The following is a 70,546-nucleotide window of genomic DNA, read 5'->3' as shown; positions in this document are numbered from 1 at the left end:
TGAAGTTGAGTAAGACTCAAAGCCCGACCACGGCAGAAGATAGAAAGAGAATGAAAGTCATTCCCTATGCCTTGGCCATAGGTTCTATAAAGTATGTCATGCTGTGTACCAGATCTATTGTATACCCTGCATTGATTTGGCAAGGGAGTACAATCATGATCTAGGAGTAGATCACTGGACAGCGGTCAGAATTGTCCTTAGTAAAATAAGGATATGTTTCTCGATTATGGACGTGACAAAAAGGTTCGTCGTAAAGGGTTACGTTGATGCAAGTTTTTGACACTGATCCAGATGATTCTAAGTCTCAATCTGGATACATATTGAAAGTGGGAGCAATTAGCTAGAGTAGCTCCATGTAGAGCATTGTAGACATAAAACTTGCAAAATACTTACGGATCTGAACGTAATAGACCCGTTGACTAAAATTATCTCACAAGCAAAATATGATCACACCTTAGTACTCTTTGGGTGTTAATCACATAGATATGTGAACTAGATTACTGACTCTAGTAAACCCTTTGAGTGTTGGTCACATGACGATGTGAACTATGGGTGTTAATCACATGGTGATGTGAACTATTGATGTTAAATCACATGGCGATGTGAACTACATTGTTGACTCTAGTGCAAGTGGGAGACTGGAGGAAATATGCCCTAGAGGCAATAATAAAGTTATTATTTATTTCCTTGTATGATGATAAATGTTTATCATTCATGCTAGAATTGTATTAACCAGAAACATAATACGTGTGTGAATACATAGACAAACAGATTGTCACTAGTATTCCTCTACTTGACTAGCTCGTTAATCAAAGATGGTTATGTTTCCTAACCATGGACAAAGAATTGTTATTTGATTAACGGGATCACATCATTAGTTGAATGATCTGATTGACATGACCCATTCCATTAGCTTAGCACCCGATCGTTTAGTATGTTGCTATTGCTTTTTTCATGACTTATACATGTTCCTATGAGTATGAGATTATGCAACTCCCGTTTGCCGGAGGAACACTTTGTGTGCTACCAAACGTCACAACGTAACTGGGTGATTATAAATGAGCTCTACAGGTGTCTCCAAAGGTACATGTTGGGCTGGCGTATTTCGAGATTAGGATTTGTCACTCTGATTGTTGGAGAGGTATCTCTGGGCCCTCTCGGTAATGCACATCACATAAGCATTGCAACTAATGAGTTAGTTGCGGGATGATGTATTATGGAACGAGTAAAGAGACTTGCCGGTAACGAGATTGAACTAGGTATTGGATACCGACGATCGAATCTCGGGCAAGTAACGTACCGATGACAAAGGGAACAACGTATGTTGTTATGCGGTCTGACCGATAAAGATCTTCGTAGAATATGTAGGAGCCAATATGGGCATCCAGGTCCTGCTATTGGTTATTGACCGGAGACGTGTCTCGGTCATGTCTACATTGTTCTCGAACCGTAGGGTCCGCACGCTTAAGGTTTCGATGACAGTTATATTATGAGTTTATGATTTTTGATGTACCGAAGGAGTTCGGAGTCCCGGATGAGATCGGGGACATGACGAGGAGTCTCGAAATGGTCGAGGCATAAAGATCGATATATTGGACGACTATATTCAAACATCGGAAAGGTTCCGAGTGGTTCGGGTATTTTTCGGAGTACCGGGGAGTTACGGGAATACGGGAGAAGAAGTATATGGGCCTTATTGGGCTTTGGGGGAGAGGGAGAGGCAGGCCCCCCCCCCCCAGGCCTAGTCCGAATTGGACTAGGGGGAGGGGCTGCGCCCCCTCCTTCCTTCTCTTCCCTCTTCCCCTTCCTTGTCTCCTACTCCTACTACATGGAAGGACGCCTAGTTGGACTAGGAAAGGGGGAATCCTACTCCCGGTGGGAGTAGGACTCCCCTAGGGCGCGCCATAGAGAGGGCCGGCCCTCCCCTCCTCCACTCCTTTATATACGGGGGCAGGGGGCACCCCATAGACACATAAGTTGATCTTCGTGATCGTTCCTTAGCCATGTGCGGTGCCCCCCTCCACGATATTACACCTCGATCATATTGTAGCGGTGCTTAGGCGAAGCCCTGCGACGGTTAAACATCAAGATCGTCACCACGCCGTCATGCTGACGAAACTCCTCCCCGAAGCATTGCTGGATCGGAGCCCGGGGTGCGTCATCGAGCTGTACGTGTGTCAAGAACTCGGAGGTGCCAGAGTAACGGTGCTTGGATCGGTTGGACCGGGAAGACGTACGACTGCTTCCTCTATGTTGTGTCAACGCTTCCGCTTCGGTCTACGAGGGTACGTAGACAACACTCTCCCCTCTCGTTGCTATGCATCACCATGATCTTGCGTGTGCGTAGGAAAATTTTTGAAATTACTACGTTCCCCAACATCTTCTAAAATATATTCTTGTGGTTCTTGTTTTCTTTGGTCTTGCTTTACTAGTCAAAATGTGATGATGTATTTTTCATGTACCAAAAATGAATGATGAAATAAAGTTAAGGACTTGCAAAGAAATAATACGCGGACAGGATGCGGCCGGGATGCATCCGCGCGCTGGGCGCACGGCCACCGCATCCCAGGACAGGGCCGGACACGACCTCAAATCCCTACCCAAAAGGACAAAAACCGGACAAAACGGACGTCCGTTTGGGGTCGCGCGGTGAAGTTGGCCTTATATTCTCTCTACGGTTGTGTGTGGTGTGTGTTACAGGTCCGGACACGTCGATACGTCCGAAGACTATCTTGGAGTTCGGAGGAAGGAACCCGCCTTGCAATGCTGAAGACAGATCTACGCGTCGGATACGTTATCATTGAAGCCAGGTTCAGGGGCTACTGAGGGAGTCCTGGACTAAGGGGTCCTCGGGCGTCCGGCCTGTTAGCCATGGGCCGGACTGATGGGCTGTGGAGATACAAAGACCGAAGACTGCAACCGTGTTCGGATGGGACTCTCCTTGGCGTGGAAGGCAAGCTTGGCGACCAAATATGTAGATTCCTTTCTTTGTAACCGACCTTGTGTAACCCTAGATCCTCCTGGTGTCTATATAAACCAGAGGACTTAGTCCGGAGGATAGATACATTACCATAGCCATACAAGCTAGACCTCTAGGGTTTAGCCATTACGATCTCGTGGTAGATCAACTCTTGTAATACTCATATTCATCAAGATCAATCAAGCGGGACGTAGGGTATTACCTCCATAGAGAGGGCCCGAACCTGGGTAAAACATTGTGTCCCTTGTCTCCTGTTACCATTGACCTTAGACGCACAGTTCGGGACCCCCTACCCGAGATTCGCCGGTTTTGACACCGACACCCCCTCCTTGGCCCCTAGCGCGCAATTCCTTCTTCCTTGTTTTGCCCTTCCTTCTGGCAGTACATTCTTCCTCCTCCACCCCCGGGTAGACAGCAAGCACCAAATGCTTTGTTTTGTCGTTCCCTTGGTTGGGCAATCCCCATTTATCTATCTGTGTGTGTGTGTTCCATGTTCTACACCTTGGTATTGATCTATTGACATCACATTTCAAATATGTGAATCTTTTTCAATATTTTCAATATCTTGGCTAACTATTCCATGATTTTGTGCCACTAACCCTCACCGAGCTAGTCTATAAGCTTTACTGTGTAGGTCTGAGTGAAAAGATCAACTATCTTTGCATACATCATTGAGTGATACAAGATACATTGTCAACTTTGGGGAGAGTTTAGTTTGGTATTATCTTCTCATTTACAACTTACACGTGTTCAAGTCTAGTGATGGACATGCAATCCCCGGTCTTTGATGACCAATAAGACGCGAGCGGCTACATCACCGAACTACACCACTCCGGCCTTCAATGCACAATGAATGATGCAAATGATGCTTTGAGTGAGCGCATCGATTGCCTCGCCCCCGACATCCGACGATCTAAAGCTCAAAATCAGGATTACCTCGACGATTCCTAAAATCCCTGGCTAGATATAACAATGGATTTCATAGAAGGACTGCCTAGGCCTGCTGGTTACAACGCCATTCTAATGGTGGTGCACAGATTTACAAAGTATCATATTTTTATACCCCTGAAACACCCTTTCTCTGCACTAGTAGTTGCCCATGCATTTTTCAACAATGTGGCACCGAGGAGGGAAGGCTGGCGTCGTCAAGGGCTTTAGTGGTGTGGTAGCCCGACTATAGCGAAGGGAATCGTGGCACGCACACTGGGACGAGGGCACCGACTCGGCATTGGTGCAGGGTGGATGCGACGCGTGGCCATTGGCAGCACGTGTGCGGCGGGTAGGCAAGGAGGCCATCGTTCAAGCGGGAAGCCGTGGCGGTGCGCGGGAGAAGACAATGCGGCGACGTGTACACACATTATGCTATCCACCATTGTGCGATATTTTTTGGCGAAACTGTGCGCCACTTCACACATGATACACTCAAAATAAATGTGTGTGATGTTTCCCTTCAGCGCATACAATTCATTTATTTAAACCGTGTGCCCTACATTCGAAGAAACGTGTGCGCTGTCACGAGTTATCGCACACAATTTGTCCAATCAAACTATGCGTGCAGTATTGCACACGGGACTCTTCTCTCAATTATGCGTGATGGATCAGTGATCGCACAGGTGTCACTTTTGGACACATGATTCAACTCGACCAAAGATAAGGCTTTAAAAAGAGCGTCAGATTGGATTGAAAAGTATGCTTCTACTGGTATTAAGGAATCTCAAATCAAGGCTGTTTTGCAAGCGCTGCCAGTTTATGCCATGGGACTTTTTAAATTTCCAGTCTCGTTATGTGAGGAGTTAGCTCAGATTATAAGAAATTTCTGGTGGGGAGATGAAGAGGATAGAAGGAAAACTCACTGGTTAGCTTGGGACAAACTTACAAAACCAAAAGGACAGGGAGGCATGGGGTTCCGTGACCTAAGGTTATTTAACCAAGCGTTGTTAGCTAAACAGGCCTGGCGTTTATTGGTGTACCCAGAGTCGTTGTGTGCTAAGATTTTGAAGGCAAAGTATTATCCCAATGGTCACATCTTGGATACAGTTTTCCCGCAAGCCACGTCCGTGAATTGGCAAGGTATCATGCATGGTCTGGAACTGTTAAAACAAGGGGTCATATGGAGAGTGGTTGATGATAAAAATGTTAACATTTGGAGAGATAACTGACTTCCAAGAATTTCGGGACTAAAAATTACAGCTAAAAAGCATCGAACTAGACTGAAGTGGGTGTCAGAATTATTCATGAGCGGGACGAGAAGATGGGATGAAAATTTGATTAGGCATTTATTCTCTCATCATGATGCCGAAGAAATCCTAAACTTACGCATTCAGTCTGTGGGAGAAGGTGATCTAGTTGCTTGGCACTATGAGAAAAGTGGTATGTTCTCTGTGAAAAGTGCGCACAGACTGGCTTTAAACCTCAAGAACAACAGGGGTGAGACAGGAATATCCAGTGCTACTGTTAATGAGGAAAGAAGACTGTGGGACGTTATTTGGAAGGCTAAGGTTCCGCAAAAAATTAGAATTTTTGCTTGGAGAGCTGCGACCAACAGTTTAGCGGTTCAGGTGAATAGAGTGACTCACCATCAAACGGTCTCCAGTATGTGTACTATATGTGGAGTTCAGGATGAAAATATATTCCATGCTCTGGTGACCTGCCCTAAGGCGCGTGCTTTGCGTATCGCCGTGGGGGATGTGTGGAATATTCCGAGGGAGGAGTTGTTCAGATTTATGGGGCCAGACTGGCTTCTCATCCTGCTCGGCCAATTGGGGTCTCCGGTACGCGAGCAAGTGTTATTTATGTTCTGGAGAGCTTGGCATCTGAGGAACGATTTGATTTTTGGAAGAGGGAAAGAATCGGTGAATGCGTCTGTTATCTTCATGGATAATTATTGGAAGACCTTCTCTACTTCCAACGCTCGTGTGCAAGTGGACCAAAGCACCAAAGGGAAGGGGGTGATGGGGAATGGGGAGATTCTTAATCCGCAAAAAGAAAATGATCGTGTTGTTTGGAAGCCTCCAGAGCGGGAGTATATTAAGATAAATGTTGATGCTAGTTTTGCGGAGAGCTTGAGATCTGCTAGCGTTGGGGTTGTCGCTAGGAATCATCTGGGAGAAGTCCTGGTGTCTTCTTGGGATTTTATTCGAAGGTGTTCTGGAGCGAAGGAGGCGGAACTTCGTGCGTGCCTTGCCGGGCTGTACATTGGTATTTCTCTTCACAAACCAATTATCTTGGAAACTGACTGCTCCTTTGCTGCATCTTTCCTAGCGAAAGAAACTGTTGACAGATCTCCTTATGTGGATTTAAAAATGGAAGCGTTCAGCGCCTCTAAGTTTATTGTTGATCTTAAGATTGTTAAGATTGATAGGCAGGCTAATAAGGCGGCGCATGAGATAGCAAAATTTAGTTTTGATACCATGTCTAATGGTATTCTGTGTAATTCTGTTCCGCACTGCGTGGCTAATTATGTAATGAACGATTGTAAGACTATTGTTATTTGATCAATATATGGGTGGAGTTTTTTCAAAAAAAACTATAGGGTATGCGACATGAGGCTTAATAGCATTGCAGGAGTGAGTGATTCCTAATTAGCTCATGCCACATCAGCATGTAGGCAATCCATAAGATTTCTTTATCAGTTTGTCTAATTCATATCTAGATGTTTTTTAAGATTGTCACATTTAAGTTCCTACAAATATATAATGCAGCAATAGGAAATAAAAAAAACAAAAAAATCACAAACAAAATGGACATCAGCTTAGATGTGACATAACTAACTATGTCATACCTAGATTTGTCCTAGACAGACTCTTTCTCCACAGGTGGTGTACAACACGAGTAATGCTCCATCTACAAAAATGTAGCATTACTCTTATATTGTGTACAGGATCATCCGGGTAATGCAAAATTCAGAGGTTTATCACCAACAAGTTCAGCAGAAGAAACATTGATCTATATCTCATATCTCATAAGTGATCCCGACCTTGAGCAGCTGATCCTTGGGAATGGCGAGCGCTTTGTGGCTCTCGCTGAGGTTCCTCCTCAGGAAGGCGTACACGTAGTTCACCACGATCCTCTTCATCACCGACGACCCCGGCGCAGCCATCACGTCCGCCTCGCCCGTCAGGTACACCACGCCGCGTTCCAACTCTGCGTCGATGAACCGCTTCTCCTCCTCTGCGGCTGCCTTCGCCGCCCGCAGAGCGCTGCCGTCATCGTCATCGGTGTGCTGGCTGCAGGAGAAGGCGGCCTCCTCATAGATGAACAGCTTGAGGCCGTCGAGGAGAGAAGCGGAGAAGTCCTTGGCGGCCTCGATCTGGTCGGTGTAGCCGTAGCGCGCCACGCAGCGGAACATGCTGTCCTCGGCGGGGCCAACCCTCCGGAAGATGAAGCGCTCGGGGGCCGGCACCCGCGGGATGGGCAGGTTCTTGATGGACATGAAGACGAAGACGGCGTGCACCGACGGCATCTTGTCGACGAGGCGAGGGAACACCGGAGGGATGCCCTGGACAAGCTCCGAGTAGAGCAGGCCCACGCCGGGCACCCGGCGCACGTCGGGCCGGCCAAGGAGCGCCGTGAGGTCAGCCGCCGGCACGACATTGTCGAGCTCGTACCAGTAGCGGCAGACGTGGACGTAGTGCCAGGTGGCCATGAGCGCCATGAGCACCAGCGAGAAGCAGAAGGGCAGGTACCCTCCCTCGGCGAACTTGGAGAGGATGGAGGACAGGTAGAGGAGCTCGGTGGCCCCGAAGATGACGTAGAAGGCGGCGATGAAGGCGATGTTCTTCTTCCACACGAGCAGCATCACCACCGTCATGAGGTGGGTCGTGATGGAGAAGACCATGACGACGCATATCCCGTAGGCGTTGCCGATGTTGGTGGTGGTCTGGAAGGCGAGGGTGACGATGATGCTGGCGGCGCCGATGAGGAAGTTCACCTCCGGGATGTACACCTGCCCGGCGTACTTCTTGGAGGTGTGCACCACCTCCACCCTCGGGAAGCAACCGAGGGAGAGGGCTTTGGACAGGATGGCGAACGCGCCCGACAGCATGGCCTGGCTGGCGATGATGGCCGCCAAGATGGCCACGATGAACGTCGGCCAGAACATCGCCGCTGGGATAGATTTGTAGAAGGTGTCGGCGACGTCTTGCGGGAATTTGTGCAGGTAGGATGCCTGGCCCATGTAGCATAGCGCCACGGAGGGGAAGATGATGAAGCTGAAGCTCAGCTGAAAACAGCCCGGAAAATGAAGTTCAGTCCCTGCTCTGAAGTCTGAACTAATGTACTTACTAGAGATGAATACAAATGGAGTCAAAAACTGATAGTGGCGAACCTGAATGGCCCTGATGTTGAAATGGCCAAGGTCAGCAAACATGGCCTCCGTGCCTGTGGTGCAGAGGACGACGCCGCCGAGAGAGAGCCACGCCTCCTTGCCGTTCCTTCGGAAGTAGTCCACAATGTACATGGGGTTGAGGGCCCTGAGCACGGTGGCGTCGTGGGCGGCGAGGTTGTACACTCCGATGCTGGCAATGAGAACGAACCACACCGAGATGATGGGCGCGAAGGAGTAGCCAACCTTGTCCGTGCCGAAGCGCTGCACCGAGAAGAGCAGGAACAAGATGGCAACAGAGATCCACACCACTTGCGCTGTTTTCACAACAAACCACATCAATTCCCTGGCTGTAGAACAAGCTAGTGAACAAATTAGAAAGCATTCATACGTACATTGCGTCAAGTCTGGCGCCTTCTCCCGGATCCCGCTCACCGCAGAGAGCACTGCAACAACACAGCCATCAAGCATCAGATTATTAATCTATAAACTTAGTATGTATGTGAAGTTGCTCAATGTAATGTACAGTACCAGAGATTGCGGGTGTGAGGGTGCCATCACCCATGACCATGGAGGTGCCGAGGATGGTAATGGTGAAGAGCGCGATCTTGGCAGCCTTGCTGGACTCGAGCCTCCGCTTCACCCACTGCGCCCTTCTGGTCTGCGAGCTGGACTCCTGGAGGCTGTAGTTGGACACGGACGCGTCCTCGTCCTGCTGGTTAGGGATCATCCTGGTCTGGGCGTACCGCGAGATGAGCGAGTAGAGCGCGAACGTGCCCCCTACATGCCAGCCAACATGAGTTAATGTCCATGAACAAACACAAGAGAGCTCAAAAAAAGAAAGAAAGAAGGGAAAACACAATAAGGTAGGTACTGACCGTCGCCGTTGTCGTTGGCGTAGAGGACGATGAAGACGTACTTGAGCAGGGGCAGGAGGATGAGAGTGTAGAGGATGAGGGAGAGGACGCCGAGTAGGTCGTCCGGGTGCCTGATGCCGTTCGGGAAGGTGCCCGAGTAGGTGTAGAGCGGCGACGTGCCGAGGTCGCCGTACACCACGCCGATGCTCTGGAACGCCAGCAGCACCGTCTGCCTCCAGCTTGCCTGCATGCATGCATCCATGCGCCCACCATGCTCGAGAATTAACATCGGCCGTGGCACAGCTGGTTAAGTCAAGTAGTCAACAAGGTGATGGACGAGTTTTGGTTGCTGACCCCAGAGCCGTGGCGCCTGTCGCCGGAGACCTTCTCCGCGTTCCTGTAGAGCGAGTCACGGCGCGCCATCGTCTCCGCGCCCTCGGCGGCTTCGACCGACATGATCTTGATCTTGATCTCGTCTCGTCTTCAAGCAGCACAACCTGCCAGTCAAGCTCGATGCTGAAACAAGGAAGGGTTTAGTGTGCTGGATCTGTTAGTTCGTCTGCACCACGAGTAGGACACGAACACAAGGGCTTACTTAGTGTGGTGGACGATGGAGATGCCTAATTAAAGGTTGAAGGACTGAATCTTCAAGATTTTACGAGAGCATGAGCGAACTTTAATTAGACTGATCTTGCATGATATGTACATTAGAGATTAGACTGATCTTGTACGAATCCAGGAGACCTTACGAGAGTATGAACGAATCCTCATGGATTCCTTGGGTCGACGTCAAAAGTCAAAGCACTACAATTCCCAAGGGTGATTCTCTACGAACCACCGTATGGAAGAGGCGAAGAGGGATAGAGAGATCGATAGTCCGTCCGGAGGAGATGTCATACCGGCGGCAGCAGACGCGACGACGACGACCAGATCGATCTTCCTTGCGCCCTGCGGCCGGCGGCGCGCGAGAGCGGTAGACGAATCCTTTGCCCTGCCGCGCTTCTGCCGGCTCATTATATACTACACGCAGCCACCGTATTTTTAGGATTTTTGTTAGGATTTGGACACGTTGGTTGCCAGAGAGGAGGAGAAACAGAAGCAGGCTAGCCTCAGCTGCCTGCCTCTCTACGGCTCCGGCGCATTTGCTCCGCGTCAATGCAAAAAGATTTCTCGAGCCGTTTGGCGCACCGGACTTGCTGTACGTGTTTGGCCGTGTGGCGTTCGTTTCTTTGTGTTTTCTCCGGCCAGGAGGGCTTTCTCGCGTTAGTTTTTTTAGGGTGTCACCAAGCTTTATATTGATCAAACTCCAGATGGAGCGGAATACAAAAGGGATCGTGCGGCTGTAACAACCAAACATGTCTTCCCTGACCAAGTGAATGCGGTAACTTGGATCACCTATCGGCATCTAATTGATAACACGCAATTTTAATTATAGCTCCATATCTTCCATGGCTCCCCCGATCAATGTCGTTAATAACCTGCGTTGATAAAGTCTCTTAGCTGTAAGTCTTCGGCCAAAGATGGTGCCTCCCTACATGCAATTGATTCCAGTAGCAACGTCCGTTATACCATAAACGACCAGTGCCGAGCTGCCCAAAAAGTTTCCGTGATCATCCCTACGCATTGTAGCTGCTGAACCTCTGGCTTGGCCCCATGGTAATCTAGCATTGTTAGACTAGGTAGTTCTATACCGTATGCACCTTGTATAGTTTACCATACGGTATAATACGGATCGTGCAGCAGTTGTATAGCTAGTGGTGCACGTCCTGAGGTAGTGGCATACCCACGATCTTGGCTCGGCTGAGGACAGCAACCTGTACTTAAACCCAGCCTCTGAGCATAATCGAAATGTGTTGAATCCCATTCTTTCTCCTTTCCTTAACATGGTATCAGATACCCCCGACCAGAACCCCTTTGCTCCGGTCGCCGATTCCGCTTCCGCCATGGACGACAACCCCGTCCTTTCCCCTCGTTCCTCTGTCGACGGTGCGGCCGGCGTCCTCAACGCCGCTCCTTTCCAACACGTCGCCCCACCCTCGCCTGCCACGCCCGCCGCGCCGCCTCTCTCCTTTCCCTCTACCATCCTCCAGACCATCGACATCCGTCGCCATGTTCCTGTCGTACTCGATCTCCTCGCCGGCAACCACGCTCAGTGGAGGCGTCACTTCGACACGGTGCTCGGCATGTTCGGCCTCCATGCGCACGTCGATGCTGAGGCGGTTCCTCGCCCCGCCGACCCCGAGTAGCAGATGGCTGACCACACCGTCATCCACTGGTTGTATGCCACCATCTCGCCGGAGCTCCTCGATGCGATCATGCAGCCGGAGGACACGGCCCGCACCGTGTGGCTCGCCGTCGACGAGCTTTTCCGCAACAACCAGATGGCCCGCGCAGTGTACGTCGACGCCGAGTACCACGCCACCGTCCAGGGCGACATGACGGTGATGCAATTCTGCACCAAGCTCAAGACCTTCGCCGACCAACTCCGTGATCTGGGCCAGCCAGTAACTGACCCACGACAGATCTTTCATCTTCTCCGCGGTCTCAACCGCCAGTACCACTCCGTCATCCCGCATATCACCTGCGAGAACCCGCTCCCGACGTTCCTCCAGGTGCGCTCCTTCCTTCTCTTGGAGGAGCATTGCGCTGAGCAGGCGGCTCGGCAGCAGTCCGCCCACGCTCTCTTCGCTGGGCGCGGCTCCCCCGCACCTGCCGCACCACCTCCTTCGCCGCCCGCCGACGCCACGCGTAGTCGTGGCCGCTCGCGCCATCGCGGCAGAGGGAACGGCAGCGCCCCTGCACCGCCCACTGGCGCGCCACCGCGCCCACCCACCTACCCCGCGCCGGCTCCTGGCGCCAACTCCTGGACAGGGCTCGTCCAGGCCTGGCCCATGCCCTAGCGCGCCCCGGGAGCCGGCGTCCTCGGGCCGCGCCCCGGCACACCTCACCAACAGGCCATGTTCGCCGCGCCTGCGCCGCCCGACTACGGCGCCCCTGGCGGTCCGCCTCCCGGCTACGGCTACCCTGGCGGCTCCTTCCATGGCTATGGCTCTCCGGGCGCCAGCTCGTCGTCCGCCGCGCTGTCGCCACAACCATGGGACATGCAGTCCCTCCAGGCGGCGCTCCACAGTGCCACGGCCGGGCCCTCTTCGTCGGGCACCGCTTCAGACTGGTACCTCGACTCTGGGGCCTCCTCTCACATGTCCTCGTCGCCTGGTAACCTCCATTCCCTCCGTCCATGTCACTCCCCTTCTCATATAATTGTTGGCAGTGGAGCTCATCTACCGATCACCCACGTCGGTGACGGTGCTCTCATCGAGGGCACATCCCCTGTCCAACTTCGCAACGTCCTTGTCTCTCCCTCCCTCATTACAAACTTGCTTTCAGTACGCCGAATTTGTCGTGATAATCCCGTTTCTGTCGAATTTGACGCTTTTGGCTTCTTTTTCAAGGACCTTCAAACCAAGGCAGTGATCCTCCGATGTGACTCCGACGGTGATATCTATTCCGTCGGCCGCCCGGCGCTACCCTCGCGTTCGGCTTTCACCGGTTTCGTCGACTCCACCTTGTGGCATCACCGGCTCGGGCACACTTCGCTCCGTCTGGGCGCCGATCATCTTAGCTTCAGCAAGTCCGCACCCCATTCGTGTCATGCATGTAGTTTGGGCAAGCACGTCCGCCTGCCATTTAGTAGTTCTACCAGCACTAGCATGTTTCCCTTTCATGTACTGCATCTTGATGTATGGACATCTCCCGTTGCGAGTATCTCTGGCTATCAGTTTTATTTGGTTGTGCTGGATGACTACACACATTACATGTGGACGTTTCCCCTCAAACACAAATCGGAAGTACTCCCTGTTTTGCTTGATTTCTATGCTTATGTCAAAACACAGTTTCAGCTTCCTGTCTTCTCGCTCCAAACCGACAACGGGCGAGAGTTCGATAGTGCTGCCGTCCGCTCTCTACTTAGTCGCCACGGTACTCATCTCCGGCTCTCGTGTCCTTACACAAGCCAGCAGAACGGGAAGGCCGAGCGCATCCTCCGGACACTCAACCACAGTGTGCGTGCTCTCCTCTTTCATGCATCCATGCCGGCGCGTTTCTGGGTCGAAGCTCTCTACACAGCATCCTATCTCCTCAATCGTCGGTCGTGTCATGCTAGCACACCACGCACGCCCCATGAGCTCCTCCTAGGTGTCGCTCCCGACTACTCCCTTCTGCGCGTCTTCGGGTGTTTGTGTTATCCAAACCTTGCTGCCACGGCCAAACACAAACTTGCTCCTTGTTCCACCGTGTGTGTCTTTCTAGGCTACCCGTCTGACCACCGCGGTTATAGGTGTTTCGACCCCACGACGCGTCGTGTGCTTACATCTCGCCATGTCCGCTTCCACGAGTCGATCTTCCCCTTCGCCACACCGCCCACAGTTAACCCCGCCGCTCCACCACCGCATGCGTTTGCTCCTCCCGTTTTGCAGGTCCCTATGGGCGAGCGGTGCCTCTGCGATCGCGCGCCATGCTCTTCTTCACGCATGGCCGTTGGCTCATCGCCGGCGGGCTCTTCATCGAGTGCCTCGCGCACGCATGCCGCGCGTTCAAACTCGTCTGCTGGATCTACATCAGACGGCTTGTGCGCGGGCCCCCGCCCTCTCGCCGTGCAGTTACGTGGGAGTGCTGACCTGTCGGGCGCCGCCTCGGCCACGATCTCGCGCCTCCCCGCCATGCAGTCGCTTGGGGGCGTTTATCTTTCGATCGACGGCTCGGCTACCACCTCCTGCTCCACCAGCGCTTCGTCTGCCTCGACAGTGCGCTCTTCGTCGTCTTCCTCGCCCGCGCCTTCTCCTTCGGCTGCTCCTCCTGTAGCGCCCCGACGGATGGCCACGCGCGCGCAGAGTGGCGTCTTCCGCCCCAATCCACGCTACCACGACGGTCTCGCCGCCACTACAAGCACGTCCGGGGCGATCTCGCCGGTCCCTGCCTCGATACGCGTCGCCGTCCGCGACCCCAATTGGCTCGCCGCCATGCGCGCCGAGTTCGAAGCACTTGTGCGCAATCGCACTTGGGAGCTCGTGCCGCGTCCGTGATACGTCTCCAACGTATCTATAATTTTTGATTGCTCCATGCTATAGTATCTACTGTTTTGGACTATATTGGGCTTTATTTTCCACTTTTATATTATTTGTGAGACTAACCTATTAACCGGAGGCCCAGCCCAGAATTGCTGGGTTTTTTTGCCTATTTCGGTGTTTCGAAGAAACAGAATATCAAACGGAGTCCAAACAGAAAAATCCTTTTTGGAACGTGATTTTCTTCTCGGATAAGACCCAGGAGACTTGGACCCTACTCCAAGAAGTACCGGAGGCGTTCACGAGGGTAGGGGGCGCACCCCCCCCCCTACAGGGCGTGCCCCCTGCCTTGTGGGCCCCTCGGTGCTCCACCGACGTACTCCTTCCTCCTATATATACCCACGTACCCCTAAACGATCAGAACAGGAGCCAAAAACCTAATTCCACCGTCGCAACTTTCTGTATCCACGAGATCCCATCTTGGGGCCTGTTTCGGAGCTCCGCCGGAGAGGGCCGTCATCACGGAGGGCTTCTACATCATCATAGCCCCTCCGATGAAGTGTGAGTAGTTTACTTCAGACCTTCGGGTCTATAGTTAGTAGCTAGATGGCTTCTTCTCTCTTTTTGGATCTCAATACAATGTTCTCCCCCTCTCTTGTGGAGATCTATTCGATGTAATCTTCTTCTTTTGCGGTGTGTTTGTTGAGACCAATGAATTGTGGGTTTATGATCAAGTCTATCTATGAACAATATTTGAATCTTCTCTGAATTCTTTTATGTATGATTGGTTATCTTTGCAAGTCTCTTCGAATTATCCGTTTGGTTTGGCCAACTAGATTGGTACTTCTTGCCATGGGAGAAGTGCTTAGCTTTGGGTTCGATCTTGCGGTGTTCTTTCCCAGTGACAGAAGGGGCAGCAAGACACGTATTGTATCGTTGCCATCGAGGATAACAAGATGGGTTTTATTTCATATTGCATGAATTTATCTCTCTACATCATGTCATCTTGCTTAAAGCGTTACTCTGTTTTTAACTTAATACTCTAGATGCATGCTGGATAGCGGTCGATGAGTGGAGTAATAGTAGTAGATGCAGAATCGTTTCAATCTACTTGTCACGGACGTGATGCCTATATACATGATCATGCCTAGATATTCTCATAACTATGCTCAATTCTGTCAATTGCTCAACAGTAATTTGTTCACCCACCGTAGAAAACTTATGCTCTCGAGAGAAGCCACTAGTGAAACCTATGGCCCCCGGGTCTATTCTCATCATATCAATCTCCATCACTTTAATCTTGTTTTGTTTTTACTTTGCCTTTTACTTTTCACTTTGCATCTTTATATATAAAATACCAAAAATATTATTTATCAGATCTCACTTCCGTAAGTGACCATGAAGGGATTGACAACCCCTAATCGCGTTGGTTGCGTTGAGCTCTTTGTGTTGTGTAGGTACGAGGGACTTGCGCGTGGCCTCCTACTGGATTGATACCTTTATTCTCAAAAACTGAGGGAAATACTTACGCTACTCTGCTACATCATCCCTTCCTCTTCGGGGAAAACCAACGCAAGCTCAAGACGTAGCAAGAAGGATTTCTGGCACCGTTGCCGGGGAGTCTACGCAAAAAGTCAACATACCAAGTACCCATTACAATCCCTATCTCTCGCATTACATTATTTGCCATTTGCCTTTTGTTTTCCTTTCCCCCACTTCACCCTTGCCGTTTTATTTGCCCTCTCTTTATCCTCCCTCTCTATTTGCCTCTTTTGCCCGTTTCTTGTTTGCTTGTATGGTTGGAATAGTTGTTTAGTTATTACTAAACAGAGAACCTAAGATCTATGGATCCTCATCCGCTTGCTAATCTTTTTAAGAGATCTAATTATGATGAACCAGTTGCTAGTAAGTTTTGTGCACTAGATTATCTTTATGAGGTTTTGCTTGAAATTCGTGAATCTGAAAAGTGTGATGAATTACTTTATGAAGCGATTCATGATAGATCTTTGAATAAAAAGCATGATTGCAATGATTTTACTATAAACTCTCTTGATGTCAATTGTGCTAATAATATGCAAAACCCTAAGCTTGGAGATGCTAGTTTTGCTATGTCCTCTACTTGTTGCAATGATCATGATTGGGGTGATTCTTCTTATGATATTGAAAATTTATTTAAGCCCCATGATGAATATGAGATTGATAATAGTGTTTGCAATATTACTGAAAGTGGGTTTGGAAGAGTGTCAATTTTAGATCCCACATATTTGGAGAATGTTCAATCTTATGAAAATCTTGATAAAAGTGGGTTTGGAGAAGTCATGACTTTAGTTAATGTTAATCCCACTACTTTGGAAGAGTGTCAACTTTGCATGCATGTGGATCATGTCGAAAATATTTTATGTGATAGCTATTTTATTGAATTTGCTTATGATCCTACATGTAATTACTATGATAGAGGAAAATATGGTTGTAGAAATTTTCATGTTACTAAATTACCTCTCGTTATGTTGAGATTGCTATTGTTTCTTTCCTCTTCCTTGCATATGCTAGTTTTTGCTTACCTTGATAATTTGTTTGCCTATAAGATGCCTATGCATAGGAAGTATGTTAGACTTAGATGTGTTTTTCACATGCTTTATGATGCTCTCTTTGTGCTTCAATTCTTGTCTTTCATGTGAGCATCATTGAAATATTATGCCTAGCTATAAGGCTTTAAAGAAAAACGTTTGTTGGGAGTCAACCCAATATTTATCCTTGATGTTATTTAATAAATAAATTATCTAGCCTCTGTTTTGGTTGTGTTTTTTTGTGCTTAATTAGTGTTTGTGCCAAGTAGAACCGTTGGGAAGACTTGGGGAAAGTCTTGTTGAACTTGCTGTAAAAAACAGAAACTTTAGCGCTCACGAGAACTGCTGTCATTTTTATTTTAAGAGTGCTATTTAGTTAATTCTTTTTTCAGATGATTAATAGATAAATTCCTCACTTCCAGAAATTTATTTTAGAATTTTTGGGGTTCCATATCTTGCGCTAGCTACAGATTACTACAAACTGTTCTGTTTTTGACAGATTTTGTTTTTCGTGTGTTGTTTGCTTATTTTGATGAATCTATGGTTAGTAAAATAGTTTATAATCCATAGAGAAGTTGGAATACATTAGGTTTAACACCAAAATAAATAAAGAATGAGTTCATTACAGTACATTGAAGTGGTCTTTTGTTTTCTTTCTCTAACGGAGCTCACGAGATTTCTATTGAGTTTTGTGTTGTGAAATTTTCAAGTTTTGGGTGAGTTCTTTTGATGGATTATGGAACAAGGAGTGGCAAGAGCCTAAGCTTGGGGATGCCCATGGCACCCCCAAGATAATCCAAGGACACCAAAAAGTCAAAGCTTGGGGATGCCCCGGAAGGCATCCCCTCTTTCGTCCACTTCGATCGGTAATTTACTTGGAGCTATATTTTTATTCACCAACATGATACGTGTTTTGCTTGGAGCGTCTTGTATTATTTGTGTCTTTGTTTGTTAGTGTGCCAGAATCATCCTTGCTTTACACACCTTTTGAGAGAGTCATCTATGAATTAAAATTTGATAGAATTCTCTATGTGCTTCACTTAAATCTTTTGAGCTATGTAGTTTTGCCCTATGCACTTCACTTATATCTTTTGAGCGTTATAATTTTGCTCTATGTGCTTCACTTAAATCTTTTAGAGCACGGTGGTGGTTTGTTTTAAAGAAACTATTGATCTCTCATGCTTCACTTAAATTATTTTGAGAGTCTTAATAGCATGGTAATTTGCTTAATATAAATATGCTTGGTGTTCAAGATATGTGAAAAAAAAATTTAGTGCGTTGAATACTAAGAGAAGATTGAAGCATGATAATTGTTTTGAGATATGGAGGTGATAATATTAGAGTTATGCTAGTTTAGTAGTTGTGAATTTAAAGAATACTTGTGTTAAAGTTTGTGATTCTCGTAGCATGCACGTATGGTGAACCGTTATGTGATGAAGTCGGAGCATAATTTATTTATTGATTGTCTTCCTTATGAGTGGCGGTCGGGGACGAGAGATGGTCTTTTCCTACCAATCTATCCCCCTAGGAGCATGCGTGTAATACTTTGCTTTGATAACTTCTAGATTTTTGCAATAAGTATATGAGTTCTTTATGACTAATGTTGAGTCCATGGATTATATGCACTTTTTCCCATCCTTCCACCATTGCTAGCCTCTCTAATACCGCGCACCTTTCGCCGGTATCATACACCCACCATATACCTTCCTCAAAACAGCCACCATACCTACCTATCATGGCATTTCCATAGCCATTCCGAGATATATTGCCATGCAACTTTCCACCATTCCGTTTATTATGACACACTCCATCATTGTCATATTGCTAGCATGATCATGTAGTTGACATCGTATTTGTGGCAAAGCCACCATTCATAATTCTTTCATACATGTCACTCTTGATTCATTGCATATCCCGGTACACCGCCGGAGGCATTCATATAGAGTCATATTTGTTCTAAGTATCGAGTTGTAATTGTTGAGTTGTAAGAGAAATAAAAGTGTGATGATCATCATTTTCTAGAGCATTGTCCCAAGTGAGGAAAGGATGATGGAGACTATGATTCCCCCATAAGTCGGGATGAGACTCCGGATGAAAAAAAAGAGGCCATAAAAAAGAGAGAAAAGGCCCAAAAAAGAGAGAAAAAGAGAGAAGGGACAATGTTACTATCCTTTTACCACACTTGTGCTTCAAAGTAGCACCATGATCTTCATGATAGAGAGTCTCTCGTTATGTCAATTTCATATACTAGTGGGAATTTTTCATTATAGAACTTGGCTTGTATATTCCAGTGATGGGCTTCCTCAAATTGCCCTAGGTCTTCGTGAGCAAGCGAGTTGGATGCACACCCACTTAGTTTCTTTTGATGAGCTTTCATATACTTATAGCTCTAGTGCATCCGTTGCATGGCAATCCCTACTCGCTCACATTGGTATCTATTGATGGACCTCTCCATAGCCCGTTGATACGCCTAGTTGATGTGAGACTATCTTCCCTTCTTTTTGTCTTCTCCACAACCACCCTTCTATTCCACATAGTGCTATGTCCATGGCTCATGATCATGTATTGCGTGAAGATTGAAAAAGTTTTGAAAAAGTTAGAGTATGAAACAATTGCTTGGCTTGTCATCGGGGTTGTGCATGATTTAAATACTTTGTGTGGTGAAGATAGATCATAGCCAGACTATATGATTTTGTAGGGATAACTTTCTTTGGCCATGTTATTTTGAGAAGACATAATTACTTTATTAGTATGCTTGAAGTGTTATTATTCTTTATGTCAATATGAACTTTTGTCTTGAATCTTTCTAATCTGAATATCCATACCACAATTAAGAAATTTTGCATTGAAATTATGCCAAGTAGCACTCCGCATCAAAAATTCTCTTTTTATCATTTACCTACTCGAGGACGAGTAGGAATTAAGCTTGGGGATGCCTGATACGTCTCCAACGTATCTATAATTTTTTATTGCTCCATGCTATATTATGAAGGAAATATGCCCTAGAGGCAATAATAAAGTTATTATTTATTTCCTTATATCATGATAAATGTTTATTATTCATGCTAGAATTGTATTAACCGGAAACATAATACATGTGTGAGTACATAGACAAACAGAGTGTCACTAGTATGCCTCTACTTGACTAGCTCGTTAATCAAAGATGGTTATGTTTCCTAACCATGAACAAAGAGTTGTTATTTGATTAACGAGGTCACATCATTAGTTGAATGATCTGATTGACATGACCCATTTCATTAGCTTAGCACCCGATCGTTTAGTATGTTGCTATTGCTTTCTTCATGACTTATACATGTTCCTATGACTATGAGATTATGCAACTCCCGTTTACCGGAGGAACACTTTGGGTGCTACCAAACGTCACAACGTAACTGGGTGATTATAAAGGAGTACTACAGGTGTCTCCAAAGGTAGATGTTGGGTTGGCGTATTTCGAGATTAGAATTTGTCACTCCGATTGTCAAAGAGGTATCTCTGGGCCCTCTCGGTAATACACATCACATAAGCCTTGCAAGCATAATAACTAAGATGTTAGTTATGAGATGATGTATTACAGAAACGAGTAAAGAGACTTGCCAGTAACGAGATTGAACTAGGTATTGGATACCGACGATCGAATCTCGGGCAAGTAACATACCGATGACAAAGGGAACAACGTATGTTGTTATGCGGTCTGACCGATAAAGATCTTCGTAGAATATGTAGGAGCCAATATGGGCATCCAGGTCCCGCTATTGGTTATTGACCGGAGACATGTCTCGGTCATGTCTACATTGTTCTCAAACCGTAGGGTCCGCACGCTTAACGTTACGATGACAGTTATTATGAGTTTATGCATTTTGATGTACCGAAGGTTGTTCGGAGTCCCGGATGTGATCACGTACATGACGAGGAGTCTCGAAATGGTCGAGACGTAAAGATTGATATATTGGAAGCCTATGTTTGGACACCGGAAGTGTTCCGGGTGAAATCGGGATTTTACCGGAATACCGGGAGGGTTACCGGAACCCCCCGGGAGGCAAATGGGCCTATTGGGCCTTAGTGGAAAAGAGAAAAGGGGCATCCCATAGCTGGCCACGCCCCCCCCCCTTTCCCCAAGTCCTAGTAGGACTAGGAGAAGGGGCCGGCCCCCCTTTCTCTCCTTTTCCCCTTGGGAGTCCTAGTTGGAATAGGATTAAGGGGGGGAGTCCTACTCCCGGTAGGAGTAGGACTCCTCCCGCGCCCTCTCCCTAGCCGGCCGAACCCCTCCCCCTGCTCCTTTATATACGGGGGCAGGGGGCACCCCATAGACACACAAGTTGATCATTGTTGATCGTTCCTTAGCCGTGTGCGGTGCCCCCTGCCACCAAATTCCACCTCGGTCATATCGTTGTAGAGCTTAGGCGAAGCCCTGCGTCGGTAGTACATCAAGATCGTCACCACGCCGTTGTGCTGACGGAACTCTTCCTCGACGCTTTGCTGGATCGGAGCACGAGGATCGTCATCAAGCTGAACGTGTGCTAAGAACTCGGAGGTGCCGGAGTAACGGTGCTTGGATCGGTTGGATCGGGAAGAAGACGTACGACTACTTCCTCTATGTTGTGTGATCGCTTCCGCAGTCGGTCTGCGTTGGTACGTAGACAACACTCTCCCCCTCGTTGCTATGCATCACCATGATCTTGCGTGTGCGTAGGAAAATTTTCGAAATTACTACGTTCCCCAACAGTGGCATCCGAGCCTAGGTTTTATGGTTTGATGTTATATGCACGAGTAGAACACAAGTGAGTTGTGGGTGATATAAGTCATACTGCCTACCAGCATGTCATACTTTTGTTCGGCGGTATTGTTGGATGAAGCGGCCCGGACCGACATTACGCGTACGCTTACGCGAGACCGGTTTCCCCGACGTGCTTTGCACATAGGTGACTTGCGGGTGACTGTTTCTCCAACTTTAGTTGAAGCGAGTGTGGCTACGCCCGGTCCTTGCGAAGGTTAAAACGGAGTCTATTTGACAAACTATCGTTGTGGTTTTGATGCGTAGGTAAGATTGGTTCTTGCTAAGCCCGTAGCAGCCACGTAAAATTTGCAACAACAAAGTAGAGGACGTCTAACTTGTTTTTGCAGGGCATGTTGTGATGTGATATGGTCAAAACGTGATGAGTTATAAGTTGTTGTATAAGATGATCATGTTTTGTTGAAGTTATGGGCAACTGGCAAAAGCCTTATGGTTGTCTATCTATTGCATAAGATGCAAGCGCCCAATAATTGCTTTACTTTATCGCTATGCGATAGCAATAGTTGCAAGAGCAAGTGTTGGCGAGACGACCACGTGACGACACATTGATATAGATCAAGATGATGGAGATCATGGTGTCATGCCGGTGACGATATAGATCATGACAGTACTTTGGAGATGGAGATCACAAGCACAAGATGATGATGGCCATATCATATCACTTATATTGATTGCATGTGATGTTTATCTTTTATGCATCTTATCTTGCTTTGATTGACGGTAGCATTATAAGATGATCTCTTACTGAATTATCAAGAAGTGTTCTCCCTGAGTATGCACCGTTGCCAAAGTTCGTCGTGCCCAGACACCACGTGATGATCGGGTGTGATAAGCTCTACGTCCATCTACAACGGGTGCAAGCCAGTTTTGCACACGCAGAATACTCAGGTTAAACTTGACGAGCCTAGCATATGCAGATATGGCCTCGGAACACAGAGACCGAAAGGTCGAGCGTGAATCATATAGTAGATATGATCAACATAACGATGTTCACCATTGAAAACTACTCCATCTCACGTGATGATCGGTTATGGTTTAGTTGATTTGGATCACGTGATCACTTAGAGGATTAGAGGGATGTCTATCTAAGTGGGAGTTCTTAAGTAATATGATTAATTGAACTTTAATTTATCATGAACTTAGTCCTGGTAGTATTAGCATATCTATGTTGAAGATCAATAGCTCGCGTTGTTGCTTTCATATGTTTATTTTGATATGTTCCTAGAGAAAATTGTGTTGAAAGATGTTAGTAGCAATGATATGGATTGGATCCGTGATATGAGGTTTATCCTCATTGCTGCACAGAAAAATTATGTCCTTGATGCACCGCTAGGTGACAGACCTATTGCAGGAGCAGATGCAGACGTTATGAATGTTTGGCTAGCTCAATATGATGACTACTTGATAGTTTAGTGCACCATGCTTAATGGCTTAGAATCGGGACTTCAAAGACGTTTTGAACGTCATGGACCATATGAGATGTTCCAGGAGTTGAAGTTAATATTTCAAGCAAATACCCGAGTTGAGAGATATGAAGTCTCCAACAAGTTCTATAGCTAAAAGATGGAGGAGAATCGCTCAACTAGTGAGCATGTGCTCAGATTGTCTGGGTACTACAATCGCTTGAATCAAGTGGGAGTTAATCTTCCAGATAAGATAGTGATTGACAGAATTCTCTAGTCACCATCACCAAGTTAGTAGAACTTCGTGATGAACTATGATATGCAAGGGATAACGGAAACGATTCCCAAGCTCTTCGTGATGCTGAAATCGATGAAGGTAGAAATCAAGAAAAACATCAAGTGTTGATGGTTGACAAGACCACTAGTTTGAAAAAAAGGGGGCAAAAGGGAAGAAGGGGAACTTCAAGAAGAACGGCAAGCAAGTTGCTGCTCAAGTGAAGAAGCCCAAGTCTGATCCTAAGCCTGAGACTAAGTGCTTCTACTGCAAAGGGACTGGTCACTGGAAGCGGAACTACCCCAAGTGATTGGCGGATAAGAAGGATGGCAAAGTGAACATAAGTATATTTGATATACATGTTATTGATGTGTACTTTACTAGTGTTTATAGCAACCCCTCAGTATTTGATGCTAGTTCAGTTGCTAAGAGTAGTAACTCGAAACGGGAGTTGCAGAATGAACAGAGACTAGTTAAGGGTGAAGTGACGATGTGTGTTGGAAGTGGTTCCAAGATTGATATGATCATCATCGCACACTCCCTATACTTTCGGGATTAGTGTTGAACCTAAATAAGTGTTATTTGGTGTTTGCGTTGAGCATGAATATGATTTGATCATGTTTATTGTAATACGGTTATTCATTTAAGTAAGAGAATAATTGTTGTTCTGTTTACATGAATAAAACCTTCGATGGTCATACACCCAATGAAACAAGTTCGTTGGATCTCGATCGTAGTGATACACATATTCATAATATTGAAACCAAAAGATGCAAAGTTAATAATGATAGTGCAACTTATTTGTGGCACTGCCGTTTAGGTCATATTGGTATAAAGCGCATGAAGAAACTCCATGCTGATGGGCTTTCGGAATCACTTGATTATGAATCACTTGATGCTTGCGAACCATGCCTTTTGGGTAAGATGACTAAAACTCTGTTCTTCGGAACAATGGAGCAAGAAACAGATTTGTTGGAAATCATACATACTGATGTATGTGGTCCGATGAATATTAAGGCTCGCGACAGGTATCATTATTTTCTGATCTTCACAGACGATTTGAGCAGATATGAGTATATCTACTTGATGAAACATAAGTCTGAAACATTTGAAAAGTTCAAAGAATTTCAGAGTGAAGTGAAAAATCATCGTAACAAGAAAATAAAGTTTCTATGATCTGATCGTAGAAAAGAGTATTTGAGTTACGAGTTTGGTCTTCAGTTAAAACAATGTGAAATAGTTTCACTACTCACGCCACCTGGAACACCACAGCATAATGGTGTGTCCGAACGTCATAACCGTACTTTATTGGATATAGTGCAATCTATGATGTTTCTTACCGATTTACCACTATCGTTTTTGGGGTTATGCATTAGAGACAACTGCATTCACGTTAAAAAGGGGCACCATCTAAGTCCGTTGAGACGACACAATCTGAACTGTGGTTTGGCAAGAAACCAAAGTTGTCGTTTCTTGAAGTTTGGGGTTGCGATGCTTATGAGAAAAAGTTTCATCCTGATAAGCTCAAACCCAAATCGGAGAAATGTGTCTTCATAGGATACCCAAAGGAGACTGTTGGGTACACCTTCTATCACAGATCCGAAGGCAAGACATTCGTTGCTAAGAATGGATCATTTCTAGAGAAGGAGTGTCTCTCGAAAGAAGTGAGTGGGAGGAAAGTAGAACTTGACGAGGTAACTGTACCTGCTCCCTTATTGGAAAATAGTACATCACAGAAAACTATTTCTGCGACACCTATACCAATTAGTGAGGAAGCTAATGATGATGATCATGAAACTTCAGGACAAGATACTACTGAACCATGTAGATCAACCAGAGTGAGATCCGCACTAGAGTGGTACGGTAATCCAATTCTGGAAGTCATGCTACTAGATCATGATGAACCTACGAACTATGAAGAAGCGATGGTGAGCCCAGATTCCGCAAAGTGGCTTGAGGCCATGAAATCTGAGATGGGATCCATGTATGAGAACAAAGTATGGACTTTGGTTGACTTGCCCGATGATCGGCAAGCAATTGAGAATAAATGGATATTCAAGAAAAAGACTGACGCTGACGGTAATATTACTGTCTACAAAGCTAGAATTGTCGCAAAAGGTTTTCGACAAGTTCAAGGTGTTGACTACGATGAGAGCTTCTCACTCGTATCTATGCTTGAGTCTGTCCGAATCATGTTAGTAATTGCCGCATTTTATGAATTCTGGCAAATGGATAAACAAAAATGCATTCCTTAATGGATTTATTAAAGAAGAGTTGTATATGATGCAACAGAAGGTTTTGTCAATCTGAAAGGTGCTAACAAAATGTGCAAGCTCCAGCGATCCATCTGTGGACTGGTGCAAGCATCTCGGAGTTGGAATATACGCTTTGATGAGTTGATCAAAGCATATAGTTTTATACAGACTTGCGGTGAAGCCTGTATTTACAAGAAAGTGAATGGGAGCACTACAACATTTCTGATAAGTATATGTGAATGACATATTGTTGATCGGAAATAATGTAGAATTATTCTGTAAAGCATAAAGGAGTGTTTGAAAGGAGTTTTTCAAAGAAAGACTTCGGTGAAGCTGCTTACATATTGAGCTTCAAGATCTATAGAGATAGATCAAGACGCTTGATAAGTTTTTTCAATGAGTACATACCTTGATAGGATTTTGAAGTAGTTCAAAATGGAGCAGTCAAAGAAAGAGTTCTTGCCTGTATTATAAGGTGTGAAGTTGAGTAAGACTCAAAGCCCGACCACGGCAGAAGATAGAAAGAGAATGAAAGTCATTCCCTATGCCTTGGCCATAGGTTCTATAAAGTATGTCATGCTGTATACCAGATCTATTGTATACCCTGCACTGATTTGGCAAGGGAGTACAATAGTGATCTAGGAGTAGATCACTGGACAACGGTCAGAATTATCCTTAGTGAAATAAGGATATGTTTCTCGATTATGGACGTGATAAAAAGGTTCGTCGTAAAGGGTTACGCCGATGCAAGTTTTGACATTAATCTAGATGACTCTAAGTCTCGGTCTAGATACATATTGAAAGTGGGAGCAATTAGCTAGAGTAGCTCCATGCAGAGCATTGTTGACATAGAAATTTGCAAAATACATGTGGATCTGAATGTGGCAGACTTGTTGACTAAAATTCTCTCACAAGCAAAACATGATCACACCTTAGTACTCTTTGGGTGTTAATCACATAACGATGTGAACTAGATTACCGAATCTAGTAAACCTTTTGGGTGTTGGTCACATGGCGATGTGAACTATGGGTGTTAATCACATGATGATGTGAACTATCGATGTTAATCACATGGAGATGTGATCTAGATTATTGACTCTAGTGCAAGTGGGACTCTGAAGGAAATATGCCCTAGAGGCAATAATAAAGTTATTATTTATTCCCTTATATCATAATAAATGTTTATTATTCATGCTAGAATTGTATTAACCGGAAACATAATACATGTGTGAGTACATAGACAAACAGAGTGTCGCTAGTATGCCTCTACTTGACTAGCTCGTTAATCAAAGATGGTTATGTTTCCTAACCATGAACAAAGAGTTGTTATTTGATTAATGAGGTCACATCATTAGTTGAATGATCTGATTGACATGACCCATTTCATTAGCTTAGCACCGATCGTTTAGTATGTTGCTATTGCTTTCTTCATGACTTATACATGTTCCTATGACTATGAGATTATGCAACTCCCGTTTACCGGACGAACACTTTGGGTGCTACCAAACGTCACAACGTAACTGGGTGATTATAAAGGAGTACTACAGGTGTCTCCAAAGGTAGATGTTGGGTTGGCGTATTTCGAGATTAGAATTTGTCACTCCGATTGTCGGAGAGGTATCTCTGGGCCCTCTCGGTAATACACATCACATAAGCCTTGCAAGCATAATAACTAAGATGTTAGTTATGAGATGATGTATTACGGAAACGAGTAAAGAGACTTGCCAGTAACGAGATTGAACTAGGTATTGGATACCGACGATCGAATCTCGGGCAAGTAACATACCGATGACAAAGGGAACAACGTATGTTGTTATGCGGTCTGACCGATAAAGATCTTCGTAGAATATGTAGGAGCCAATATGGGCATCCAGGTCCCGCTATTGGTTATTGACCGGAGACATGTCTCGGTCATGTCTACATTGTTCTCGAACCGTAGGGTCCGCACGCTTAACGTTACGATGACAGTTATTATGAGTTTATGCATTTTGATGTACCGAAGGTTGTTCGGAGTCCCGGATGTGATCACGGACATGACGAGGAGTCTCGAAATGGTCGAGACGTAAAGATTTATATATTGGAAGCCTATGTTTGGACACCGGAAGTGTTCCGGGTGAAATCGGGATTTTACCGGAATACCGGGAGGGTTACCGGAACCCCCCGGGAGGCAAATGGGCCTATTGGGCCTTAGTGGAAAAGAGAAAAGGGGCAGCCCATAGCTGGCCGCGCCCCCCCCCCTTTCCCCAAGTCCTAGTAGGACTAGGAGAAGGGGCCGGCCCCCCTTTCTCTCCTTTTCCCCTTGGGAGTCCTAGTTGGAATAGGATTAAGGGGGGAGTCCTACTCCCGGTAGGAGTAGGACTCCTCCCGCGCCCTCTCCCTAGCCGGCCGAACCCCTCCCCCTGCTCCTTTATATACAGGGGCAGGGGGCACCCCATAGACACACAAGTTGATCATTGTTGATCGTTCCTTAGCCGTGTGCGGTGCCCCCTGCCACCAAATTCCACCTCGGTCCTATCGTTGTAGAGCTTAGGCGAAGCCCTGCGTCGGTAGTACATCAAGATCGTCACCACGCCGTTGTGCTGACGGAACTCTTCCTCGACGCTTTGCTGGATCGGAGCACGAGGATCGTCATCGAGCTGAACGTGTGCTAAGAACTCGGAGGTGCCGGAGTAACGGTGCTTGGATCGGTTGGATCGGGAAGAAGATGTACGACTACTTCCTCTATGTTGTGTGATCGCTTCCGCAGTCGGTCTGCGTTGGTACGTAGACAACACTCTCCCCCTCGTTGCTATGCATCACCATGATCTTGCGTGTGCGTAGGAAAATTTTCGAAATTACTACGTTCCCCAACATATTATCTACTGTTTTGGACTATATTGGGCTTTATTTTCCACTTTTATATTATTTTTGGGACTAACCTATTAACCGGAGGCCCAGCCCAGAATTGCTGTTTTTGCCTATTTCAGTGTTTTGAAGAAACAGAATATCAAACGGAGTCCAAACAGAAAAAACCTTTTTGGAACGTGATTTTCTTCTCGGATAAGACCCAGGAGACTTGGACCCTACTCCAAGAAGTACCGGAGGCGGTCACGAGGGTAGGGGCGCCCCCCCCCCCCCTACAGGGTGTGCCCCCTGCCCCGTGGGCCCCTCGGTGCTCCACCGATGTACTCCTTCCTCCTATATATACCCACGTACCCCCAAACGATCAGAACAGGAGCCAAAAACCTAATTCCACCGCTGCAACTTTCTGTATCCACGAGATCCCATCTTGGGGCCTGTTCCGGAGCTCCGCCGGAGAGGGTCGTCATCATGGAGGGCTTGTACATCATCATAGCCCCTCCGATGAAGTGTGAGTAGTTTACTTCAGACCTTCGGGTCCATAGTTAGTAGCTAGATGGCTTCTTCTCTCTTTTTGGATCTCAATACAATGTTCTCCCCCTCTCTTGTGGAGATCTATTCGATGTAATCTTCTTCTTTTGCGGTGTGTTTGTTGAGACCGATGAATTGTGGGTTTATGATCAAGTCTATCTATGAACAATATTTGAATCTTCTCTAAATTCTTTTATGTATGATTGGTTATCTTTGCAAGTCTCTTCGAATTATCCGTTTGGTTTGGCCTACTAGATTGGTAGTTCCTGCCATGGGAGAAGTGCTTAGCTTTAGGTTCGATCTTGCGGTGTTCTTTCCCAGTGACAGAAGGGGCAGCAAGACACGTATTGTATCGTTGCCATCGAGGATAACAAGATGGGGTTTATTTCATATTGCATGAATTTATCTCTCTACATCATGTCATCTTGCTTAAAGTGTTACTCTGTTTTTAACTTAATACTCTAGATGCATGCTGGATAGCGTCGATGAGTGGAGTAATAGTAGTAGATGCAGAATTGTTTCGATCTACTTGTCACGGACGTGATGCCTATATACATGATCATGCCTAGATATTCTCATAACTATGCTCAATTCTGTCAATTTCTCAACAGTAATTTGTTCACCCACCGTAGAAAACTTATGCTCTCGAGAGAAGCCACTAGTGAAACCTATGGCCCCCGGGTCTATTATCATCATATCAATCTCCATCACTTTAATCTTGTTTTGTTTTTACTTTGCCTTTTACTTTTCACTTTGCATCTTTATATCAAAAATACCAAAAATATTATTTATCGGATCTCATTTCTGTAAGTGACCGTGAAGGGATTGACAACCCCTAATCGCATTGGTTGCGCTGAGCTCTTTGTGTTGTGTAGGTACGAGGGACTTGCGCGTGGCCTCCTACTAGATTGATACCTTGGTTCTCAAAAACTAAGGGAAATACTTACGCTACTCTGCTGCATCATCCCTTCCTCTTCGGGGAAAACCAATGCAAGCTCAAGACGTAGCAGTCCGCCCGGTGCCAACCTCATCACCGGCAAATGGGTCTTCAAGCACAAGTACAACGTCGACGGCTCCCTCGAGCGTTACAAGGCCCGCTGGGTTGTGCGAGGTTTTCGCCAGCGTGCCGGCATCGACTACGGCGAGACCTTCTCACTGGTCGTCAAGCCCGCTACCATCCGCACCGTGCTCACCCTGGCTGCCTCGCGTGTCTGGCCGGTCCATCAGCTTGACGTATCCAATGCATTCCTCCATGGTACGCTGGATGAGGAGGTCTTCTACCTTCAGCCTGCTGGCTTCGTTGACGCCGACCGCCCACACCACGTCTGTCGCCTATCCAAGTCCCTCTACGGCTTGAAGCAAGCGCCGCGCGCATGGTTTCTTCGATTTGCTGGCTTCCTCAAGACTACCGGCTTCGTCGCCACGCGGTCCGACTCTTCGCTCCTCGTTTGTCGCCACGGCTGCGACACTGCGCTCCTCCTTCTCTACGTCGATGACATCGTGCTCACCGCATCATCTGCCGCCGCTCTTCGCCACGTTGTCGCCCAGCTCACCGATGAATTTGCCATGAAGGATCTCGGGGCTCTTCACTTCTTCCTCGGCATCCGCCTCACGCGCTCGCCAATCGGCTTCTTCCTTTGTCAGCAGCAGTATGCTGCCGATATCCTGGACCGCGCTGGCATGGACACATGTCGGCCCTCGCCCACGCCGATCGACACGAAGAGCAAGCTGCCCACCGCCGATGGGCCTCGCGTCGCCGACCCCTCCGCCTACCGCAGCATCGCCGGTGCCCTGCAGTACCTGACGATCACACGCCCCGAGCTCGCCTACGCCGTCTAATAGATCTGCTTGCATATGCATGATCCTCGGGAGTGCCATCTCGGGTTGATCAAGCGTGTGTTGCGGTACGTGCGCAGCACGCCGGCGCTCGGGCTCCATCTCCGTGCCTCACGCACTCTGGACCTGCGCGCGTTCACGGGCGCGGACTGGGCGGGCTGCCCAGACACCCGCCGCTCTACCTTCGGCTTCTGCATCTACCTCGGTGACGCGCTCGTCTCCTGGTCGTCCAAATGCTAGGCCGTCGTCTCCCGCTCCAGTGCAGAGGCTGAATACCCCGGCGTCGCCAACGCCATCGCTGAATGTATCTGGCTCCGGCAGCTGCTCGGCGAGCTCTTCTGCCCCGTCGACAAGGCCACGCTCGTCTACTGCGACAATGTGTCGGTCGTGTACCTGTCTGCCAATCCAGTCCATCACCGCCGCATGAAGCACATCGAGCTGGACATCCTCTTCGTCCGTGAACGGGTGGCGCTCGGCGAGTTCCGTGTTCTCCACATCCCCACTCGCCAACAGCTCACCGATATCATGACCAAAGGCCTGTCGACGGAAGTTTTCTCTGAATTCCGGTCCAGTCTTTGCGTCGCTGGTACCGACGTCACGACTGCGAGGGGTGTTAGACTAGGTAGTTATATACCGTATGCACCTTGTATAGTTTACCATACGGTATAGTACGGATCGTGCAGCAGTTGTATAGCTAGTGGTGCACGTCCTGAGGTAGTGGCATACCCACGATCTTGGCTCAGCTGAGAACAGCAACCTATACTTAAACCCAGCCTCTGAGCATAATCGAAGTGTGTTGAATCCCATTCCTTCTCCTCTCCTCAACAAGCATCAACATGGATCTTTGAGTAACTGGGTGGAGGAGCTTTTGGTCGGGTAGTTCGACTTGCCTGCCGATTCGGGCACTGCGAATTTTCTTTGGCATAAGTTCAAGCTCTAGGATTAACCTGGTAATGAATTGGTGTGTGGCTGGAGGGCTTTGGAACAACTCCTCATGGATTGCTTTCCTTCTGGCTCACTATATTGCCCACAGTGTTACAACTAGCTTAACAAATGTCGCATGCAATAACGTGTCTATCATCAAAAAGATCCATTACTTGGCACTCGGTTCGGTAGTCTCGCAAAGATGTTCTGCGAGTTCTCCATCCAACAGGGCCCACAAACATCTTGCCATTGAGCATGCAAGTAGTGAATGACGCCAAGAGTCTTCGGCTCCACGCAGGCCACCCAAACTTGATGATGACATATTCCTAATCTCTCTAATGTCCTCTATTGGGAGCGAGTGTTTAGCGAGACGCCATAAGACCATCCGAATCTTTCTAGGAATCGGAGTGTTCCATAGAAGTTTCCAAGACTCTTCATCATATTATGTACTAGAAGAATCTGTTTTGCCATCAGTCCAGGCTCCCCTTCTTAATTCAGTTTGTACCATCATATGATATGTTGATCTTACCGAGTAGGTTCCATTTCTTAAAATTCCATGCCCAAGAGTCCACCATATCAGAAGTACAGAGTAGGATACTCAAGATACATGGTATATCAATTGGGAGGCAGACCTCCTCCAACATTGCCATATTCCATGTGGTCGAAGTTTGATCTATGAGTTCGGATACTTTCCCAAAATTGTTGTTGACACGCCTCCCATAAGGCCTCGTCATAACATCTGTAGGTATCCAAGCATCTACCCATATGTTAGTTGATTCTCCGCCGCCAATCCGCCTAATGAGACCCAACTTTAATATGTCACAGCCTCCAATGATAGCTCGCCATATTTGGCTAGGATGGCTCCTAGGATCGGCACTCAGGATGGTTCCATTTGGAAAGTAAACCCCTTTCAAGATTCTAGCACTTAGAGATTGAGGATTTCGTAAGTTCTCCATGCCTGCTTAGCTAGTAAGGCCAAGTTAAACAACCCAAAATCTTTAAAGCCCAATCCTCCCATACTCTTGGGTTGGGTCATGGCTTCGCAAGAAACCCAATTAGGTTTTTGTTTTCCATCCTTACTTCCCCACCAAAACTTCCTTATCAACATTTTAAGATGTTCACACAAACCTCACGGAAGCTTCAAACATGACATAGAATACACAGGTGCTGCAAGGCAACCGCCTTTACCAAGACCACTTCACCTGCCAATGTCATAGTTTGTTCAATTCACCCTTGCACTTTACTCCATAGGTAGTCCTTAAGGTACTGCTACTTGTGAGCTGCGTTGGGATTTTCTCCGAAGAGGAAGATGAAGCAATATAGTAGTAGATAGTATTTCCATCAATGAGAACCAGGGTTATTGAATCAATAGGAGAACCATGCAAATTCCTAGTGAACATTATCTACACACACAAGAGCAAATACTTGCATCCAATGCGGGCAAGAGGGTTGTCTGTCAATCCCCTTGAACTCGTTACTTGCAAGGATCAAATCTGATAACGACAGATAAGTAAACTGCAAAGTAAAATAAAAAGAGTAAAACTAGGTTTTTTTGCAATATGATTTAAGTAGACTCGGGGGCCATAGTTTACACTAGAGGCTTCTCTCTTAGAAAAATAGTATATGGTGGGTAGACAAATTACAATTGGGCAATTAATAGAAAAGGTCATAGTTATGATGATATTTATGGCAATGATCATATATATAGGCATTATGTCCATGACAAGTAGGCTGAAACGATTCTACATCTACTACTATCACTCCACCATTCGACCGTTGTCCAGCATGCATCTATTGTATTAAGTTCATAATAAATAGAGTAATGCTTTAAGAAAGATGATATAATGTAGATAGAATAAAACCAAGCAATATGATTAAATCCATTGTTTTACCCTTAGTGGCAACAATACAAATACGTGCCTCGATACCCCTACTCACTGGCGAGGACACCGCAAGATTGAACCCACTATAAAGCACCTCTCCCATCGACGACAAATCAGCCTAGTTGGCCAAACCAAATGGGTAGATCAGAGAGAAATATAAAGATATAATAATCATCCATAATAAAGTTCAGAAAAAACTCAATTACTTTTAATGAATATTACAATCATAAACCCACAATTCATCGGATCCCAACAAACACACCGCAAGAAGATTACGTCGGATCGATCTCCAAAAAGAACATTGTAATTGAAAATCAAAGAGAGAGAAGAAACCATCTAGCTAATCACTATGCACCCGTAGGTATCTACTCACACATCATTAGTGGTGCAGAAAAGTTGATATAAAAGCCCTCCGTGAATGATTCCCCCTCCGGCAGAGTATCAAAAAATGCCTTCAGATGGGATCGCGGAAGAACAGAAACTTGCGGCGGTGAAAAAATTGTTTCGGACGGCTCTATTTTGGTTTTGGGATTTATGTAATTTATAGCCTTGTCATTAAGTCAAACGGAGCTACGTGGGACCCACAAGCTCAGATGGTGCCCCCCCTCGGGGCGCGTCGTGTGAGCTTGTGGCTCTCCCGTAGATCTTCTGGCCTCCTCCCGAAGCTTCTAGGGTCCCATATGGTCCAGAACAAATCACCGTAAAGTTTCATCGTATCTAGACTTTGTTTGGTATTGATTTTCTAAAAAAACTAAAAACATGCAGAAGATAGGAACTGGCACTGGGAACTGAATTAATAGGTTAGTTCCTAAAACTGATATAAAATTGCATATAAAGCATCCAAGATTGATAATATAATAGCATGAAACAATCAAAAATTATAGATACATTGGAGACATATCAGGTACTTAAATGAACCGTTCTTTGATGACCCCACATGATGGAAGTGAAGGAAATATGCCCTAGAGGTAATAATAAAGTTGTTATTTTATATTTCCTTATTCATGATAAAAGATTATTATTTATGCTATAATTGTATTGATTGGAAACTTAGATACATGTGTGGATATATAAACAAATACCGTGTCCCTAGTGAGCCTCTACTAGACTAACTCGTTGATCAAAGATGGTTAAGGTTTCCTAACCATAGACATGTGTTGTCACTTGGTAACAGGATCACATCATTAGGAGAATGATGTGATGGACAAGACCCATCCGTTAGCTTAGCATTTGATCATTCAGTTTATTGTTATTGCTTTCTTAATGTCAAATACATATTCCTTAGACTATGAGATTATGCAACTTCTGGATACCGGAGGAATGCCTTGTGTGCTATCAAACATCACAAACGTAAGTGGGTGATCATAAAGATGCTCTACAGGTATCTCCGAAGGTGTTTGTTGAGTTGGCATAGATCGAGATTAGGATTTGTCACTCCATATATCAGAGAGGTATCTCTAGGCCCACTCGGTAATACACATCACAAGAAGCTTGCAAGCAAAGTGACTAAGGAGTTAGTTACGAGATGATGTATTACCGAACAAGTAAAGAGACTTGCCGGTAACGAGATTGAACTAGGTATGAAGATACCGACGATCGAATCTCGGGCAAGTAACATACCGACGGACAAAGGGAATTACGTATGTTGTCATAAGGTTCGACCGATAAAGCTCTTCATGGAATATGTAGGAGCCAAAATGGGCGTTTAGGTTCCGCTGTTGGTTATTAACCGGAGAGGTGTCTCGGTCATGTCTACATAGTTCTCGAACCCGTAGGATCCGCATGCTTAACGTTCATTGACGATATGGTGTTATATGAGTTACTCCCTCTGTTCACTTTTATAAGACCTTGAAGAGATTTCAGACAATGTGCAAAACAGCCTATTTTGGGTTGTCTGAAACGACTTACAAAAGTGAACGGAGGGAGTATATGATTTGGTGACCAAATATTGTTCGAAGTCCCAGATGAGATCACAGACATGACGAGGAGCTCCGGAATGGTCCGGAGGTAAATATTGATATATAAGACGATGATATTCAGACACCGAAAGAGTTTCGTAGTGCACCGGGTAGTCATCGGATCATCGGAAGGGGTTCCGGGCACCCCCGGGAGGATGATGGGCCTATTGGGCCATTAGAGGGGAGCACACCAGCCCACAAGGGGCTGGTGCACCCCCCTATGGCAGCCGGCCTATGGGAGAAAGGCAGGAGGGGGATTCGGCCTCCCCCTTCCTTCCCTCTCCCCACTTTCCTTTCCCCCTCCGGCATATATGGTAAGGGGGGCGGCCAAGGCAAGAGCCCAAGTAGGATTCGGCCCTACTACTTGGGGCGCCTCCTGGCTACTCCCCTCTTCCCCCCACCTATATATATGTGGGAGGGGGCGCCACACATAACCACGACAATCTCTTAGCTATGTGAGGTGTCCCTCTTCATAGTTTTGTCCCTCGGTCATATTTTCGTAATGCTTAGGCGAACCCTGCGGAGATAGCATCACCACCTCTATCACCACGCTGGCGTGCTACCGGAACTCATCCACTACTTCGTCGTCTTGTTGGATCAAGAAGGCGAGGACGTCACCGAGCTGAACGTATGCTGAACGCGGAGGTGTCGTACGTTCGGTACTCGATCGGTTGGATCACGAACAAGTTCAACTACATCAACCGCATTACTAAAAGCTTCCACTTACGGTCTACGGGGGTACGTAAAAAAACTCTTCCCTCTAGTTACTATGCATCTCCATAGATAGATCTTGTGTGTGCGTAGAATTTTTATGTTTTCCATGCAACGTTTCCCAACAAGAAGGCTTATATATTTTGCACTCAGTGACTCATTTGGAACTTGTAGTACGTTCTTAACTTCCAACCTCACACTTTTTCGGACAGCCCAAACTGAAATAGATCAAAGATTTCTCATTGTTTATGTGTTCTCCAGAAGCCCGACAATACCTATTCAACAAGTTTACCTCATTAGCCCCAGTTAGACTAGCTTTAAAAACACGAGGCTATCATCAGTGAATATAATAAATGGTTAGCCGGTGGCGTCAATGGGGCCATCCGAATGCCAGTAAGGTTGGATGACTCATCGATAAATTTTAAGAGGCACGAAGGGCCCTCTGCTACAATCAAGAATAGATATGGAAAAATTGGGTTCCCTGTCGAATACCATGTGATGGTGTAAACTATTGTAGCTTCTTCCCATTGAATAAAACTGAGAGCTTAACTGATATCGCCAGACTCAAGACTATATTAACCCACCTCATTGTGAAGCCGAGCTTTATCATTATTGCATGTAAATAGTCCCACTCCACTCTATCATAGGCTTTCATCATATCCAACTTGAGTTCACAAAACCTATTTCTCTTGGCCCTATTTCTTTTCATAAAATGAAGACATTCATAAGCAATGATTATGTTATCCATGATAAGTCTACCTGGAACAAAAGTTGGCTGCTCATCAGACATGCATGATGTCAAGTAGAACTTGCTTCAATCTGTTTGATATGACTTTGGAAACAATCTTGCATAAAACATTACATAGAGAAATTGGCCTGATCTGAGACAATAATGTGGGGTTCTTTACCTTTGGTATTAGCACTAAAATAGTCTCATTAATGCTCTTCACTAGCTCAGTTCCATTAATAATTCGAAGTATCACTGTTCTGACAACAGTCCCACAAACATCCCAGTGACGCTGAAAGAAGTGGCTGAGAACCTATCTGGACCTGGTGCTTCTGTTGGGAACATCTGGAACATGGCTACCTTAATCTCCTCCTGAGTGTACTTTGCATTAAGAATATCATTCATCGCCGGAGTAACCTTCCCTGGAACTGTATTTAGAACTTGATCAATATCAGTCACACCTCCAGAGGTGTAGAGTGTGCAGTAAAAAATCGTGACCATCTCTTCCATCTCCGTGTTGTCCTCAGTTACACTGACATCCGGTCTTTGGAGAAACTTAATTTGATTTTTCCTGCAGCGCTGGCTCGCCCTTGGATGGAGAAAATAGGTGTTTTTATCACTGTGAGCAAGCCATTCGATGCAAGCACGCTGATCAGGGACGCGGCGGAGCTCAAGGGCGTGGTGGACCTCGAGCACGGGGACGTGGCAGAGCTCAAGGGCGTGGCAGACCTCGAGCACTGGGACGCGGCGGCCAGGACGGGCTCCCGCAGGGGAGCTCGGGGGCGCGGCGGCCGGGAGGGGGTCCTACAGCGGAGCTTGGGGGCGCGGCGGCCCGGACGGGCTCCTGCGGCGAAGCTCGGGGACGTGGAGGCCGGAATGGGCTTGCGCGGTGGACCTCGAGCACGGGGACGCGGCGTCTGGGACGGGTTGGTGCGGTGGAGCTCAGGAGCGTGGCGGCCAGGACGGGCTCCTACGACAGAGCTCGGGGCACAGCGGACCTTGAGCACGGGGACGCAACGGCCAGGACGGGCTCCTGCAGTGGACGCAGCCGGCCAAGCTAGGGCGGAAGTTTCACTCCCGCCAACTGCTTCTGTGCGATACAGGAATCCACAAAAACAGGTCTGATTTCCGCATATATAGAGGAAATGGCCCAAACTATGCGGGATTCCAAAAAAAAATAGGGGACGGATGATTTTGCTGGATATGTTTTAGGCAAAAAAAACGCACTCGTCCGCTATATTGGTTGTTATTATTTCAAATGACCCGATTTACAAGATCTGCTAGAGATGCTCTAGTCACTTAGAACACATATACAACTTTGCAGGCGAAATTAGTGCCTCTTCGCTGAAAGATCATGGTCATTACCGCTTCTTTCAGATCGGCGGCGTCAGTTTCAAAAATTACACTACCCATTCCAGCTTCCGTGGCAAAACCGAGGAAACACAACCATCGACTGCTGGGGCAGACTTTTCGCATGATATTATTCAAGTTTATATATTGCATAAAACACGATATGCATGGTTCCGTCATCAGTTTGACACGCGAACCTGAAACGAAACCATGCACCTGAAGAAGAACCCCTTGCTCGCGCACAAAATTCACAAAGCCCCACTCCCAACATGCCTCAAAACTGCAGTTCAAACCTGCCCGTTACAGCAAAAGAATGAGTAGTGCACCCGCAAAAAAAATAGAGTAGTGAACAGCAAGGCTAACTGAGAGGTGAGAAAGCGCATAAGCTTGAGTAAGGACATTTTTTACTTGACCACCGTATGATGGAGTAAATATAGGGAGAAGAAGAAGCGGAGGAAGCGGAGAGGAAGAGGAGACGAAGTGAGATTTTTTTTACTCGACCACCGTATAATGGAGTAAATATAGGGAGGCGTGGCGCGGCTGAGGATAATTTATCCTCCACTAGCGTTGATTGGGGATCGGCTAGGTGCCGGTTAGAGAAGTAAAACCGGGTTTTTACTCCTCTAACTGGTTATTGAGGATCGGTTAGAAATCCCCTAAGCCCTTATGCTAGCATAAACACATCTTTTATAAGGTCTAAACACATGTCTTATATGCGCATAAGCTTGAGTAAGCCCTCAAGGATGAACTAACTGCAAAATCCTCAGTGCTCCGGCTACCGTGACCATCTCCTACATAACTGCAAATGAGCCACTGTTCTGTTCTCTACTCGAAGAGCAAATTTTCGGAACAAGCTGAGAGCTTGCTTAAAATAAATTGAAACAACATTTTCATGCATGCTGAGCTAAGAGGCTAAAAATTGGCTCCGACAACTCCATATTCCAATTACATCTGACATGGTTATACTACAACTATATCAAAGGTTCAAAATTTCTTTGGGCTAGACCTATATAAAAGTCAAGGCATCTTATAGGGGAAGCTACCACGGCGAGCAGTAATAACCATGCATCAAGCAGGTCATGAATAGACCATGCATCAAGCAGGTCACGAATAGAACATACTAGGCACAACCCATGTAGGTTGCATCATACTGGCACGGCCTCTGCAGATAAAGATTGTTGGAGTAGAGGCATTTCCCTGCAGTGGCTTGTCCAGCTCAAAATTGATCCAATTATTAGAATCATGGAAATAGAAGTATATAGAATTGCTCCTCCCTCCCCATCTCTCTGGGTTCATGCAACACAATGGCTGGCTTCTGTCGTCTGTGCTGATGAAGATTGCCCAATTTTCTAGCTTTTCCACCTTCATCCACTTTGCAGGTTCACTCGTTAGGTCGAGGCGGAAAGCTTCAAACGTATCCCCTGTTGATGGAAAAGATCGATGACAACCAACCAGGAGAAGCATATCGCCGCACGCAACAAGCCATGGGTGGGGAAGATGCCATTTGTTGTGCATGCTTTCACCAGGATCAACTGTTATTTTCTGTATTCGGATCCGTGGTACCAAGTTCATGATAATGAGCCTGCAGTCATTATCCATGCCAAATATTTGTCCTTTGAAAACCATGACCTTCTCGATCGTTCCATTGTGAAGAGAACGTCTCAACCAAGATTTACTACCAACACGCCAAAAGAAATAGTGGCGTCCTTTGGTGACCATGAGATATGAGTTGGGTGACGTCAGAGGAGCCGTGAGGGAAGCATGGTCCAGGAAAGTGTTTTCATCGACCGGTAGTTTCGGAGTTGAGAAACTAACACCAGTAAAGACATCAATAACAAGACATGATTGATTTTGGTTAAACAAGATGAGATGACCATAGGAAACACCCCCAAAATAAGAACTATCTAGAGGACTTTGTGGGGATTTGCTCTCACCAAAAGGAGAAAACCGGGGAATCTGACAACGCATGTAGGTACCTTGGTTGGCTAAATCAGTGACATGGCATGAATGTGTAGGCACGAGGCTGTTGCTAAATGGGCGAGGACGAGGAGGGCACTCATGAACATCAGGTTGGAGGAGGAGAGGTGGCAACATTTGCAAGAGTGTGTGTTTGGATGGATAGGAGGAGAAGGCAGCACGCCAAGAGGAGCAGGCGGCAGCAAAAGCAAGAAGGTCAAGGAAGGATCCCAATCGAGGAACAATGGAATGAAGCAGGTCATCCGGGAGGTCTGGCCAACCTTGAAGAGTGGACATAGCTGAGAGCCTCAGACGGGACAGACCCAAACACAGCAGACCTTGGAGTTACCCGCGACTGCAGCTTCTCTGAAAGAAATTTTGAATCAAAAGAAAAAACATTAGAAGAATGACGTGAACATTTGAAAAGGCAACAGGTAGAGAAGCGATAACATATATGCGCTCTGACATGAAAAACAATATGCTGCTGACAATTACATCGAAAATCAAATGGGGTAAATATTTATAACATTGCCTCAGTCTGTCATGTCCCTAAGCTACCATTGATTACTTGAAGGCAATGGAAAACACATCCATCTGTATATATAGACCAAAGAGAACAGCTATACAGTTCTATCTGTATCTGATAGAGGTAGTCTTAGTCATAGAGGATCAATGGATCCCATGATTCCCAATTTACCATCGATCCAATATCTAGGGCCCATAGCAGTATGTTCAAAATTCTTTCTTACATACAGAAAATAAATCAAGTGGGAGTCTAAATATCTAATCTAGCCCGGCCCTATCAAAGTGGCAACGCGATCTGGAACTCTTTCTCGCAGCAATTAATGGTGGCAAGACGTATGGACTGTACTACAAAGTAGAGAACAGCTGCGGCTCTATCTCTAATAATAACAAAGTTCAGCCAGCGTATCAATCGATCAGGACGATGAAACGTTGACGCAAGCAACAAATTCTAATGGAAAAAAAATCAAGTGGGGATCAAGAAACAAACAAGGGGAAAGCTAGCATGCCTTGTAGAGAAGGCGTGCGTTGGAGACGACGGCGACGGCGATGCGGTCGGCGGCGGTGCTTCGCATGCGTCCTTCTCCGGCGGCAGCTTGAAAACGAGGCGGAGCGACGGCGGAACGGGTGTGGTGGGGGGTTGGCGCTGTTGGTTGGACTGGGCTGAAGCCTCGGCATACAAGCGGGCCAAGCATATACTAATATTCTTGGACTTTGCTTTCTGTTTTTTTTTCCTAAAATATTAGAAATTGCATTTTTCACTTTCACTTTTTTTTTCCGAACAGAGCCAAATAGAGCGGCCGCGTGTTTTCCTGTTTCCAGTTTTCAGTTTCTTAGCTTCAAAAAAAAAGTTTTCACTTTCTCTGTTTATTTGTCTCAAAAAAAACTTTCTCTATTTATTTGCCTAAACCAAATTTTCTCTGTTTATTATTTTTCCTTTTACACTTTAGTCCTTAAACATTTCAGGTTTTATAACGTATCTTTTCTTTTGTTCCTCCGATCCGTCTTCCTCCCCTCCCCCCTCGCACCATCACCGTCTGTCTTGTTTCACCCGGCGCCGCCCCTCGTGTCGGTCCTGGCTTCATGTCCGGATGTTGTTTCTCCACCTCCTCTCCTCCGTCGGTCATCTTATCCTATGCTCTGCAGCTATTGTGTTTTACGTCGGTTAGCATCGACTGTCCTCTTTGTTGTTCAATGTTTTCAGTTTCTTTTCCCCGTCATATTTCTGAGTGATGGAGTTTTATGGGATAATTACGGGTGGGGGCTCCAAGTACTACTAAAACGACAGCTTTCAACTCGTTAAAACAATATATTTATTGAACAAATTCTTAGTAAATCTATCATTATACAACATATTTATTGAAGCAACATATTGCTTTGCAGCTATGTCTTGACCTTCTTGCTGCATGGCAACTAGCCCTTGTCCCCTTGGTTATGTTTGTCCAGGTCAGTTCACTATTATCTAGGATTCCTTTCATAAAACTTTATTTACTCCAAAGGACGTCACTGCGGAATACCGAGAAAATTTAGTGCACGAACGCGGTAAAACTCCTCAAAGCCTAACATGTAGGCACAACATAACTATCAAAATTATCACATAAATTGGACTAATCAACTCCCCCAAGATAAAAGGTTTGCTCGCCCCGAGCAAATGTCGCAGCTTGTAAGAAAGAGGTCATCTTTATTATGAGCTGCGGATAATTGAAATGAATGACTCCAATACACAATTCCAGAATTTGCCTCGTATGAGCAATCTTGTTGTGCACTATCATATTTCCATCCTAATTAGACGAGCATTAAGGTTTCCACACCTTACTATCAATCAGTAAAGAGACGTGTTCCAACTCTATGTGATAATTCACCCCGTCTTTCAGACGAATAATTGAGATGCTTTATTTCTTAAGAGGTAGTAGAACCATATCGAAAACAATGTTAGTTTCACTTTAATTCGGCCTATCCTTGACTGGATCAAAATCTGTGTCTTTTTTTTGTGAGGAAGTGAAAAGGTCCATTTGTTAAGAGAACTTTTGAAAGGGTTGAAATTCAAATGTTAGCCAGCTCATGGAGGCCTTGGGCACACATCATCAGAGAGGATAAAAATTATGTCCCTGTAGCAAAATAACAACTTTTTTTAGGGGAAGCAAAATAGCAGCTGACAAAGTAGTAGCATAAGATGATTGTAAGATTTTTTTTTCTCTCTCTCACGTCACTACAAGTTAGCGAGCTTTTATATTGAGCAATGTGCAACTCTATAACCATTTGATTTAACTGAACTAAAAAAATTGACATCACCAAATTTTAGAACATACTTCGTCCGCTCCTAAATACATGACGTTTTGGTAGTTCAAATTAAACTACCAAACATCATCTACTTATTTAGGAACGGAGGGAGTACAGTGTATCTGATTACAAAAATAACACATAAATTCAGAGAACGTTTCTGGGTAACCAACTATTATTACAGAAAAGATCACTTCCGGCTTCCTTTTCATCATGAAGCCCATGATCAGGGGAACCGGATCCTCTAACATTGAGAAGGAAAGTTAGAGAAGGTACAATGCGCTAACTTTTCTTCTTTATATTCATATGATTATGGCTAAAATGATTTAAATTAATTTGCAAATTGATGATCTATTGTGTACATTTATATTAATTACATACTTCCTCCATTCCAAAATATAGTGCGCCCGCGCTTTCCGAGATCTAACTTTGACCATAAATTTAACCAACGAAACCAACTACGGCAGGAGAAAAAATTATATAATTGAAAACTTCTTTCGAATACGAATTCACTGATATAATTTTTGCTCCCGCCGCAATCGGTCTTGTTAGTTAAATTTACGGTCAAAGTTGAAGCACAAGAATAAAGGAAGCACTACATTGTGAAATGGAGGGAGTACAAACAAATTGATGGTGAAATAAAATTAAAATTAAATTATTTATATCTACAGTAAATACCAAGAGTAAACAACCTACTAACTATACCTAATAACAGTCCCTAACTTTTTTTCTTTATTTTACACTAGGCAAACACGGTAGCACGATGACTTTCCTTGGCAATGTTAGAGGATCTGGTTCCATGATCAGGCGCCAAGTACAGCATTCCAACGCCAAGAGTAGGGAGTAGGATCATGATGCATCAGAGATAAACTTCAGCTACTCCAGCTGGCATGTAGGGAGTAGGATCTAAACAGCAGCACCTCTTCAGATGGAGTCAGTTGGACCGCCATCCCCTTCCACCTCGTTGACATACGGCTGCAGAGGAGCTATGTTTGGGAACAGACAGCACAACGAAATAGAAACAGAGTCCCCTACCTATTTCGATCTCTGTGCGCGCATGGTATGAAAATCCAAACGAAAATTACCGCAACTAACTTCCTCTGCTGAGAAATTTTTTAGTGGCATAACAAGTTGGTGGTGACCAGATTCAAATAGAAGAAACCAACAATCCCATTGCATTCATATTTATCTCCTTCCACAGACAACACACGCACTCTGACGAACTAACTGCATTCAGATCCATCGCCATCCACTAACTACACAGACCGACGGAACAACAACGCACGCACTCTGAATTCAGAAACGAAACCACAGCACCAGAACAGCAGCAGCAGCTAGCAGAGTCAGAGTCGATGGAGATTGGAGCAGAGGGCGCAGGTCAGCCGCCGAATCCGTAGAGAGTGCGGCCCTGGCGCTTGAGCGCGTAGACGACGTCCATGGCGGTGACGGTCTTGCGGCGGGCGTGCTCGGTGTAGGTGACGGCGTCGCGGATGACGTTCTCCAGGAAGATCTTGAGCACGCCCCGGGTCTCCTCGTAGATGAGCCCCGAGATGCGCTTCACGCCGCCCCGTCGCGCCAGCCGCCGGATGGCCGGCTTGGTGATGCCCTGGATGTTGTCGCGGAGCACCTTCCGGTGGCGCTTGGCGCCGCCCTTGCCCAGCCCCTTCCCTCCCTTGCCGCGGCCGGACATCTTCGCTGCTGTGTGTGTGTTGCTGCTGGTGGTTGTTGCGGCGGTGTGGTGGCGAGGTGAGGCGGATGGAGCTCGGGCGTGGGGGATTTATAGATGCGAGGTTTCCGGCGATGAGAAGGGCGCGATCCGCGTGATGCGTGGTGTGGACCGTCGGATGGGTGATGGATGGCTGTGAGTGGGGGAGGAGGGGTGGCGCGGATCGGTGACATGGCGGGAGCGGGGACGTGCGCGGGAGGAGGTGTGCTTTCTCAGGATGGTCGGGGTGACTTGTTTTTCTTCTTTTTGTTAACAACTCGGGGTGGGCTTTTTTTAGAAGGAACTCGGGGTGGACCTGTGTGTACTAACTAGTACGTCCTTTTGGGCCTTGGAAGCATCTTCGGGCTCGTTTACGTGTATTGGCCCAGGCAGTTCCAGGACAGTTTTTAAGTGTTTTATATGACTTGCCTTGTTCACCACACTTCATATTTTGTTCCATGTGACGATATTATTCCGTGTTTGAGCTCATTTTCTATGGAAACACGTTAAACAACGGATTTTCTCAATTTCTTGCACCCATTAGTCATTAATAGCAATATTGCAGTGATTTTTCGATAATTTTGGGATTATCTGGTTTAAACACTGGTGGAATGAGCACAAAAATGTTGCTATCACACATGTGTGTGTAGCGCTAAATACTCTCCCGATGGAAATAATTCGGAAGCTGGCCCGACGAAGGGATTATCCTTCACTTGGCTGAGTATTGTTGAGGGTATTAAAACTTTCAAAAGGGGTTGTATATAGCGCGTGGGGACATGTTCACAAATAAATATGTAGCAAGATCCTTGCATTGGATCCCTTCAAGCGCAACCCGGAGAATTATTATACCAAGGGGTCCAACTATGCTGACAAAAAGTTGAAGAATCGAATTACTCATACGTGATGCTTTCTTTGTCATTAATGTTCGGCGTATTCTGCAACTTCCACTAACTACACAAACCGACGGAACAACAACGCACGGACTCAGAAACGAAACCATAGCACCAGAACAGCAGCTAGCAGAGTCGAAACAATGAAGATTGGAGCAGCGGCCGCAGGATCAGCCGCCAAATCCGTAGAGGGTTCGCCCCTGGCACTTGAGCGCGTAGACGAGACGTCCATGGCGGTGACGGTCTTGCGGCGGGCGTGCTCCGTGTAGGTGACGGCATCGCGGATGACGTTCTCCAGGAAGATCTTGAGCACGTCGCGGGTCTCCTCGTAGATGAGCCCCGAGATGCGCTTCACGCCGCCCCTGCGCGCCAGACGACAGATGGCCGGCTTGGTGATGCCCTGGATGTTGTCGCGGAGCACCTTCCGGCGGCGCTTGGCGCCGCCCTTGCCGAGGCCCTTCCCTCCCTTGCCGCGGCCGGACATCTTGGCTTCTGTGTGTGTGTGTGTGTGTGTGTGTGTGTGTGTGTGTGTGTGTGTGTGTGTGTGTGTGTGTGTGTGTGTGTGTTCCGGCGGTGTGGTGGCAAGGTGAGCTGGATGGAGCTCGGGCGTGCGGGATTTATAGATGCGAGGGTTCCGACGATGAGAAGGGCACGATCCGCGTGATGCGTGGTGCGGGCCGTCGGATGAGTGATGGATGGCTATGGGTGGGGGAGGAGGGGTGACGCGGATCGGTGACATGGCGGGAGCGGGGGCGTGCGCGGGAGGAGGTGTGTTTTCTCAGGATGGTCGGGGTGGACTTGTTTGTCTTTCCTTTTTAGCAACTCGGGGTAGGTCCTTTTGGGCCTTGGGAGAACCTTCGGGCTCGTTCACGTGTATTGGCCCAGGCAGCTCCGGGACAGTTCTTTAAGTGAGCAGGCTCGTGTAAAGACTTTCAAAATTTATAAATATTTATAAAATTCATGAGCTTTTCTATTTCAACAACAAACACATAATGTGATATCTACTTTTTCCGTGGGAGAGCATACAGCAGAGGAATGAGCAAAAATAAACGAGCCGACCGAGTGGTTTGAGTGTCGGTCGAGCATGTGTTATAGAGGCATCTTCGCCTTGAGCGCTAAATAGGAGCTCCCAAGTTTTGGTGTCAACAAATAGTAAACTTGAGATCGGTTCACATGTTTCCCCAGGAGGCCCAAGTGAAAGCAAGGCTCCTTTGTTTTGGCTACAAATTCTTGAGAATGTGAATTCTTGGGAATGAGTTGTGGCGGTAGATTTTCAGGGATCAAAGGGGGATCAAAAAGCAGGTTGTTTGTTTACCTTGTTATTCGGGCTGTAGGAGTTGTTTTGGTTTCAACAACAAAATGAACTCTCTAAGGAGTGTCCAAATTGAACATAACTAGCTAATTGCTGGTGTGTTACAATGGGGGCATATATATTGTAGTGGTTCAACACCAATCATGTGTGACGTAGATCTTACACTCATCATATTCTGGATTTTGGTAGGATTTGATTTGATTTGAGTATTTGTAGGGTAGACAAGATAAGTTTTATTTGGCCGAAGTTTTTGATAATATTTGATTTAATTTTTGTATTGATAGGGGAATGCAAGTTTTTTTTTAATTTCGTTAATGTTTTGATAAGATTTGATTTGTGGGTATGTGCAACTCAAAGAAATGAAAGCTTTTATTTTGCTGAGGTTTTTATAAGATTTGATTTGATCGATTGAGTTAATGCACGATGTGGGCAGGGGGTACAGGGGAGGGGGAGTTGGGCGTACAAACGTACATCCTAACTCATCTTTAATAGTAGAGATAATTAGTGATATTTTCATAGAATTGTGGGACCCACTAGTAATAGTAATACTAGGGTGCTGCTATAATTATATTTTTTTGTTAAAAAGTCCATCAATACCTGGTTTGGGGGGCATGTAATCGGCCCTGCTTCCGGTGTCGACCACGCGGCCCGGGCTGTTGTTCCAATATCCCAAGACACGCAAGTTTGGTGTGGAAAGCAATGCATAATAATGGGAGCAGGATCCCCTGACGTACGGCCTCCTGACGTGGGGCCACTGACAGGTGGGTCTGGGTCCATACGGCAGTGTATGCGTCGTACGTCAGAGGAGCCGCGTCCATAATAATGATAGTCGACACCATGGGGATGTTCGGGTCTTTCTGGCTGAAGATGAGCTCCAGTCCACCTCGTCCTGTCCAAAACGGAAAGAAACTAACAAATGCGAGGACGCCAAAAACGACAAGTGCATAGTAAATCGGATGGAGAAATCCTTTGCATGAACGACGAGTAAATGCGTCATCCAAGAGTGGTGGCCAGAGAGGAAAAAAGGGTGGTCAGAGAGGGAAGATGAATGACCGTGTGAGCGAGGACATGGGTAGTGTATAAGGCTGGTGGTAATGGCAAGTATCATATACTAGTATCATGCACATGATACGAGTGTATGATATTACATCCGTAGTGCATAGTATCATATGTTACTAGTATCATAGATGAGCTCATTTATTAGCATGCATGACACATAGTAGCACAACATTTAATATGATACGGTATCATGATATGATACTCAACCCTCTTTTTTTCATTTAATTTTATGACACCTCGTCAAATTTGCCTAGTTGGAATGCATGATACTACCTACGATACTCCCATTGCAACCAGCCTTAAAAGAGGGTTTGGTCATCACCAATTGTCTCTCACGTTTTCCGAGGCATGCGGTTGGGTGCCACACATGGGTCACTAGAGCATCGTGGAAAACCAATCAGTCCAAGAGCGGCCAGATGCGAGAGGATCAAAGAACAATTGATGCCGGTGCCCTGTGAGGAAAAGAAAAGGTTGTGTGACAACTAGCTCGTGGCCTGTACCATTAAAATTACACGAGTAGTGTGTATATTTCATCAATGAAGAAGGAGACTACTTATTGTTTGACAAATTACTCCAACTGTCACGACACTTGTATGTCATCGGTGACAAAACAAACACGCCTTCTCGTATGTCGTTCTATTGATATCCGTGACACGGCCATCGCTCTACCGCTTATGTGACCGTCGGGCGGCCTAGCTAGCAGGAAGCTAGTGCACCTAACACGGTTAACAGCAACAACAAAATTCAGTTACGACTAATATAGGCCGTGGCGTACAATGTTAGTTAATACCGACAGACGCGGAGGCGGATATCAGAAGGACGTGTCCGTGAGGTGGCACGTACATTTGTGGGTCGGCGACCATTGACCATCGACGGTCGAAGACGGCAAGCGGGTTTGGGCTGCCTCGTATAGAAGTCGTTTGTGCAGGAGGAGATGAATGTGCTTGAGCGCAAAATATATAGGAAAAGGCGAGTAAACCCGGAAATGTTTGTGTCCTTGCGGCCGAAGGTACTCCCTTCTTCTGAAAATACTTGTCATCAACATGGACAAAAAGGAATGTATGTAGAAGTACTAGTTAGTTCTAGTGCACCGCGTCGAGCTCCAAGCGTCCAAAACGGAAAGAAGCTAACGCGAGAACGTGCTCCTGCCTGGACGAAGCAGGAAGAGACGAACGCGGGAGGCCCGAAAACGGCGAGCGCGGAGCGAATCGGGTGGAGAAATCATCCGCATTCACGCCGAGTAAATGCGCCGGCGAGCTGTGGCGAGGCAGGCAGCCGATGATGAGCCTGGCTGGCTGGCAGCAATGCCACATCTACAGCTTTACAGGCTATAGCCTGCTGCGTATACGCGTTCCTCAGGCTCTGCCCGTATATAATTAGCCGGCAGGGGCAAGGGATCCGTCGTCTACCTCTCGCTCTCGCGCCGCCGCCGCCGCCGCCGTAGGGCCGGCGTAAGGAGGATCGATCGATCTGGTTGCCGTCGCGTCCGCCTCAGATCAGATCCTCTTCTCGCCCTCCGCCCCCGGTATGATCCTTGCCACTCGTTTTCTCTGGATTTCCCACGGTTTTGTCCGTGCGGTGGTGGTTCGTACGAAAATCGTCCTTGCGAATTCCAGTTTGTCTGGTGTTTTGAGTTCTTGAGTTTTGACGACCCAATTAATCCTCCTGGAGGATCTCTTGTGGATCATCACTCTAATTACAACTCCTTGTTGCTCTCGTAAAGTCTTGAAAAACCAGATCCAGCACCGCGCTAGAGACTTAAACCCTTGCTTGTTTCGGCAGCTTCCTTGGCAGGTTGTGCTGGTTGACAAGGGGCGAGGCGAGATCATGTCGGAGGAACCTGCCGAGGCCGCGGGGGAGACGCTGGCGCGGCACGACTCGCTCTACGGGGACGCCGAGAAGGTCTCCGGCGACACGCGCCACGGCTCCGGGGTCAGCGACCAAGAACTCATCCATCACCTTGTTGACTTGTACCTAACCAGCTGTGCCACGGCCGATGTTAATTCTGAAGTATGGTGGGCGCATGGATGCATGCATGCAGGCGAGCTGGAGGCAGACGGTGCTGCTGGCGTTCCAGAGCATCGGCGTGGTGTACGGCGACCTCGGCACGTCGCCGCTCTACACCTACCCGGGCACCTTCCCGGACGGCGTCATCCGGCACCCGGACGACCTCCTCGGCGTCCTCTCCCTCATCCTCTACACCCTCATCCTCCTGCCCCTGCTCAAGTACGTCTTCATCGTGCTCTACGCCAACGACAACGGCGACGGGGGCACCTTCGCGCTCTACTCGCTCATCTCGCGCTACGCCAGGATCCGGATGATCCCCAACCAGCAGGCCGAGGACGCGTCCGTGTCCAACTACAGCATCCCGGAGCCGGCCAGCTCCAAGACCAAGAGGGCGCAGTGGGTGAAGCAGCGGCTCGAGTCCAGCAAGGCCGCCAGGATCGCGCTCTTCACCGTCACCGTCCTCGGCACCTCCATGGTCATGGGCGACGGCTCCCTCACGCCCGCAATCTCTGGTACTACCCTACCCACTCTGCCTGTTACATTCAGCAACTTCAAGTACTACATTACTAAGTTATTAATCTGATGATTGATGGCAGTGCTCTCCGCGGTGAGCGGGATCAGGGAGAAGGCGCCCCACTTGACCCAATGTACGTACGAACCTATGTTTTCTCTGTAATTGTCAAGAGATTTTAGCATGTCATCTACTCCGTCCGTTCCAAATTACTCGTCGCAGAAATGGATGTATCTAGAACTAAAATACATCTAGATACATCCATACCCATGACAAGTAATTCGGAATGGAGGGAGTAGCTTGTTGTACAGCCGGTCAGCGAACTGAACTGAATGCGGTTTGTTGTATGTATGTATGTATGTATGTATGTGAAAACAGTGCAGGTGGTGTGGATCTCGGTGGCCATCCTCTTCATGCTCTTCTCGGTGCAGCGCTTCGGCACGGACAAGGTGGGCTACTCCTTCGCGCCCATCATCCTGGTGTGGTTCGTGCTCATCGCCGGCATCGGGGCGTACAACCTCGCCGCCCACGACGCCACCGTGCTCAGGGCACTCAACCCCATGTACATCGTGGACTACTTCCGGAGGAACGGCAAGCAGGCGTGGCTCTCTCTCGGGGGCGTCGTCCTCTGCACCACAGGCACGTAATCCAACTTCAGTCAGTCAGATGATGCATGCCATTCTTTCCTTCTTTTGAACATTTATTCCCTCCTGCAGGCACGGAGGCCATGTTTGCTGACCTTGGCCATTTCAACATCAAGGCCATTCAGGTTCATTATTAGTGCTATTGATCTGTGGTACATTATTAGTTCAGAGAATTTTTCTGAGTTTTGCGGCCTGTTTCATGCAGCTGAGCTTCAGCTTCATCATCTTCCCCTCCGTGGCGCTATGCTACATGGGCCAGGCATCCTACCTGCACAAATTCCCGCATGACGTCGCCGACACCTTCTACAAGTCGATCCCGGCGGCGATGTTCTGGCCGACGTTCATCGTGGCCATCCTGGCGGCCATCATCGCGAGCCAGGCCATGCTCTCGGGGGCGTTCGCCATCCTGTCCAAGGCGCTCTCCCTCGGCTGCTTCCCGAGGGTGCAGGTGGTGCACACGTCCAAGAAGTACGCCGGGCAGGTGTACATCCCGGAGGTCAACTTCCTCATCGGCGCCGCCAGCATCGTCGTCACCCTCGCCTTCCAGACCACCACCAACATCGGCAACGCCTACGGGATCTGCGTCGTCATGGTCTTCTCCATCACCACCCACCTCATGACCCTCGTCATGCTGCTCGTCTGGAAGAAGAACGTCGCCTTCATCGCCGCCTTCTACGTCGTCTTCGGGGCCACCGAGATGCTCTACCTCACCTCCATCCTCTCCAAGTTCGCCGAGGGGGGCTACCTGCCCTTCTGCTTCTCGCTCGTGCTCATGGCGCTCATGGCCACCTGGCACTACGTCCACGTCTGCCGCTACTGGTACGAGCTCGACCGCATCGTGCCGGCCGCCAAGCTCGCGGCGCTCCTGGGCCGCCCCGACGTGCGCCGGGTGCCCGGCGTCGGCCTGCTCTACTCGGAGCTCGTCCAGGGCGTCCCTCCCGTGTTCCCGCGCCTCGTCGACAAGATGCCGTCCGTGCACGCCGTCTTCGTCTTCATGTCCATCAAGAACCTCCCCATCCCGCGGGTGGCCGCCGCCGAGCGCTTCATCTTCCGGAGGGTCGGCCCCGCCGAGCACCGCATGTTCCGCTGCGTCGCGCGCTACGGCTACACCGACCAGATCGAGGCCGCCGAGGAGTTCTCCGCGTCTCTCCTCGACGGCCTCAAGCTTTTCGTCCACGAGGAGGCCGCCTTCTCCTGCAGCCAGCACACCGACGACAACGACGGCGACGGCGCTCTGCGGGCGGCGCAGGCGGCGGCCGCGGAGGAGGAGAAGCGGTACATCGACGCAGAGCTGGAGCGCGGTGTCGTGTACCTGACCGGCGAGGCGGACGTGGTGGCCGCGCCGGGGTCGTCGCTGATGAAGAGGATCGTGGTCAACTACGTGTACACCTTCCTGAGGAAGAACCTGAGCGAGAGCCACAAGGCGCTCGCCATTCCCAAGGATCAGCTGCTCAAGGTCGGGATCACCTACGAGATATAGAGAAGATCAATCCTTCCGCATTTCTAGCGTTTTCGTGTGTGTGCTCGATCGGTGTTTCTATCGCACAACTTGTTGATGATGACGAGACTTAGTTTTAGCAAATGGATTAGTAGTGTAAACCTCTGGATTTTGCATTGTCCGGCCGGATGATCATGTGCACCAATTGAGTAAAAATAACTTTGGATTGCCTACATGCTGTTGTGGCATGATCTAATTAGGAAGGGTGAATAGCTCCTATGCGACATCATTGACATGAATCGGAAAGAAAAGCGACGTAGTGGATGAAAATAGCTCGTGTGAGATGTTTTAGATGGCAACAATAGTTCCTATGCGACCAGGCCCTCTTTAACCCTAAAACGCAAGAGACAACGGGTTAGCTCGGGTGTGTTGGGCCCACCACTTCTCCACCTCAGCGCGGGAGCCACAACTAATCCACATGCGAGCGGGACCCATAGCTTACCCACATCAGCGTAAGCCATTACAAGAGGGTACGGGAGCCCGATCCAGCCTCGAGCCCGTGCCCATGCCATTGCCCTTGCCTGATCCCCTCCCCGTTCTTCTTCTTCTCCGGCGACGAAACGCGGCAATGCCGGCCGGCGAGAGATGTCTAGCTCCAGTTCGGCCTCCCGCCCATCATGACCGCAATATGGTCCGGTGCCGTTAACAAGATGCCCTGACTGCCCGCGCAAGGAGCCTCTGAAGCGGTTGACCTATGTGAAGGAAGACCATGGAAACCGTGGGCGCGATTTCGTCAAGTGCGAGAGCAGGGACAGTCAAGGCAGGTTATATCTGAGTACTCCGTCGGTTGTATGCTCTGATTTCTTTCGTTTTTTTCGTTCAATTTGGGATCTAGGGTTCAAGTGCCGCCGTTTTCAGGTCTTGAAGAAATGCGGCCATTTCAAGTGGCTCGATGCGTACATTGAGAGTGTATAATTGGATGGATTAATTGTCGCAAACCAGGAGCTCAATTCGGGGCCGCTTGCCGTAGAGCCCCGAATGCCTTAATTGGCGCAAACCCGAGGCTATAGTGCACTCGGGGGGCTACATCGCCCTTGAGAACTCTAACTCAGCCAGAATTGCATTTACTTTTTTGTTGGGTGTTTTTTTCTTCTTAAAGTCCACCAACTGGGTGCATTCCTCGCTCAGATTTTTTTATTCTTCACTAGACATCTAACTAAATGTGTTCAGTACCTAACATCCACTCTTCGTCTCTAACTGATCTCAACCCGATAGTCTAGTTGGCAAGAGCAAAAGCTAATGGTCTATCGACTCACGAAAAGGCTAAACCGCAAGGATCAACAAAATTCAAGTTGAAAATAACAATAATGTTGACTACAACCAAAGGATCTTAAGTTTTTATGAGCATTTTTTACTCAGCATTCCGGGTGTGAATATTACAAAGTTTAGCTTCTCCGCTGCTTGTTTTTTTCTTCCACAAATACTTCCAGGTCAAGGAAGGAAAGCGAAGGAAGTGCAAATGGAATGTTTTTCACTTCTTCTCTGCTTGTTTTTTTCTTCCACAAATACTTCCAAGTCAAGGAAGGAAAGCGAAGGAAGTGCGAATGGAATGTTTTCACTTCTTCTCTGCTTGTTTTTTGTTCACAAATACTTTCAGGTCAACAAAGGAAGTCAAAGGAAGTGTGATTGGAATGTTTACCACCTGCAATGACGAGCATTTTTTCCCATTCAGCGGCTCCGAGCTTTTTCTATCTTCACACCATCCTTTTTCCAAAGGGTGATGTTCTCCATCTCCAGCCTGAATTCATCTACCGTGTCAGTTGCACGAAGACAAGACTGATGGAATCGGTTCATGAGATGACCTAAGGCGCACCGACTGTTTTACTCGGGGCAGACATGTGTACCATAAACAGTTCATTAATCATCCCTGAACCTTTAGTTATACTACTATAATTATCCAACACATGTTCTAGAACAATAAGGGTGACCCTCCATCGGGCTCGGCGGCTATGCCCACTGGGTGAGTTGATCGTGCTCTTACTGTCAAACAGATTGACATGACACATCACGATCCACACAAGCACATTTATTAGGTGGGTCGTGTCGTGCCAGCCCATGTGCCTCACTCCTCGGCCTAGACACGGCAGATTTAGCAAACCGGTCATCGCGCAGCACGTTTAACACGTCTGGGCCACATGCTTTTCAGACTGTTTGGCTTTTTGGAGGCCATTTTGCTATTGGGCTTTTAGGGGGTCATATATAAAAAATTAAACATAAACGATTCCTGTGCTCAACCTCACGGCCCAAGCATAACCCTCGGGGTTAGCCCGTGCCGTGCTAGTGGCAAGAGCCAGATGGCCATGTCTGCCCACCTCCCCATTTCAAGTGAGATAGAGCGCCGAGATGGAGGAGAGAGAGAGCCTGTGAAGCTCGGTGAAGAGAGGGAAACGAGGTCAATTCAATGGACGAACATCCAAATAGAAACAAAATTGCTTCATAGACATGCTTTCAGCACGATTCGAGAACGGTACTTCATTTGCATCCAAATCTCGTGAGTGCATGCTCGCTGTGGCGCTGCCATGTAGTATCGTTTAGGCGTTGGGTGTACGAGCATCTACAGCCGGATCTCTTAAATCCATCTCATACGTTTGAGCGGACCGCCCGATTACTAATCGGTCATGTTTTTTTGATCCAGAGGAATGTCTCAAAGCGAGCCTCAAATGACCGGGCTGACCGACACACTCATATCCAATCCAAATATGGAGCGGATATAGGGGCGTCCGCACACGCCCGCCACGTCGGACTGACGAAGGGGTCTTAGCCAGAAACGTCCTCAAACTCGATGGCCTGAAACTCGTCTCCTCCGTCAGACAGGTGGCACCGAGTGGCGCAGCTCCGGCGGGTCGCATACTGCATTGCCCGGCTATTTAAGTCGAACGGCGGCAGCAAAATCCTACCATCCATCCACCTTCCCCCCCCCCCCCCTGTCCGCCGCCGCTGCCACTACCTACTCCACTCGTCCGACTAGTAGCCATGCCCCCACGCCGCCAGGTGAGGAACGAGCCCTTTCTGACGCCGGAGCACCGGCTCGAGCTCCTTGAGCAGATCCGGGCTAGGTGCGAAGCCCAGATCGCCGCGGGGCTACCTCCGGATGTAGTGGATCCGGGGGAGTTGGAGGAGGAGCGGGATGAGCCGGAGGAGGAGGATGTGGGGGACATTGGCGACGGGGATCTGCAAGCGGAGCAGCATGCCATCCTCGATTCCCTCCGGTCGGAGTCGGCTGTGGGGGCAAGACGCCGTCGCCGACAAGAGATGGAGGCGCAAGAGGCCGCGGATGAGGCGGAGAAGTTCGCCTACATGGATGAGATCGAGCAAGGGGAGGATGAGCCAAAGCCCTCCTACCCGCCAGCCCGTTCAGGCAGCGCCCGACCCCATCGTCGTGAACATCTCCGATGACGAAGAGTAGCTAGGGTATTACGTATGATTCCTTTTGCATGCTTTGTATGGATTTAGGAAATGAAATATGAGAGAAGCGGATGCAAAGTGACTAATTTAAGGCGTGTCAGGTCAATACCCACGGATGCACCAGAACGTTTGAGGGGTCAGATTTGCAAAGTCCCGCTGTAGATGCTCTAAGTTTATTATATTTATAGCAGCACTCAGATAGAAAAATGTATAGACACCCACCTCATTCCAACTAGCAATTCTATCTTCAACGAACCAGCAAAATCAGAACTCAAGTCATTTACCAACAACAATAATAATTCAAGCCACTTTTTAAAACATAGGCTGAATTTGGTTTTGAACTCATTTTGAATTCCAAGTAGTATCCTGGACGATGCAAATCTCTGCTCTCTGATTGGTCCATCTGGGCCTCCCACGGATCACCCCCCTGCCCGCCGATCTCCCCTCAGATCCAACGGCGGGCGCACCGCGTCACGCGGATCGCTCCCCCCCTCCAGCGAAGCTCCGTCTCCAATAAAAGCCGCGCCCCTCGCCGCTGTCCCAACCCACCAAACCCAGAGCATTCCTCCAATCCAGCACCACCGCCGCCAGCTCCACACCTCGAGAGGGACACCCCGTCGCCGGAGAAGCAGCAAGAAGAAGATGGCCGGAAGGAAGGGCGGCGAGAGGAAGAAGGCGGTGACCCGGTCCGTGAAGGCGGGGCTCCAGTTCCCCGTGGGCCGCATCGGGCGCTACCTCAAGAAGGGCCGCTACGCCCAGCGCGTCGGCTCCGGCGCCCCCGTCTACCTCGCCGCCGTCCTCGAGTACCTCGCCGCCGAGGTAGCCGCAGATCTTCGCTCGCCGCCCTCGAGCCTCTGTTCTGCTGCTCTGTTCCTCTTGCGTTGGACATATAACCAATTCCGTTCTTGGTTGAAATGAATCGCAGGTCCTGGAGCTGGCCGGCAACGCGGCCAAGGACAACAAGAAGACGCGCATCATCCCGCGCCACCTGCTGCTCGCCGTCCGCAACGACCAGGAGCTCGGCAGGCTGCTCGCCGGCGTCACCATCGCCCACGGCGGCGTCATCCCCAACATCAACTCCGTGCTGCTCCCCAAGAAGTCCCCCACCGCCGCCGAGAAGGAGGCTAAGTCGCCCAAGAAGAAGGCCGCCACCAAGTCCCCCAAGAAGAAGACCGCAGCCACCAAGGAGTAGCCGTCCCCGTCCCCATAGCCTAGCCAGTGTTGCTGCTCTGTTCCATTTCTCATGGACAAGATGAGTAGCAGTCGTTTGGTTGGCAGATCTGTATGTAGTGCCTGGTAGTCTCTAGTGACCCTTTCCTCAGATTCGTCGAGCAAAAGGGTGGGCATTGTATCTCTGATTTCTGTGGGAAATACTAGTACTAAAGATGCATCCATTTGAATCTTAGTAATTCTACTGTTCTATATGTCTATGGCTGTCTGCAATTGGTCTTGTGAATGCTTGCCGCCTGCTTTTGCTACTGAGCATTTGCTAGTAGTACTTATTAAGTTCCATTTGTATGAAATTTCTGTCTTCTATCATCTGAAAATTCTCCTTGCTCTTTGTTCTCATTTCAGGCAATCATGTTCCAGTCAAGATGCAGGGAACTGATTCTTTGAAGAAATCACGCCTGACGATTCCTATAATCCTCCACCTCCATGTGAAGCCAAGAAATGGTGGTGCTAGATTGGACAAGGAATAGTTGAAACCACAAACTGCAAGATGCTTCAGAAGTCTTGCAGATAAACATGGCAAATTATAGCTTGACCTTCGTAGCTCAAAGTATTCTTGAAGGCAATTTAAGCTTTCAAACGTACGTAGATGCAAACTAAACTAAGCCAGAAACACATGTTATTTTGGATTCACCTAAAGAAAGTAGAAACAGATGCTAGGAGGGCAGATTAAACATAGATGATTAAACGTGCAATAACAGGCATCACTGTTTGCATTCGGTTTGGTTTTCTTTCTTCCTCTTTTTTGTTGTTGCAAAAGGCATTCGGTTTTGTTTCTCTGCATCAACACATGCAGCAGCTTCACAGTTGAGGGATTATTTAGAGCTGGAGATGTATCATTAGAACCTTCTGAACGTAATTCCAGCGAAATAACTCATGTAGAAACAGAACAGAAACTTTATGCATCCTGAGCCACAGACAGCAAATTCTACACAGTTCAGATCCTGGGCACTTTGGTAACAACACAATGGGGTGCAATCTTATATTCTCCAAGAGTAATGAGATCCTGACAACTGTGGTACAAATTCAACTCATAATACCATCACCGCAGCATTGCTATCTTTTCGACGCACAAATTTATATCTAATAGTATGAACCTGTGAGCACGCACGCACACACGCAAAAAAAAAAAAGACAAAAGTTTAAGTAGAGATTAGAAGTTGCAATCTCGACCAGACACAACACGGGACAAAAGACTTTAGCTTGCCTCAAATGCTTGCAAACGAGATAACTGACAGCGCCAACACAAACGAGCCATCGTGTCTTCATGCCAGTTGACCAATGACTAATACCAGCACCAACACAGCATATAAAATGGAAGAACCTACAGCAAAAAAGCCATTTCTGCATCTGCCACCGGACTGTAATTCCAGACACCTACAGAGCAATCAATTTCATCAGTCAAGCCAATCTGTACAAGTCATTCATGCAAAATCTATTAAAGTTATATCGCCCAATTTTCGTACGACTCAAACAGTAACCGTCGCTACACTAGTGTTGTGGACTTCTACCAAAATCTCCAAATTTGGATCCTCTCAGCATTAACACAATGCCAGCAATACGAACAAAGAGAAGCAATAGGTGATTTGCAAAATAGTGGCACGCCTAGAAATTCCATCGCCAACGTCAAGTTTTTTGGCTACATTTGATGTTAGTAGAGGCTAAAAGATTAGTGGCTTTAAGAACTCCATAGGAGGCCAATTCCGAAGATCCTAGCTCATCAAATCATTTAAAATATTTTTTGTTATGATGGGCATATGAGGGGCTCATGGAATAGGAAAGGAGAAACATTTGGTTTACCTAGCTAGTTGCTAACAAATCAAACTTAGTTAGATTGATTCAGTCGAAGCATCAATTAAGGGATCATGGATCGTCTTATTAATAGATACACTTCCTTCAATTTATGACATTCTATTTTAATCCGTACAGCATCAAAACAGTACTTTGGCCACCACGTACAATGATAAATGTTAATTAAAAATGCAATTCAAGATTAAAGCAGTATTTATGGTGAATCCAGCCATTTTGATCATGTGTTTAATATGAAGTATTGATCATCGAATATGACCAAACATTGAGAAAATAGGCCGCCCATACATATTCCAGTTAGACAAACATTGCGAGATATGCTGAGAAAATATTTAAGCAAACAGGCTAACACTAGAACAAATATTCTAATAGTCATTATTTCACTAGGTACCATAATGACCCCAAATATCAACAGTGTAAAATGTGCAAATGGCATAGCTATAAGCCCGTACAATTAAAGAAAGTATAAAGGAAATGAGAGGGAACAGCATACAAATTACACTAGGACTTGATATATCCTTAACCATACAAAATGATCAAATGCAATGTAGAAATGGTAGAAGTAAAACAAAAGAGCATCCATGAAGCACATGAAAGATGATGTATTTAGTTATGCTACCACTAATGTGACATCATTATCATCTATGAGCAGACACAAACATATGCAGAAAAGGGGAAGGGTCCTAAGTCATCAGCCATCAGAGGAGTAGAGGGAGAAGAACCTGCACTAACAGAAGGAACTGGGAGAGTAACAGGGAGGAGCTAGCTGAAAGTGAGGCGGCTGGATGGACAGGGAAGGCAACTGAAAGAGCACATCCAATAGAGAGGGGGCAGAATATCAGCAAATAGAAGAGAAGGTAGATGGGTGAAGGCATGAGGAAGAGAATGGAGAGCTGCTAATGAAGGGATGAGGAAGCAGGGTGTCGAGAAAAGACTGTCAAATATGCAGTGTGCCATGAAAGCGTGACAGGTGGCCAGCCACTGGACCATCTCCAAGAGTGTCAGACCCTGGCGTTCAGCTTCACTTGCACCACCGGTCCACTCAAAATAAGTTCTAGCACATCCTTGGACATGCCTGGGATTAGCGAGAAAAAGGCAGTATGGGATCTATTTCGTTCATATTCCTAACAAAGTAACAAGTGAGAATCAGTTCCGCTCAGTCAGAGCCATTGTCGTGCCTGATGCATCCCTTCCTTGTTAACTTAATAAATACACTTCCACTAGTGCAAACATTATATTTTGCTGCAATTAAGAGACTAGACTATACAAATCAATCGTCTAGCAATTTGCAATTTAAATTTCATTACGTTTTCATTTGTCCAAATTATTTGAGATATTTAAAGTTGCCAAGAATAATGTATATTTACAATTTTGGTAATCTAAATCGTGTTTTTCTTCATGGAAGGGTAATTTTGTTTTGTATGGTCTATTTCTCCAGAATTTGAAAAAACATTCTCCAAATATTGTGCCTACCACTGCTTAACTTCGCCCCTCATATTTCGTTCAAGCTCCACCACTGCCAGGTGGGCAACATCTAAGCAAAGTGTTGTAGAGAAAATCTGGGTCCTCTCTTGTACTTGAGGAGTGGCAGTAAAAAGGAAAGCCATACATTTCTGGGTCCTCTCTTGTACTTGAGGAGTGGCAGTAAAAAGGAAAGCCATACATTTTGTTTAAGAAGAGTTCAAGTGCCCCAACCTGCTTGCAGAAGGTAAGCTTACCTGCGTAACCAGTAAATCACAATAGCATATCTAATTGGACAACAATCTCAGGTGTTGTGCAAAAGAACAGCTTCAGGACCACCAATTCCTCTTTCTGCAAGCATACAAAGTCAAACAACCAAGGACATTCCAACAAAAAGCCAAACAGACATGAGGAGGCATCAAGATACTTAGATAAAACTCACAGCTGTAGTTTGAAAAAAAAAATCAATTTGGAGACAACGCCAGGGAAAGATAAATGAAACCGGATCTGATTATCGTAAAAATGAAAGATGCACACTAGGACTATTAGCTCCTCAGTAGAGGTGCAAATGGGTATCCTTTAGGGTATTCTCTGACCCTCTTTAGATCAACTAAATGACACAAAATATCACAAATCACATCACTTTTGAAAATCTAGTTCGTCAAGTCGCAATTAAAAAACTGATATAGCACTACTAAATTGATAGCTTAACACGAAAGTGTGTGCACAGTATTACTTCAAACAATTATCAACAATTAACTTGGTTTTATTATACCCATGATGTAAAACATGATATTACCTGTAGTATAAACACTTTCGAATGAGTGATAGTGAGCCATGATTTTGGTTCCCAAGACTTTCTCAGACTGTAGTGACTCAAGCTGTAACATGACAAGGCCATCAATTGTCCAGAAAAGAACCACATTATTGTCCTCAGCAAAACCTAGTATTAATTGGCTCCCATTCAACTCTGGTTCGCATTGAAGTAGCTTGTCAATTTCAATGGTTCTTCCCAACACCCATGAAGCAACACCATCGCAATTGGTCCTTCTCTTCCAGAATTGGGCACTGAAGCCTGATAAAACGAGGAGACCAAATCCACCGCCATCTGCCCGTATCATCGAGAAGTGGACAAATCTGAGGCCATTTACTGGCATAGGTATGACAGCTAGTCTTTGCTGATCCATATCAAATTCAAGGATCCCGCCCGAGCTCCCATCAAGCAACCAGTAAAGAGAACCCCCAACCAGCACAGCAGGCTTGATTGTAGAAACTGCGATGCGAAAATGGGCAGCATCCTCGAATTGAAGCGGTGTTGTGATAAGATCGCCCCATACACCGGTTTCCGACGAGTAAACACGGGCGACTGCTTGCGTAATTTGTCCATCACTGCTCCCTACCAAAGCCAGATGGAAGTGTTGGACGTCCCCGGCAGAGCGAAACACCGCGCCGCTGATTGGGGATGTATCCGTGTCGAACCCCGGGGGGACGGCAATGTGGTGCTGGTCGCCGGTGACGGGGTCCCACACAAGGAGCTGGAGACGCTTGCGAAGGTAGATGAGTGCCAGGCCATGTCGGCATCCAAGGGAGAAGAAGCGGTCGACCAAATCTTCGTGTTGCAAGGAGAAGCGCTCGGGCGAGATACGATCCGGGGCCTTGAGGGAAGGCACGAAGGAGAGCCCGTCGTCTACTTGGAAGAAACCGAGGAGGGGAGGGTGGCGGCGGTGGCGGCGGCGGAATCGGCGGCAGAAGCCTGGATCGGAGACGAGGCCGCGCCAGCGCTTGCAGACGAGGGATGCGCGGGGGAGGGTGGACGGCTGTGGGGGGAGGCGGAGGAGGATCTCGGAGAGGAGGTTGTCGTCCTCCAGCGGCGGCACCGCCGCCGGCGAAGGGCGGCGACGGCGGAGGCTGCTCATCTCGCCCTACGATGTGGGATGTTTTTCTTTTCTTTTCAGAAGAATGCGGTGTGGGACGTGGGTTAGGCTCGATGTAGATGCAGTAGACGCGATCGAGCCAGTGAATGCAGGCCGTGAGAGTGACAACGAAGAGCCCAAAACTGGGCTGGACATTGGAAAGCCCACGATGGAGAGGTCGTCTGTTTTTAGGGGAAATTCAAAATGAATGCTTTCTCAAAAAAATAATAATTCAAAATGAATGCATATTTAACACACACGCGCACACACCTATATTCTTTTTTTAACACATATGCATCTTTTACGTGAGTTATATTATTAATTTTATGAAAGAATACCTTCATTTTTGCGCTACAAAAAAAGGATCCACATAGCAAATTGTAGGTCCAATTATCCACATATTTGTTTTCTGTGCAGCCCACAAATAAAAAAATGCATTAAAAATGTTTATATGGTTCACACATATATATGTTTGACGTACAAAATTCCCAATATTATTTTAGGTTTCAAAATGTTTTTTACATTTTTTTCGGTAACTCGAGCTTCGTCGAGTCGGGTAGCTATTTTGCATTTCTGACACAAACGCGTGTGCATGTGGACACACACTGTTGGAAGGAGGGTAGATGCCACCGTAAGTTTCTGGCTGGGCGTGGGGGGAGTTTTTTTAAATCCTTTTTAGAATTGGTGAGATTGATTGACTGGATAAATTTGGTTGGGTGTAGGGCACAACAGATGAGTTTTTTTTTTACTTTATTTCTGGAAGGCTGTAATTTTGACTCTGGCTATCAGTTTGCTCTTTTTTTAGGTCTTTTTTACTATACGGATGGTTAACAAAATCATGATGGTGACATTCAACTCTTGGCATGTGATTATTATTGCACCGCCTTAGTTTGCAGAACAGATTGTGGTTTTAATTTTCCTTTTATGTATAGAATGAATTTACGCATGTTTGGGAAGTTTTTGGAGTTTGCAAAAGTGAACTCAAGATAGTTTTTTTACTGTATAATATTGAGATTCGTAAAAAAAAACTGAAACTGGAGAAGTGCCCGATTATTTAATTTTATGAAATAATACCTTCATTTTTGCGCTACAAAAAAGCGGACCCACAATAGCAAATTGTAGGTCCAATTATCCACATATTTGTTTTCTGTGTAGCCCACAAATAAAAATATGCATTAAAAATGTTTATATGGTTCACACATATATATGTTTGACGTACAAAATTCCCGATATTATTTTAGATTTCAAAATGTTCTTTGCATTTTTTTCGGTAACTCGAGCTTCGTCGAGTCGGGTAGCTATTTTGCATTTCTGACACAAACGCGTGTGGGTGTGGACACACACTATTGGAAGGAGGGTAGATGCCACCATAAGTTTCTGGCTGGGCATGGGGGGAGTTTTTTTTAATCCTTTTTAGCATTTTTTTTAGGATCAATGCTGCCGCAGTTTTATTTAACCAGCATAGTTGGGAATGTCGTCAGCGACTACAGAAAGAACAAAGTCAGGGGGAGACCCCAACCACACCTTACATAACTCATCACCCACACCTACTTTAGCAAACTTATGGGCAGCAACGTTGGCAGAACGACGAACCCAATCGACGCGAAACTCCATGCGGGAATTGAGCAAAGCTTTAATCTCTTGAATCCACGGACCCACCGCACTCAAACACCTTTCCGGCTGCACCAACATCTGAACAACAGTCTTGCTATCGAGCTCAAGATGAACACGCTGGATTCCAAGCTCTACAGCAAGCTGTACACCCCGTCGGCAAGCAAGAATTTCAAAAACTTCATGATCCGCCATGTGAGGGAAGAAGTGACACACCCCAGCCCTGAACGCACCATCATGGTCTCGAAGCACCGCTCCTCCACCACCTGAGTTCCTTTGCTTAGAGACGGCACCGTCCGAATTCACCTTCACCCAGCCCGGCGCTGGCGCCTCCCATTTCTGCACATGGCTAGACTTCGGAGCTTTTGCCTCCATAGCATGAATATTACGCCACTCCACCAGGTGTGAGTGGACTCCTTCGACAACCTCATGTGGATGAGCAATCCTCTTGCCATCACGAGCTTCATTGCGGGCAAGCCACAGCCCGCACGTCGCATGAACCATAGCTTGTTTCTCATCTTCAGTTGCACCCACAAAAAAACTCAGCAGCCAGCTCGAGAGTGCCTTTTGGGAGTCTACAGGAAGCGGTGGTGCTGCCACCGCGACACCCTTCTCTGAAGACAATATCTGCCAAAACTGGGAGGAGTGTCGACAAACCCAAAATCTATGAAGAACCGTTTCCTCCCTTCCGCAGGCCGCACAAAAAACACCTGGCTTGATCCGGCGTCGATAAAGCTCATGACTCACTGCCAGGCCATTCCGGATCATTCTCCAAACATGAATTTTAGCCTTCCCTGGCGCGTTCGTGCTCCACAAGCCAAGATACCCTTTATGGTCCAGAACCGAAGAAGATGAGGCCGGCCGTCCAGTCCTCACCCTCCTCAGAGTACCGCCAAATGGTATGCCGACCTCACACTGAACACCCCATTCTTGGTGCCGTTCCACGCCAAGTAGTCATCCGCTCCAACACGCCCCACAACTATTTGCTTGATGTCATCAGCATTCGAAGGAGTGAACATGGCCTCAACCTTGTGCATATCCCAACCCGAACCCTCCTCATCTAGCAAGTTAGCCACCTTGGTTATGCTCGGCAGATATATCTGACCCAGTGGTCGTAAGGAGCCCTGCCGCGGGATCCAATTATCATGATGGATGTTGATGCCACTGCCATCCCCAACACGCCATATCAAACCTTCTTTCAAGAGGTTTCGGCCATACAGAATACTTCTAAAGGGGAAAGACGCATTAGAGGGACATGTAGCTGACAAGATGGAACATTCCTTGAAATACCTAGCCTTTAGAACCCTTGCCACCAGGCTGTTAGGAGCAGTCAAAATTCACCATGCTTGTTTCGCCATGAGAGCTTGGTTGAACATTTCAGGGTCACAGAAACCCATTCCTCCCGCACGCTTCGAGTCACACATCTTCTCCCACGAGACCCAATGCACCTTCTTTTCACCGTTCATCGCACCCCACCAGAATTTAGAAGAAATACAAGTCAGATTCCGGTACATTTTCTTTGTGAGGTGGAAACAACTCATGGTGAAAGTGGGGGTGGCTTGGAGTCCTGATTTGACTAGGACTTCCCGGGCTTTCTTTGACATGCCTTGTCCCTTCCAGCCCGTGACCTTGCCCTTAGAGCTCTGTGTGACAAATTTGAAAGTACCTTCTTTGGATCTGCCCACTTGAGTACGCAGCCCAAGATATCTCTCACTCAGGGCTTCGGAAGAAATACCAATCTCACCTTTAAGCTCATCCTTCAGCTCATCCCCACAACCCTTGCCAAAGTAGATGGAGGATTTCTGCATATTCACCTTCTGGCCCGACGCCCTCTCATATTTCAGCAGGATCTCTCAAAGTGTGCATGTTCTCCCTCGACCCCTCCAGAAAAACAATGCTATCATCGGCGAAGAGCAGATGTGTAACATGGGGGCCAGTGCTCCCAAGAGGAACAACCTTGATCATCCCCTCTCCTTGAGCTCTCCGAAGCATAGCAGAAAAACCCTCCACACAAAATAGGAACAAGTAGGGAGAGAGAGGGTCACCCTGCCGAAGGCCCCGAGAGGGAAGGAAAACCCTAGAAAGGCCTCCATTGAGTTTGACACAAAATTTGGCAGATTTTACACACCTCATGATCATCTGAACCCACTGATCAGCAAAGCCAACTTTGTGCAGCATTTTCTCCAAAAAATTCCACTCAACCCTGTCGTACGCCTTCATCATATCTAGCTTGACCGCACAGAGAGGTTTCTTCCGCTTCCTAGTACGAATCGCATGCACACATTCATAGGCCACAAGGACATTATCAGTAATAAGCCGGTCCGGCACAAAAGTACTTTGTTCTTCTGAGATAAGTAGCAGCAGAATATTCTCGAGCCTATTCGCCAAGACCTTGGTAGCAATCTTGCATAACACGTTACAAAGGCTTATGGGCCTAAACTGGGAGAGAAGCTCCGGTGAGCTAATCTTAGGAATCATAAAAATAACGGTGTCATTAAAGGACTCCGGCGTGGCTGCCCCCGCCAGGAACTCCTTGACCGCCCGACACACGTCATCTTTAACCAGAGCCCAGTGGCGCTGATAGAAAAGGGCCGGAAGGCCGTCGGGGTCCGGAGCCTTAGTTGGCCCCATCTGGAAAAGGGCCATCTGACTTTCATCATTCGTAATCGCTGCAGTTAGCCTCTCGTTCATCCCCGCATCCACCATCGTAGCAATATTATCCAGGAGATCATTGGCCCCTTGCGAGCCATCCGACGTGAATAGTCGCTCAAAAAAGGAAGCGGCAAGGTCCCGCATTTCATCATTGACAGTGCATCTAGTTCCATCCTCCGAGTCTTAGGGCTTTTACAGTATTCTTCCTCTTCCCGTGAGTTGCTCGGTTTTGAAAAAACTTTGTATTCGAATCCCTAGCTTTGAGGCAATCCACACGCGAGCGTTGTCGATACATGATCTTCCCTTGCTCATATAACTCCCTGAGCTGCATTTCAATGTCCTTTTTAGCATTGGTGAGATTGATTGACTGGATAGTTTTTTTTACTTTATTTCTGGAAGGCTGTAATTTTGACTCTGGCTATCATTTTGCTCTTTTTTAGGTCTTTTTTACTGTACGGATGGTTAACAAAATCATGATGGTGACATTCAACTCTTGGCATGTGATTATTATTGCACCGCCTTAGTTTGCAGAACAGATTGTGGTTTTAATTTTCCTTTTATGTATAGAAGGATTTTGCGCATGTTTGGGGAGTTTTTGGAGTTTGCAAAAGTGAACCGAAGATAGTTTTTTTACAGTATAATATTGAGATTTGTGAAAAAAATGAAATTGGAGAAGTGGGGTATCGATCCCCATACCTCTTTTTTTACTGTATGGATGGTTAACAAAATCATGATGGTGACATTCAACTCTTGGCATTTGATTATTATTGCACCGCCTTAGTTTGCAGAACAGATTGTGGTTTTAATTTTCCTTTTATGTATAGAAGGATTTTGCGCATGTTTGGGGAGTTTTTGGAGTTTGCAAAAGTGAACTCAAGATTGTTTTTTTTTACAGTATAATATTGAGATTTGTGAAAAAAATTGAAATTGGAGAAGTGGGGTATCGATCCCCATACCTCTTGGCATGTGATTATTATTGCACCGCCTTAGTTTGCAGAACAGATTATGGTTTTAATTTTCCTTTTATGTATAGAAGGATTTTGCGCATGTTTGGGGAGTTTTTGGAGTTTGCAAAAGTGAACCGAAGATAGTTTTTTTTACAGTATAATATTGAGATTTGCGAAAAAATGAAATTGGAGAAGTGGGGTATCGATCCCCATACCTCTTTTTTTACTGTATGGATGTTTAACAAAATCATGATGGTGACATTCAACTCTTGGCATGTGATTATTATTGCACCGCCTTAGTTTGCAGAACAGATTGTGGTTTTAATTTTCCTTTTATGTATAGAAGGATTTTGCGCATGTTTGGGGAGTTTTTGGAGTTTGCAAAAGTGAACTCAAGATTGTTTTTTTTACAGTATAATATTGAGATTTGCGAAAAAATTGAAATTTGCACCGCCTTAGTTTGCAGAACAGATTGTGGTTTTAATTTTCCTTTTATGTATAGAAGGATTTTGCGCATGTTTGGGGAGTTTTTGGAGTTTGCAAAAGTGAACTCAAGATTATTTTTTTACAATATAATATTGAGATTTGCGAAAAAGAATTGAAATTGGAGAAGTGGGGTATCGATCCCCATACCTCTTGGCATGTGATTATTATTGCACCGCCTTAGTTTGCAGAACAGATTATGGTTTTAATTTTACTTTTATGTATAGAAGGATTTTGCGCATGTTTGGGGAGTTTTTGGAGTTTGCAAAAGTGAACTGAAGATAGTTTTTTTTACAGTATAATATTGAGATTTGCGAAAAAAATGAAATTGGAGAAGTGGGGTATCGATCCCCATACCTCTTTTTTACTGTATGGATGGTTAACAAAATCATGATGGTGACATTCAACTCTTGGCATGTGATTATTATTGCACCGCCTTAGTTTGCAGAACAAATTATGGTTTTAATTTTCCTTTTATGTATAGAAGGATTTTGCGCATGTTTGGGGAGTTTTTGGAGTTTGCAAAAGTGAACTGAAGATAGTTTTTTTACAGTATAATATTGAGATTTGCGAAAAAAATGAAATTGGAGAAGTGGGGTATCGATCCCCATACCTCTTTTTTACTGTATGGATGGTTAACAAAATCATGATGGTGACATTCAACTCTTGGCATGTGATTATTATTGCACCGCCTTAGTTTGCAGAACAGATTGTGGTTTTAATTTTCTTTTTATGTATAGAAGGATTTTGCGCATGTTTGGGGAGTTTTTGGAGTTTGCAAAAGTGAACTCAAGATTGTTTTTTTACAGTATAATATTGAGATTTGGGAAAAAAAATTGAAATTGGAGAAGTGGAGTTTTTGGAGTTTGCAAAAGTGAACTGAAGATAGTTTTTTTTACAGTATAATATTGAGATTTGCGAAAAAAATGAAATTGGAGAAGTGGGGTATCGATCCCCATACCTCTTTTTTACTGTATGGATGGTTAACAAAATCATGATGGTGACATTCAACTCTTGGCATGTGATTATTATTGCACCGCCTTAGTTTGCAGAACAGATTGTGGTTTTAATTTTCTTTTTATGTATAGAAGGATTTTGCGCATGTTTGGGGAGTTTTTGGAGTTTGCAAAAGTGAACTCAAGATTGTTTTTTTTTACAGTATAATATTGAGATTTGGGAAAAAAAATTGAAATTGGAGAAGTGGGGTATCGATCCCCATACCTCTCGCATGCTAAGCGAGCGCTCTACCATCTGAGCTACATCCCCTTGTTGACAATATTAAATAGAAAAATTATTAAGCCGGGTACTATCTGAACATACCTGAGTACCTGACCATGAAGCTTTCGGTTTTGTGCCAACCAATGTTTGGAGAGATAGTTACAACAGCGCCCTGCTGTGTGCGAAAATGTATGCTTTTTCTTACAGTGTTCTTCTCTAGATATTCATAAACAGGACTGTGAATATGCCTCTGTAAATAAATATAAGAGCGTTTAGATCACTAAGCTCTTATATTTATTTACAGAGGGAGTACCATTGAATCATGATGTATGACTAGCAAGGGTGATGTCAATGATGTCCTAATTGAGAGGTTATTATAGTATAATAGGTGTTTAAATTAAACACCGTCTGGATAGCTTAAGGCATGGGCTTTAGACTTAAGACAGGGTGGGTGGTTAAAATATGTTAAAAATAAAATATGAGTTACTAGTTTGCAATGCCATTTTAGTGGTATTACCAATTTGGTGATGTCTGCATGAACGTTTGTATGTCTAGCAGTTGTTAGATTATATAGGATTACATCGATTTTGTTAATCATTTAGACAATATTGGCAGTTATAATAAATATCAAAACTAAAAGATTATCTAGGAGTAATCTACATTTTCTATTCAAGTGTCAACAGTGTTGTTGACAGCAGATGAGCGCACACACCCTTGCCATTACACAAGTCCTAATTTCCATGGATAGTGTACGCTGCCAGTTCGCCGGCAAGAGAATGAGAGTTCTACCATTGAACTGGACGACTCCTTTGATGAGACCAGCATGAGTTTTGTGTGACGAATTCAGGAGTCTGAGGTAAAGGAGGCCTTATGAAAGTGCGTTATATCGACTAGAGGGGGGTGAATAGGCGATTTTTATGAAAGTCTTCAAAACGTGAAGGTTATGAAGACAAACAGTACAGATATGCCTATCACTTAAGCAGCGGAAGTTAGATTACACTAGGCAAGCCATGGTCAAGTATTCAATAGAGTGAAAGCACAAGACAAGTAGCTGCAGTGTAATAAGGATCAGGTAGGAAGAAGTTATGAAGCCAAACAAATCATACAGTTATGATGTGAAGACAGAAGATACAGCAAGCATGCAATGGCTTCACAATG

At 46.5% G+C, this 70,546-nt stretch overlaps 5 protein-coding genes and 1 non-coding gene across 6 annotated transcripts; 2 read left to right on the top strand and 4 right to left on the bottom strand.

Moving 5' to 3' along the window:
- Nucleotides 1–6,825: 6,825 nt before the first annotated feature.
- On the bottom strand, nt 6,826–10,149 carry LOC123130176 (potassium transporter 19-like). Its single transcript, XM_044550129.1, has 7 exons — nt 10,060–10,149; nt 9,515–9,676; nt 9,182–9,404; nt 8,835–9,083; nt 8,699–8,749; nt 8,307–8,620; nt 6,826–8,201 (listed from the first exon to the last, which is right to left on the bottom strand). The coding sequence occupies exons 2-7, from the start codon at nt 9,614–9,616 to the stop codon at nt 6,933–6,935; spliced, it is 2,208 nt and encodes a 735-aa protein (XP_044406064.1). The 5' UTR covers nt 9,617–9,676; nt 10,060–10,149; the 3' UTR covers nt 6,826–6,932.
- A 34,036-nt stretch (nt 10,150–44,185) lies between these two features.
- On the bottom strand, nt 44,186–46,171 carry LOC123129385 (uncharacterized). Its single transcript, XM_044549573.1, has 2 exons — nt 45,731–46,171; nt 44,186–44,794 (listed from the first exon to the last, which is right to left on the bottom strand). The coding sequence occupies exons 1-2, from the start codon at nt 46,110–46,112 to the stop codon at nt 44,412–44,414; spliced, it is 765 nt and encodes a 254-aa protein (XP_044405508.1). The 5' UTR covers nt 46,113–46,171; the 3' UTR covers nt 44,186–44,411.
- A 3,655-nt stretch (nt 46,172–49,826) lies between these two features.
- On the top strand, nt 49,827–52,641 carry LOC123130175 (potassium transporter 19-like). Its single transcript, XM_044550128.1, has 6 exons — nt 49,827–49,931; nt 50,041–50,518; nt 50,603–50,653; nt 50,896–51,156; nt 51,234–51,286; nt 51,367–52,641. The coding sequence occupies exons 1-6, from the start codon at nt 49,827–49,829 to the stop codon at nt 52,639–52,641; spliced, it is 2,223 nt and encodes a 740-aa protein (XP_044406063.1).
- Nucleotides 52,642–56,616: 3,975 nt separating this feature from the next.
- LOC123131861 (protein H2A.5-like) lies at nt 56,617–57,473 on the top strand. Its single transcript, XM_044551557.1, has 2 exons — nt 56,617–56,883; nt 56,990–57,473. Exons 1-2 carry the CDS (start codon nt 56,707–56,709, stop codon nt 57,254–57,256), a joined length of 444 nt encoding a protein of 147 aa, XP_044407492.1. The 5' UTR covers nt 56,617–56,706; the 3' UTR covers nt 57,257–57,473.
- Nucleotides 57,474–58,173: 700 nt separating this feature from the next.
- LOC123131860 (putative F-box protein At3g16210) lies at nt 58,174–62,540 on the bottom strand. The gene is made up of 3 exons (XM_044551556.1): nt 61,364–62,540; nt 60,822–60,915; nt 58,174–58,671 (listed from the first exon to the last, which is right to left on the bottom strand). The coding sequence occupies exons 1-2, from the start codon at nt 62,478–62,480 to the stop codon at nt 60,869–60,871; spliced, it is 1,164 nt and encodes a 387-aa protein (XP_044407491.1). The 5' UTR covers nt 62,481–62,540; the 3' UTR covers nt 58,174–58,671; nt 60,822–60,868.
- Nucleotides 62,541–69,363: 6,823 nt separating this feature from the next.
- Nucleotides 69,364–69,436, bottom strand: TRNAA-AGC (transfer RNA alanine (anticodon AGC)). The gene has a single exon. It is a non-coding gene; the product is annotated as a tRNA-Ala (tRNA).
- Nucleotides 69,437–70,546: the final 1,110 nt, after the last annotated feature.

Source organism: Triticum aestivum, chromosome 6A (assembly GCF_018294505.1).
Source record: "Triticum aestivum cultivar Chinese Spring chromosome 6A, IWGSC CS RefSeq v2.1, whole genome shotgun sequence".
NCBI classification, from domain to species: Eukaryota; Viridiplantae; Streptophyta; class Magnoliopsida; order Poales; family Poaceae; genus Triticum; species Triticum aestivum.
This window is presented reverse-complemented; position numbering and strand designations above follow the sequence as displayed.

What these genes read in the sequence shown, in the direction of transcription:
- LOC123131860 (XM_044551556.1), bottom strand. Translation starts at nt 62,480, where the DNA reads ATGAGCAGCCTCCGCCGTCGCCGCCCTTCGCCGGCGGCGGTGCCGCCG. An exon ending in CGAAAGTGTTTATACTACAG is followed by an intron (nt 60,916 to 61,363) that starts GTAATATCATGT and finishes GTATGCTTGCAG; the next exon opens with AAAGAGGAATTGGTGGTCCT.
- LOC123130176 (XM_044550129.1), bottom strand. Translation starts at nt 9,616, where the DNA reads ATGTCGGTCGAAGCCGCCGAGGGCGCGGAGACGATGGCGCGCCGTGAC. An exon ending in GGCGCCAGACTTGACGCAAT is followed by an intron (nt 8,621 to 8,698) that starts GTACGTATGAAT and finishes TTGTGAAAACAG; the next exon opens with CGCAAGTGGTGTGGATCTCT. An exon ending in TCAACATCAGGGCCATTCAG is followed by an intron (nt 8,202 to 8,306) that starts GTTCGCCACTAT and finishes GGCTGTTTTCAG; the next exon opens with CTGAGCTTCAGCTTCATCAT.
- LOC123130175 (XM_044550128.1), top strand. Translation starts at nt 49,827, where the DNA reads ATGTCGGAGGAACCTGCCGAGGCCGCGGGGGAGACGCTGGCGCGGCAC. An exon ending in CGTCGTCCTCTGCACCACAG is followed by an intron (nt 51,157 to 51,233) that starts GCACGTAATCCA and finishes TCCCTCCTGCAG; the next exon opens with GCACGGAGGCCATGTTTGCT. An exon ending in TCAACATCAAGGCCATTCAG is followed by an intron (nt 51,287 to 51,366) that starts GTTCATTATTAG and finishes TGTTTCATGCAG; the next exon opens with CTGAGCTTCAGCTTCATCAT.
- LOC123131861 (XM_044551557.1), top strand. Translation starts at nt 56,707, where the DNA reads ATGGCCGGAAGGAAGGGCGGCGAGAGGAAGAAGGCGGTGACCCGGTCC. An exon ending in TCGAGTACCTCGCCGCCGAG is followed by an intron (nt 56,884 to 56,989) that starts GTAGCCGCAGAT and finishes AATGAATCGCAG; the next exon opens with GTCCTGGAGCTGGCCGGCAA.
- LOC123129385 (XM_044549573.1), bottom strand. Translation starts at nt 46,112, where the DNA reads ATGTCCGGCCGCGGCAAGGGAGGGAAGGGCCTCGGCAAGGGCGGCGCC. An exon ending in TGTTCTGGTGCTATGGTTTC is followed by an intron (nt 44,795 to 45,730) that starts GTTTCTGAGTCC and finishes CCCACGCCCGAG; the next exon opens with CTCCATCCGCCTCACCTCGC.